The sequence below is a fragment of the Bos mutus genome, chromosome 8 (assembly GCF_027580195.1).
Source record: "Bos mutus isolate GX-2022 chromosome 8, NWIPB_WYAK_1.1, whole genome shotgun sequence".
NCBI lineage: Eukaryota > Metazoa > Chordata > Mammalia > Artiodactyla > Bovidae > Bos > Bos mutus.
Window position 1 is genome coordinate 90,538,187 of NC_091624.1, and position 72,089 is coordinate 90,610,275.

The window sequence follows — 72,089 nt, forward strand, 5'->3', positions numbered from 1 at the left end:
TAGAAAATTAAACTGGAAAATTCTGAAAGAGATGGGAATACCAGACCACTTGATCTGCCTCTTGAGAAACCTATATGCAGGTCAGGAAGTAACAGTTAGAACTGGACATGGAACAACAAACTGGTTCCAAATAGGAAAAGGAGTACATCAAGGTTGTATATTGTCACCCTGCTTATTTAACTTCTATGCAGAGTACATCATGAGAAACGCTGGGCTGGAAGAAGCACAAGCTGGAATCAAGATTGCTGGAAGAAGTATCAATAACCTCAGATATGTAGATGACACCACCCTTATGGCAGAACGTGAAGAGGAACTACAAAGCCTCTTGATGAAAGTGAAAGTGGAGAGTGAAGAAGTTGGCTTAAAGCTCAACATTCAGAAAACAAAGATCATGGCATCTGGTCCCATCACTTCATGGCAAATAGATGGGGAAACAATGGAAACAGTGTCAGACTTTATTTTTTGGGGCTCCAAAATCACTGCATATGGTGATTGCAGCCATGAAATTAAAAGACGCTTCCTCCTTGGAGGAAAGGTTATAATCAAGCTAGATAGCATATTGAAAAGCAGAGACATTACTTTGCCAGCAAAGGTCTGTCTAGTCAAGGTTATGGTTTTTCCAGTGGTCATGTATGGATGCGAGAGTTGGACTGTGAAGAAAGCTGAGCGCTGAAGAATTGATGGTTTTGAACTGTGGTGTTGGAGAGGACTCTTGAGAGTCCCTTGGACTACAAGGAGATCCAACCAGTCCCTTCTAAAGGAGATCAGTCCTGGGTGTTCTTTGAAAGGAATGATGCTAAAGCTGAAACTCCAGTACTTTGGCCACCTCACAGGAAGAGTTGACTAATTGCAAAAAACTCTGATGCTGGGAGGGATTGGGGGAAAGAGGAAAAGGGGACGAGAAAGAATGAGATGGCTGGATGGCATCACCAACTTGATGGAGATGAGTTTGAGTGAACTCCGGGAGATGGTGATGGACAAGGAGGCCTGCATGCTGCAATTCATGGGGTCACAAAGAGTTGGACACGACTGAGCGACTGAACTGAACTGAACTATAGATAAGATGGTGGTGGTTCTTCTTTGTTAATCCAGTCTGACAGCCTCTATCTTTTACTTGGTATATTGAAACCATTGACATTTAATGATAGCTGGTATACTATGATTAACATCCTACATTGTCATTGTCATAATTGTTCTGCTTTCTATTCTTTGTCCTTGATTTTTGTTCCCTTTATTTGGTTGTGTGTTTTCCATTCTTTTCTGCCTCTTTTTATTTATACACTTTTAAAATTGGTTTTTCATGTCCTTTCTTATAACATTACTGTCACTCACAATTATTCATGAGTTATAATCACTGTAATATTGTTGCTATTGCTAATTTGAATAAATGGTATTTTCAAGATAAATTAAGAATAAGGAAAAATAAAAGATTCTATTTTATATTTATGCATTATTATCTAATGCTCTTCCTTTATTCATATATGTTTGAGTTTCTGACATTTTCTTTCTCTGTAAAGAATTTTACATTTCATTCAAGGCAGGTTTACTGGTGATAAATTTCCTCAATGTTTGTTAGTCTGAGAAAGTCTTTATTGCTCTTTTACTTTTGAAGGGTGATTTCACTGGTATTAGATTTCTAGATCAGTAGTTGTTCTTTCAACACTTAAAATATCTCACTCTACTCTTTTTTTGCTTATATAGTTTTTTGTCTTTTTGTCTTTCTTGTTTATTTTTATATTATGAAAATATAATAAGACATTTGCCGGAGACTTGGAAAATACAGTACCAAGTTACATTTCGCTCCACTGTATATTACAGTTGTTTGTTATAAGTAAATATATTAAAATTTTTAGTTGAAGTTTCAATGTCAAACTCTCAGAAATTAATGGAATGAATGTACAGAGAAGTAAAAGACTATAGCAGACCTGAAAAGTGTTATGAACCAATTCAACATAATTAAGATTTATACAATTTTCACACAACAGTAGGATACAAATTCTATTCAGGTTCCCATAAACTATAAACCAGGAGACACTGGAACATATCCAGAGACATAAGACCAGGTGCAGATATTTCATGGTCTGAAGGTTCTGAAATCATACAGATTTTGTCCTCTTATTACTGTGGAGTTATGTTAGAGATCAATATCAAGATATTTGAAAATAACCCACATATCAAGTGCAATGTGACATTTATCAAGAGAGATCTTTAACTTAGCCATTGAAATAAAGTTAGAAGACTGAAAAAATACAAAGGGTGACTGCAGAGAAGAAAGCACTTAAAAGAGAAATTAATATCAAAGATACTTTTAAAAGATTCTATGTATTTGGAAATTAAATGTCCACTTTTAAATGAGGGGTTTATCTAAGAAGCCATAACAAGGAAAATTAAATATTTCTAATATAATAAAAAAAACAGAATTTATGAAAATTTGTTGCATGCAGCTGGAGTTGCTCAATGCAATTAAATATAATGTGGAGTCTTGAATAAGGTATGAAAACTAATAATGGACTTTAGCATAAAATTTTGTGAGGTTTGAACAAAATCTATACTTTAGTTAATAATACTGTATCCTGGGATTTTTTTTTAACAACATAATATTTCTTTATATTCCTAGAATTGGATTCTTCAAACATCATTTTAAAATTTTTAATCACAAGAAAATAAATTTTCTAGACTTTTAGCAGTAATACTAGATGCCAAAATACATGGAACTAAATAAAAATTTTGAGTGAATATAAGTTTTCTAAAATATTATATTCAAAATATTTCTAAAATATTATATTCAAAAGCTTTTCTACTATGCTTGGTAAAAGCTTTAAAAAGAGCATAAAAGATGATGGATAAATTGGAAAACATAAACTAAATGAAATGGGAGCACTGAATATGAAATTAAAAAAAGGAAACAGGGAGGAGGAGCCAAGATGGCGGAGGAGTAGGACGGGGAGAACACTTTCTCCCCCACAAATTCATCAAAAGAGCATTTAAACGTCGAGTAAATTCCACAAAACAACTTCTGAATGCCGGCAGAGGACATCAGGCACCCAGAAAAGCAACCCAACTCTTCGAAAGGAGGTAGGAAAAAATATTAAAAACAACAAAAAAAAAAGAGACAAAAAGAGGGAGGGACGGAGTTCCGTCCCAGGAAGGAATCTTAAAAGAGAGAAGTTTCCAAACATCAGGAAACCTTCTCACTGCGAATCTGTGCCGAGCTTTGGAAGCTCAGAGGGCAACATAACAGGGAGAAAAATAAATAAACAATTTAAAACTCGCAGATTGCGAGCCCTACGGTAACTCCCCAGCAGAGAAGCAGCGCAGACGCCTGCATCCGCCATTAGCAAAACGGGGCTGGGCAGGGAGGCGCGGCGTGGGCTGCATCGCTGAGAGTAAGAATCTGGCCTGAATACCCTGAGCGCTATCTGAGCGAAATAATTTGGGCTAGCAAACCAGACTGTGGGATACCTACCACGCGAAAAGCCAGCCCTAACCTAAGACCGCCAGGCCAGCGACGGAACAAAGGACTGAACAGAGATAGCCGGCTGCAGACCTTCCCCCCTCCGGTGACAGGCAGCCAGAGCGGAAGGGGGCAATCGCAGCCCCAGAGAGACATTATCTATAAAATTGTAAGCAGGCTTCTTTTTGCTAACTAAAACTTCTTGGGGGTCTGGACGGTCAACATCTGCCTGAGAAGGTGCGCGTTTTACATCCAGATAACCGAGTGGCAGGGAGGCGATAAGTCGCAGCATTGGCGCCGCGCCTGGGAAGAGCAAATTGGCGCCGGACCTGGGAAGGGCACAAAACGCAGGCCCAACTGAGTCTGCGCCTCTGAGGACTACCCGAGTGCCTGAACCTGAGCAGCTTGGACCTGGGAGGTGCATGCAGCCCAGGGCCAGCCTCGGATTGTTCCCGGCGGAACAACCTAGAGTCCGAGCAGTGTGGACAGGGAGGCTACACGCGCCGTGAGCAGGGGCAGACCCAGGGTGGCTGAGGCACTGCGAGCCCACGCCAGTGTTATTTGTTTGCAGCATCCCTCCCTCCATCCCCTTACTTACTGAACAAGTAAGCCTAAAAAAAAAAAAAAAAGTGTCCTCCACCGTGCCCTTTGAGTCAGGGCCGAAACCAGATACTGAAGAGACTAGCAAACAGAAGAAGATATAACAGAGGGAAACGCCTTGGAAGCTACAGGCAATAGATCAAAACCCTGTGGTTACTACGGACTACATAGGAAGGGCCTATAGATCTTGAGAAATATAAATCTGACCAAGGAACTAGCAAAAAATGAGCTGAACCCACAACACCCACAAAAAAAAAACAAAAAGTCCTAGATATATTTTTATTATTTTTACAATCATTCTTTTTTTTTTTTTTTAAAAAAAAAAAAAAAAATTTAAGTCCTCTATTGTTCCTTTAATTTTCACTTTTATAACCTATTACTTTGCAAAAAAAAAAACCCTATTTTTTCTTCTTCAGCAAACTTCATATATATATATTTTATAATTTTTTGACCTTTTTTTTTTTTTTTTTTTTTTTTTTTTTCTTCTTTTCTTTAACATTGTATTTTTGAAATTCCAAACTCTACTCTAGATTTTTAATTTTTTCTTTTTTTGGTATATGTTATCAATTTTGTACCTATAGTTTTTTTTTATATAATTTCTGTGACTTTTTTTTTTCTTTTTCTTTTTCTTCTTCTCTGATTCTTTCTCTTCTTCTTTTATATAACATTGTATATCTGAAATTCCAAACTTTACTCTAGATTTTTAATTTATGCTTTTTGGTATTTGATATCAATTTTGTACCTGTATTTTCTTTATAATTTTGTGACATTGTTCATATTTGTTTGTTTGTTTTCTCTCTTTATTTTTTTCTTCTTCTTCTTTTTTTTTTTTTTTTTAACATTGTATTTTTGAAATTCCAAACTCTACTCTAGATTTTTAATTTTTTTCTGGTATTAGTTATCAATTTTGTACCTGTACTTTCTTTATAATTTTCATGACCTTGTTTGTTTTTGTTTGTTCGTTTTTTCTCTCTTTTTTTTTCCTTCTTCTTTTCTTTAACATCGTATTTTTGAAATTCCAAACTCTACTCTAGATTTTTAATTTTTTGCTGGTATTAGTTATCAATTTTGTACCAACTTTTTATAATTTCATGACCTTGTTTGTTTTTGTTTGTTCGTTCTTTCTCTCTTTCTTTTCCTTCTTCTTTTCTTTAACATCGTATTTTTTGAAATTCCAAACCTACTCTAGATTTTTAATTTTTGCTTTTATGTATTTGTTACCAATTTTGTACCTTTAAGGACCCAATCTTCAGGACCCATTTTTCACTAGGGAGTGAGATTGCTTGACTGCTCTCTCTCCCTTTGGACCCTCCTTTTTCTCCACCAGGTCGCCTGTGTCTCCTCCCTAACCCCTCTCTACTCTACCCAACTCTGTGAATTTCTGTGTGTTCCAGATGGTGGAGAACACTTAGGAACTGATTACTGGCTGGATCTGTCTCCCTCCTTTTCATTCCCCCTTTTATCCTTCTGGCCACCTCTGTTACCTTCCTCCTTCTTCTCTTCTCTGTATAACCCGTGAACATCTCTGAGTGGTCCAGTTGTGGAGTGCACATAAGGAAGTGACTACTGGCTAGCCCACTCTCTCCACTATTGATTCACCTCATCTCATTTGGGTCACCTCTAACTCCCTCCTCCCTCTTCTCTTCTCCATGTAACCCTGTGAACCTCTCTGAGTGACCCTCACTGTAGAGAAACTTATCATCTTTAATGTAGATGTTTTATCAGTGGTGCTGTATAGAAGGAGAAGTTTTGAAACTACTGTAAAAATAAGACCGATAATCGGAAGCAGGAGACTTAAGTCCAAACCCTGACTCCAGGAACTCCTGACTCAAGGAACATTCATTGACAGGAGCTCATCAAATGCCTCCATACCGACACTGAAACCAAGCACCACACAAGGGCCAATAAGTTCCAGGGCAAGACATACCAAGCAAATTCTCCAGCAACAAAGGAACACAGCCCTGAGCTTCAAGATACAGGCTGCCCAAAGTCACCCCAAAACTATAGACATCTCATAACTCACTACTGGACATTTCATTGCACTCCAGAGAGAAGAAATACAGCTCCACCCACCAGAACACCGACACAAGCTTCCCTAACCAGGAAACCTTGACAAGCCACCTGTACAAACCCACACACAGTGAGGAAACGCCATAATAAAGAGAACTCCACAAACTGCCAGAATACAGAAAGGACACCCCAAACTCAGCAATTTAAACAAGATGAAGAGACAGAGGAATACTCAGCAGATAAAGGAACAGGATAAATGCCCACCAAACCAAACAAAAGAGGAAGAGATAGGGAATCTACCTGATAAAGAATTCGAATAATGATAGTGAAATTGATCCAAAATCTTGAAACTAAAATGGAATCACAGATAAATAGCCTGGAGACAAGGATTGAGAAGATGCAAGAAAGGTTTAACAAGGACCTAGAAGAAATAAAAAGAGTCAATATATAATGAATAATGCAATAAGTGAAATTAAAAACACTCTGGAGGCAACAAATAGTAGAATAACAGAGGCAGAAGACAGGATTAGTGAATTAGAAGATAGAATGGTAGAAATAAATGAATCAGAGAGGATAAAAGAAAAACGAATTAAAAGAAATGAGGACAATCTCAGAGACCTCCAGGACAATATTAAACGCTACAACATTGAATCATAGGGGTTCCAGAAGAAGAAGACAAAAAGAAAGACCATGAGAAAATACTTGAGGAGATAATAGTGGAAAACTTCCCTAAAATGGGGAAGAAAATAATCACCCAAGTCCAAGAAACCCAGAGAGTCCCAAACAGGATAAACCAAGGAGAAACACCCCAAGACACATATTAATCAAATTAACAAAGATCAAACACAAAGAACAAATATTAAAAGCAGCAAGGGAAAAACAACAAATAACACACAAGGGAATTCCCATAAGGATAACAGCTGATCTTTCAATAGAAACTCTTCAAGCCAGGAGGGAATGGCAAGACATACTTAAAATGATGAAAGAAAATAACCTACAGCCCAGATTATTGTACCCAGCAAGGATCTCATTCAAGTATGAAGGAGAAATCAAAAGCTTTTCAGACAAGCAAAAGCTGAGAGAATTCTGCACCACCAAACCAGCTCTCCAACAAATACTAAAGGATATTCTCTAGACAGGAAACACAAAAACGGTGTATAAACTCAACCCAAAACAATAAAGTAAATGGCAACGGGAACATACTTATCAGTAATTACCTTAAATGTAAACGGGTTGAATGCCCCAACCAAAAGACAAAGACTGGCTGAATGGATACAAAAACAAGACCCCTACATATGTTGTCTACAAGAGACCCACCTCAAAACAGGGGACACATACAGACTGAAAGTGAAGGGCTGGAAAAAGATTTTCCATGCAAATAGGGACCAAAAGAAAGCAGGAGTAGCAATACTCATATCAGATAAAATAGACTTTAAAACAAAGGCTGTGAAAAGAGACAAAGAAGGTCACTACATAATGATCAAAGGATCAATCCAAGAAGAAGATATAACAATTATAAATACATATGCACCCAACACGGAGCACCACAGTACGTAAGACAAATGCTAACAAGTATGAAAGGAGAAATTAACAAGAACACAATAATAGTGGGAGACTTTAATACCCCACTTACACCTATGGATAGATCAACTAAACAGAAAATTAACAAGGAAACACAAACTTTAAATGATACAATAGACCAGTTAGACCTAATTGATATCTATAGGTCATTTCATCCCAAAACAATGAATTTCACCTTTTTCTCAAGCGCACACGGAACCTTCTCCAGGATAGATCACATCCTGGGCCATAAAGCTAGCCTTGGTAAATTCAAAAAAATAGAAATCATTCCAAGCATTTTTTCTGACCACAATGCAGTAAGATTAGATCTCAATTACAGGAGAAAAACTATTAAAAATTCCAACATATGGAGGCTGAACAACACGCTGCTGAATAACCAACAAATCACAGAAGAAATCAAAAGAAATCAAAATTTGCATAGAAACTAATGAAAATGAAAACACAACAACCCAAAACCTGTGGGACACGGTAAAAGCAGTCCTAAGGGGAAAGTTCATAGCAATACAGGCACACCTCAAGAAACAAGAAAAAGTCAAATAAATAACCTAACTCTACACCTAAAGCAACTAGAAAAGGAAGAAATGAAGAACCCCAGGGTTAGTAGAAGGAAAGAAATCTTAAAAATTAGAGCAGAAATAAACATAAAAGAAACAAAAGAGACCATAGCAAAAATCAACAAAACCAAAAGCTGGTTCTTTGAAAGGATAAATAAAATTGACAAACCATTAGCCAGACTCATCAAGAAACAAAGGGAGAAAAATCAAATCAACAAAATTAGAAACGAAAATGGAGAGATCACAACAGACAACACAGAAATACAAAGGATCATAAGAGACTACTATCAACAATTATATGCCAATAAAATGGACAACGTGGAAGAAATGGACAAATTCTTAGAAAAGTACAACTTTCCAAAACTGGGCCAGGAAGAAATAGAAAATCTTAACAGACCCATCACAAGCATGGAAATTGAAACTGTAATCAAAAATCTTCCAGCAAACAAAAGCCCGGTCCAGACGGCTTCACAGCTGAATTCTACCAAAAATTTAGAGAAGAGCTAACACCTATCCTGCTCAAACTCTTCCAGAAAATTGCAGAGGAAGGTAAACTTCCAAACTCATTCTATGAGGCCACCATCACCCTAATACCAAAACCTGACAAAGATCCCACAAAAAAAAAGAAAACTACAGGCCAATATCACTGATGAACATAGATGCAAAAATCCTTAACAAAATTCTAGCAATCAGAATCCAACAACACATTAAAAGATCATACACCATGATCAAGTGGGCTTTATCCCAGGGATGCAAGGATTCTTCAATATCCATAAATCAATCAATGTAATACACCACATTAACAAATTGAAAAATAAAAACCATATGATTATCTCAATAGATGCAGAGAAAGCCTTTGACAAAATTCAACATCCATTTATGATAAAAACTCTCCAGAAAGCAGGAATAGAAGGAACATACCTCAACATAATAAAAGCTATATATGACAAACCCACTGCAAACATTATCCTCAATGGTGAAAAATTGAAAGCATTTCCTCTAAAGTCAGGAACAAGACAAGGGTGCCCACTTTCACCATTACTATTCAACATAGTTTTAGAAGTTTTGGCCACAGCAATCAGAGCAGAAAAAGAAATAAAAGGAATCCAAATTGGAAAAGAAGAAGTAAAACTCTCACTATTTGCAGATGACATGATCCTCTACATAGAAAACCCTAAAAGAGTCCACCAGAAAATTACTAGAAATAATCAATGACTACAGTAAAGTTGCAGGATATAAAATCAACACACAGAAATCCCTGGCATTCCTATACACTAATAATGAGAAAACAGAAAGAGAAATTAAGGAAACAATTCCATTCACCATTGCAATGGAAAGAATAAAATACTTAGGAATATATCTACCTAAAGAAACTAAAGACCTATATATAGAAAACTATAAAACACTGGTGAAAGAAATCAAAGAGGACACTAATAGATGGAGAAATATACCATGTTCATGGATTGGAAGAATCAATATAGTGAAAATGAGTATACTACCCAAAGCAATTTATAGATTCAACGCAATCCCTATCAAGCTACCAACAGTATTCTTCACAGAGCTAGAACAAATAATTTCACAATTTGTATGGAAATACAAAAAACCTCGAATAGCCAAAGCGATCTTGAGAAAGAAGAATGGAACTGGAGGAATCAACCTACCTGACTTCAGGCTCTACTACAAAGCCACAGTTATCAAGACAGTATGGTACTGGCACAAAGACAGAAATATTGATCAATGGAATAAAATAGAAAGCCCAGAGATAAATCCACGCACATATGGACACCTTATCTTCGACAAAGGAGGCAAGAATATACAATGGATTAAAGACAATCTCTTTAACAAGTGGTGCTGGGAAATCTGGTCAACCACTTGTAAAAGAATGAAACTAGAACACTTTCTAACACCATACACAAAAATAAACTCAAAATGGATTAAAGATCTAAATGTAAGACCAGAAACTATAAAACTCCTAGAGGAGAACATAGGCAAAACACTCTCTGACATACATCACAGCAGGATCCTCTATGACCCACCTGCCAGAATATTGGAAATAAAAGCAAAAATAAACAAATGGGACCTAATTAAACATAAAAGCTTCTGCACATCAAAGGAAACTATAAGCAAGGTGAAAAGACAGCCTTCAGAATGGGAGAAAATAATAGCAAATGAAGCAACCGACAAACAACTAATCTCAAAAATATACAAGCAACTCCTACAGCTCAACTCCAGAAAAATAAACGACCCAATCAAAAAATGGGCCAAAGAACTAAATAGACATTTCTCCAAAAAAGACATACAGATGGCTAACAAACACATGAAAAGATGCTCAACATCACTCATTATCAGAGAAATGCAAATCAAAACCACTATGAGGTACCATTTCACAGCAGTCAGAATGGCTGCAATCCAAAAGTCTACAAATAATAAATGCTGGAGAGGGTGTGGAGAAAAGGGAACCCTCTTACACTGTTGGTGGGAATGCAAACTAGTACAGCCACTATGGAGAACAGTGTGGAGATTCCTTAAAAAACTGGAAATAGAACTGCCTTATGATCCAGCAACGCCACCTCTGGGCATACACACTGAGGAAACCAGAAGGGAAAGAGACACGTGTACCCCAATGTTCATCGCAGCACTGTTTATAATAGCCAAGACATGGAAGCAACCTAGATGTCCATCAGCAGATGAATGGATAAGAAAGCAGTGGTACATATACACAATGGAGTATTACTCAGCCATTAAAAAGAATACATTTGAATCAGTTCTAATGAGGTGGATGAAACTGGAGCCTATTATACAGAGTGAAGTAAGCCAGAAGGAAAAACATAAATACAGTATACTAACGCACATATATGGAATTTAGAAAGATGGTAACAACAACCCGGTGTACGAGACAGCAAAAGAGACACTGACGTATAGAACAGTCTTATGGACTCTGTGGGAGAGGGAGAGGGTGGGAAGATTTGGGAGAATGGCAATGAAACATGTAAAATATCATGTAGGAAACGAGTTGCCAGTCCAGGTTCGATGCATGACGCTGGATGCTTGGGGCTGGTGCACTGGGACGGCCCAGAGGGATGGTATGGGGAGGGAGGAGGGAGGAGGGTTCGGGATGGGGAACACATGTATACCTGTGGCGGATTCATTTTGATATTTGGCAAAACTAATACAATTATGTAAAGTTTAAAAATAAAATAAAATTGGAAAAAAAAAAAAAAAAAGGAAACAAACTAGATAAAAGTAAAAGATCATCATATAGTCCAGTTGTTTTTAAACATGGCTAGCTATTCATTAGAAACACATCTGGATCTATGGAGGAAAAAAAAGCAATACCTGGGCATTTGTATTTTTCAAACAATTCTGAGATAATTCTGATATGCATCTGGACTTTAAAAAATGATTTAAAGTTTTTCTAGCAAATGGTAGTTTTAGTAATATAGAATTGTATTTTTTGACCAATTATTGTATAAGCAAAAATCGCAATATTAGAATATCATTATTGTATTAAGCAAAAATTGCAATAGTAGAAGACATTTATCAGTTTTCACAGTCAATAGCTAGACAAAAAATAATCTTGCTTGCATAGTTTCTGGAGACAGCTACAATGTAATTCTTATCCTTACCCCTCTATATTACATGCTTTTCCCTCTCTGCTGCTGCTGCTAAGTCTTTTCAGTCGCGTCCACTCTGTGTGATCCCGTGGACGGCAGCCCACCAGGCTCCCTAGCCCCTGGGATTCTCCAGGCAAGAACAACTGGAGTGGCTTCTTTCAAATTTTTCTTAGTCTTTGATTTTCCACAGTTTAAATATAATGTGCCTAAGAATAGATTTTTTTGAGTAATTATCCTGCTTGGTGTTTACCAAGCTTCCTGGGTCTTTGGTTTGATGTCTGTCATTAACTTTTCAAAATGGAGTAGTGCTGTTATTATTTCAAATCTTTCCTTTGTTTCTTACAATTTTTCTTATTTTTCTTCTTTACTCTTATTAACATATGTTGCACATATTATAATTGTCCCATGATTCTTGAATATTTTGTCCATTTTTTCATCCTTTTTTCTTTGCATTTCTGTTACAGAAGTTTCTCCTAACGTTTCTTCAAACCCATTGCTTCTTTTCTCAATCATGCCCTATCTATTGATGAGGCCATCAGATTTCTGTTAAGGTGTCTATTTCCACCATTTCCTTTTGATTTTTTCTTAGAGTATTCATCTCTCAGTTTACATTACTAATATTTTCTTTTGTATGTCTACTTTTTTTTAATTACAGCCCTCTCCCTATTAATCATACTCATTTTAAATTCCCAGTGTGATAATTCCAAAACATCTCTCTTGAATCTGGTTCTGATGATTAGTTTGTCTCTTCACACTATAAATTTTGTCTCTTAATATGCCTTGTAAATTGTGTAGAAAACCAGACATGTTGTATCAGGTAAAAGGAACTGAGGTTTAGAAGTCTTTAATGTGAGGTTTTGAGTTTATTTACCTAGAAGTTAAGCTGTAGTTGCTTTTTATTGTAGTGGTAGTGTCAGAGTCATCTCTGATGTCTTTGTTTTTGTAGCCCATTTTGTCTTTATATTTGCCTGGAGAGTTCTTAAATGATACCTCATATGTTCAGTGTTTCATTGTATTCCCCTGGTCACATCCAAGGTAAGTGGGGAAAGGAAGTATTCTGTAGACTCATGGTCAGGTCTCATTTTTTCAGTGAGTCTGTGTCCTTGGGCGGTGACTTCCCTAAGTGCTTCTCAGCCTTGTTTTATTTAATTTCTGTCATAGATGAGACAAGAGGGCCAGAAGCATCTGGAGCTGGATATTTCCCTTCCCCACATGAAAGACTAAAGCATGCTACAACTGTGTTATTTCCCTTCACACAGACTGGTTATACTCTGGTAAGACCCCCATCGGTTGGTCTTTAGTAAAATAGTTTGCCTTGTGGGCAGGGCTTGTTAAGCAGAACATAATGTCCTGAGTGGGCTTCCATGGTGGCTCAGTGATAAAGAATTTGCCTGCTTATGCAGGAGACATGGGTTCAATTCCCTGGAGAAGGAAATGGCATTCCATTATTCTTGCTGGGAAATCCCACGGACAGAAGAGCCTGGCAAGATACAGTCCACATTGTTGCAAAAGAGTCAGACACAACTTAGCAACTAAACAACAATGTCCTGGGTATATTTCAAAGTGCCTACTTTTGTTCTATCCCATCTGGAAATAGGGTATTTTTCATTGATGATCACTATGAAAACCTAGAAGGGCTCCTGAAGTAAACTATAAGAAAATGTGCTGCTGCTGCTGCTGCTAAGTCACTTCAGTCGTGTCCGACTCAGTGTGACCCCATAGACGGCAGCCCATCAGGCTCCCTCATCCCTGGGATTCTCAAGGCAAGAACAATGGAGTGGGTTGCCATTTCCTTCAATGCATGAAAGTGAAAAGTGAAAGTGAGGTTGCTCAGTCGTGTCCAACTCTTAGCAACCCCATGGGGACCCCCTAAAATTTTCCTCTAAAATTTTAATTCTCAAGCTTGTCCACAAAGAGCCTCCAGTAATTCATCAATTGCAACTCAAGATTTTTAACCTTGTACTGCCTTCAGCAACAGTTTCTGTTGCTGGACCTCTACTCAGGTAAACTGTGATTCTCTGTATCCGCCTGTCTGTCTCTCCAATTTGGAAGAATCGTAGTTTGACGTGTAATCTATATTCTCTAAAAGATCTAAGAAGAAGGATTGATGTTCGGTTTACTCAACTTTTTTCTGGTTGTAAAGATAAAAGTGAAGCCTTCTAACCTCCTTACATCCTAGTCCAGAAACCAGAACACTGATATTCTTTTCAAAAACATTAATTTTGAGATGTTGTAGAGTCATATGCAGTTGTAATAAATAATGCACAGATATCCTGCATACTCATTCCATGGTTTTCTTCAATATTACCTTGCAAAACTACAGTACAATTTCACTACCAAGATATTGACGTTGATACTATCTACTGGTTTTGTTTGGCTCAGTTTCACTTGTACTCATTTGTATTTGTATGTGTGTATGTGTGTGTGTAGGTTTAGCTCTATGCAATTTTACTATTTGTGTAGGTTAGTGTATCCACCACCCCAATCAGGATAAAGAATAGTACTTCCAACCCTACAAAAATCACTCTTATTGTCCCTTAATAACCACATTCACTTTATTTCTACCATATCCATTTTAACCCCTGGAAACTAGTAATTAGTTTCCTGCTCTATAGCTACAAAATTTTTGTACATTGAACTTCTATTTTGTATGCAAGTTCAACAATATTGAATATTGGGAAGCCAATTCTCCTTCTATACCATGATTTTATAAATAGAAAAATGAGGTTTCATTATTTAGTTTTTCTGTGCAATGTATGAAAAGAAGAGTTATCTTCTTCAAACTGGAATGCAGTCTCACTACTCAAATCTCCCAAGATATGAGTCCTGAGATTATAGTCAGCTGATGCCATTTGTTGTCACGAAGTTGCTCCTCCTGTCAGTGAATATAAGCATTCTAACGGTCGGAGAAGATAATAGCTAATGTCAAAATGGCCTCCCCCGTGAGGTTAACAGCAGGATGCCCCTATTATATGTCTGCCTCAAACAAGAGACCACTTTCTTTCTTTAAAAATGAATCAAGATGAGAGTGCTTTTGAGTGAGTGGCTGTATAGCTGAAGGATTCAGATAATATCAGATTAAAAAGCAGATAGAGTAAGAGGCTACAAGGCCTGGTATTTTCTTTACTAGAATTCCAGCTTATCATTATGCATATAATTTAATGCTCAGATCAGATCAGTCGCTCAGTCGTGTCCGACTCTTTGCGACCCCATGAATCGCAGCACGCCAGGCCTCCCTGTCCATCACCAACTCCCGGAGTTCACTCAGACTCATGTCCATCAAGTCAGTGATGCCATCCAGCCATCTCATCCTCTGTCGTCCCCTTCTCCTCCTGCCCCCAATCCCTCCCAGCATCAGAGTCTTTTCCAATGAGTCTACTCTTCTCATGAGGTGGCCAAAGTACTGGAGTTTCAGCTTTAGCATCATTCCTTCCAAAGAAATCCCAGGGGTTACTATGTAAAATTATCACATTTTAGTTTCACATAAGACTGCATTGTTCTTCCTCTTATTTTCCTTCAATATCATGCATTCATAATACTTCCTTGCATATTATTATTAAAATATATTTTAATAGATTACATTAATTGGAGACACTGAACTAGTTCTCCCATCCAAGTACTAAACCAGGCCCGACCCTGCTTAGCTTCCGAAATCAGACGAGATCGGGTGCGTTCAGGGTGGTAGGGCCATAGACTGAACTAGTTCTTACAGCATTTTGCCAAGAAAATCTTGGTGATCTCATGAATAGATTTTGTGCTGAATTAATCTTTGTATTGATTATCTATTTCACTTTTAAATCATGCAAAATTCAAATTAAAATATAAAAATAAAATGTGAAAGAAAGGAAAAATCAGGTCTTTCAAAATATGCAGATCAGATGAATACACTTTATTTAGAACATCTCTCCTTTTTACATCTGTATTTTGAACGTATCCGGTTTTATGTTTCAAGAATAGACATAGATATTACAGAGAAAATCTGCTTTTAAAATGTACTCAGTAACTATTCACTAATCCTTTCCTCAGAGAGCTTAGTCTGCTAAATATGATACAACATATTCTCTTGCATGCATTGATTGAATGCCAGAACAAGACTCCAAAGATATCATAATCTAAATACCCATGGGTTCTGAAAAAGGAGATGATTTAATCGATGTCTGTAGCTCAAAGGTTTAACAGAAGGCAAAATATCCGAACATCATAATGTCAATGTGAAGGATTTAAGTTTGTACAATTAGATTAAAATATTATATCTATATCAATTTATCTATTATATTTCTATAATTTAAATGTTAGGGAAAGAGAATTCACACATACACCAAAATTAGACAAATCTAATAATAAGCACAACTGAGCAACTAAGCACACACACAATATTAAGCGTAGACCAATGTCCTGGGTGACTGCTTTTTCACAGGACCCTTTATTCTGGGAACAGTGTCCTTTCAAAACACAGGAATATGGTAAATATGGTGATATTCCTATCATATGGTAAATATGATAGCAAGAATACGACTGTTCCTGATCTTTGTTCACTTAGAAAAAAGTATCAATATCAGAATTAAATGTGTGTATTTGCTTTGTAGGAAAGACTGAGTAACTGGTAAGGGTATTTTCCTTATCTGATACATCTCATGCCAGTTGCAATTTAGGGGGAAATTTCTCTTTTAGGGACTCAGGTGAGTCTACATGGGGCAACTCACACAAGCATTTAAAATGAAAAATGAAGTCTGTGTAAAAGGTAAGCCCGTGATGAGTTTTATATCCCGTGCCCTTATGTGGGGGATAGAAATAATTACTTCCAGACATATCATTGCACTGGGCACAGTTGGCACATGGGAGTCAGCCAGGTGTTAGACGTGATAGGAAATGTGCCGCCTGATTAGACAGACTCGAATCCAAGTGCAACAACATTCTCTCTTAAATGAGATGAGGGGTGGGAATTTAAATTTGCCATTTAATTCTTCATCTGTGGCCAAGGCATGCCAGTGTTTCAAGATGATTTTGTTAATCACATGGGACTATATACTGCTTGTGGTAATGAAAGAATAGAAAAATGTTTTTCTCAAACAAGGCAAACACTATCCAACTCAGTTCCATTGTGATTGGTTCAATTGATTTTTTTTTTCATTCTCTTGGTTAGTTCCTCTTGTATAAACATATTTTGTTTTCTTTTGTTACTACTTGAGGCAAAATCTTCTTTGCAGGCTTCCTAAGACTTTTGTTTCACTATCATTTTTTATTGTGATAATTCAGTCCTACTTTGGGCCATATGGATTCTCTGGAAGCTTTATTTATCCCAAAGATGCCCTGGAGCTCAGAGTTCTTGGCCAAGAAGGCTGAAAACTTCTTCCAAAATATAGATTATCTACATAAGATTGCTTAGCTTACATTCCTGTTCAATTTTCTATAATTTACTGATTTTTCAGTTCTGTCATATATTGTGAATTAATTTAAAAAAATAATAGATTGCATTTACTGAAAATTTACAATAGATCAACTACTGTGTCATGTACTTTATATGCATGACTTCATCATTTAGATATCATAACGTATTTTAAAATTCATGTCATCATTATCATCCCTATTTTAGACGAAGGAAGTCTTGCCTAGAGAGATATCGTAAGCCACTCTAGGCCATCTAGCATATAAGTGGAGGAACTAGGACTTTTGCTGAAATTGAAGTCTGTAGTCTCAGTCTGATGGATATACCAGTTTATTTCTTATTTCTTATATAGTGGTTCTCAAGGCTCTTTCAAATAGTTCATCAGGTAAAAATTATTTTCACAGTAATATTGGTATTCTTTGCCTATGAGACTCTCACTTTTAAACAAAAAGTGTACTGATATGGTTTCAGATTCCATATTATCATTAACCTGTAAGAACTTACTAATAATTGACTTTTAATGCAGTTTTTAAAAGGAACATTCTTGATTCTCTGAAAAAGCTTAGCATATGCCTACCTTTTCTAACTATGTATGCACTGAGGGCAGATTTTGTTAGTAATCTTCCATCAAAACAATGTATCACAACAGATTGAATGTAGAAACAGACATGACAATTTAGCTATAGTTATTAAGCTCTGAAAAAAATGTAAAACAATGTAGATCTTTCTCCTTCCTTGTTTGAAAAAATACATAATTTTTTAAAATTTTTATTTACATTATTATATAATGGATTTATTATTATCATCTTTAAATGGATTAGTAACAGTATTTTAAATATATCTAGGTTTTAATTTCTGATACTTTAAATACTTATAGATATAACTAACATAATCCAAAGCTCTCAGTAACTTTTAAAAACTTTAAAGGGATTATGACAACAAAAATTTTAGAACCACATCCTATAATATTCCCCAAAAGAAAGAACACTTCTACACTAGTTCCTACATATAATTCAGCAAGCAAATATACCATTTTGTTCTTTCATTTGTGAAGACAAACTCCAGCCCTTCAACAGAAATAATGTGAAATGCTAATAGCCTAATGACTTCTAGGCAGGGTGAATTTTCTTCACCAACTTAAGAATTTTGAACTATAACTTAAATTAGGAAACCTTAATGCTTTCTGTGTTAGGCAATAACATAATTAAGTCCAAAATTAAGAATGTTCTTCAGGTCACAGTGTGTGAGATGAACTACCAGGACCAATGGTGATGCTGTTACACTAGTAGAGGTCAAAAACAGCAAGAATGAAAAGGAATGTTTTTGGTCATAAATAGTGATGGCACAAGACTGAAGTGCTGTAACTGGCTTCAGGATAAAGAAACACTTCAGTGTTAGGATGACATAATGTAGAAGCAGGTATCAATTTGATATGTTCAGTTCAGTTCTGTCACTCAGTCATGTCCAACTCTTTGCAACCCCATGGACTGCAGAATGCCAGGCTTCCCTGTCCATCGCCAACTCCTGGAGCTTACTCAAACTCATGTCCACTGAGTCGGTGATGCCATTCAGCCATCTCATCCTCTGTAGCCCCTTCTCCTGTCACCTTCAATCTTTCCCAGCATCAGGGTCTAGTCAAATGATTCAGTTCTTCACATCAGGTGGCTAAAGTATTGGAGTTTCAGCTTTAGCATCAGTCTTGCCAATGAACATTCAGGACTGATTTCCTTATGATGGACTGGTTGAATCTCCTTGCAGTCCAAGAGACTCTCAAGAATCTTCTCCAAAACCACAGTTCAAAAGCATCAATTCTTCAGCGCTCAGCTTTCTTTATAGTCCAACTCTTATATCCATACATGACTACTGGAAAAACCAAAGCTTTGACTAGACAGACCTTTGTTGGCATAGTAATGTCTCTTCTTTTTAATATGCTGTCTAGGTTGGTAATAACTTTTCTTCCAAGGAGCAAGCATCTTTTAATTTCATGGCTGTAGTCATCATCTGCAGTGATTTGGGGGCCCCCCAAAGAAAGTTTGTCACTGTTTCCATTGTTTCCCCATCTGATATGTAGGGCAGGGAAAATAAGAGGATACAGACTCTGCTGAGGTTTTGAAACATATTTTTGCCTCTCAAATTTTTATGATGATAAAAATTGAAGATACTGTGCAAATAAAAATGGAAAATAGCTTTCATTTACACATATGGAGATTAATGCAATATTTTTAAAAGAATATTATTGATAGCTATAAAAACTAAGTAGGATAGTTTTTCCTAACTGTAATTTATGCTTCTTTAAAATAAACGAGTCTCTTTTATTCACTCTTGTATCCTTAGACTCTAGAAGAGTACTTTATGTATAGTAGATGCCCAGTTCAATGTCAATGAATTAATGGTTCTGTTGAAAAGAATAAACTGAGAGCACTTATTAAGAAAGAAACTTAGAGGACTTCCCTTGTGGCTCAGTAGTAAAGAATCCACCTGCCAATGCAGGAGACAGGGTTTCGGTGCCTGGTCCTGGAAGAGCCCACATTCCGTGTAGCAACTAAGTTCATGCTCCACAACTATTGAGCCCGTGCTCTAGAGCCCAGGGGCCACAGCTACTGAAGTCCATGTGCTTCAACTGCTGGACCTTGTGCACCCTGGGGCCTGTGGTCTGCAACAAGAGAAACTGTGCAATGAGAAGCCCATGCACTGCAATAATGAGTAGCCCCCACTCTGTGCAACTAGGGAAAGCCCATGTGCAGCAACAAAGACACACTGCAAACAAATAAATCAATAACATTTTTTTAAAAAATAGAAAGAAAGAAACTTAGAGATCTAAGGGTCCAAATTAATCCTTTTTTGATAGAGTAGATTTTGAAGTCCCAAGTAGAATATTTCCACATCTTAAAGCTTATGATTAACAGCACCAAGAACACCTGACTCCCTGACAAGGGATGAGAAATTCCTCATTCCTAATGATTATAGTTTTAGTGGTGATATAAACAGGACACTCCCTTCAAAAATAATATAATTTAGATTTCAGCTACAGCATATATAGTCGATTTATATTTCCTAAGAATTAGCAAAGAGAACACAGCTATGCCTCTGAGGATTTTGAGGAAATTAGAGAAGTAGTCACAATTACTCACTGAAGAATTGGAGTCTGAAGTATTTTCTCCTCCAGATTTATGTAAGTTTTAGCAGCTTTTGGTGCTTTTGAACTGTGGTGTTGGAGAAGGCTCTTGAGAGTCCCTTGGACAGCAAGGAAATCCAACCAGTCCATTCTAAAGGAAATCAGTCCTGATTATCCATCGGAAGGACTGATGGTGAAGCTGAAACTCCAATATTTTGGCCACATGATGCAAAGAACTGACATTTGAAAAGACCATGATGCTGGGAAAGATTGAAGGTGGGAGGGAAAGGGGATGACAGAGGATGAGGTGGTTGAATGGCAACACCAACTGGATGGACGTGAGTTTGAGTAAGCTCCGGGAGTTGGTGATGGACAGGGAAGCCTGGCGTACTGCAGTCCATGGCGTCACAAAATGTTGGACATGACTGAGTGACTGAACTGAACTGAACTGATCTATATTAAGCTACTTTAATGTTTTGAAAGATTCCTGATTTGATAAACAGAGCCAGTCAGAGCCTCCACTTTCAGTGTCCCAGAATGTTTTTATTTTTTCCATAGAGGAGCTAGGAAAAGAAGTCCATGTAGAGCACAGGCAGGTGTTGGTCAACTTCCTAACAAAAGGTCTGTAGTATCAAGAACTATGGATAAGCCTTTACAATACAACAGACAATGACTGCAATATCAAAATAATATTTCACATTTCTTTCTGACAACACAGGAATTATCTTCTCACAGAAAAAGAAAGAAAAGAAAAATAACACCAATAAAGGTCATGCTAAATCCCTTTCTGCTCTCTAAGTTAACAGAACTAATAAACATGATGATAAAATGGGATGACGTTAGGAGATATTGGTGGATGATGTTTATTCAGGTACTATACTACCCGTCTCCCCTGTGACTTTTTAGTAACTTGAGGATGATCAGATATCCAAAGTGACTGCTTACGAGATTAGTCTGTGTCTTCTTTTAACTATATGAAGGACTAATGGGCAAATGCTTCTGAAATCAGGGTATAACTTTCCAGTGAATCCTAGGTCAACATAAGTTGACATATGACTTATAACATGGTTAAAAGTGAAAGTGTTAGTTGCTCAGTTGTGTCTGACTCTTTGTGACCCTCATGAACTGTATAGCCCATCAGGCTCTTCTGTCCATGGAATTCTCCAAGCAAGACTACTGGGGTGGGTAAGAATTCCCTTCTCCAAGGGATTTTCCCAAGCCAGATATTGAACACAGGTCTCTTGCATTGCACACAGATTTGTTACTGTCTGAGATGCCAGGGAAGCCCTTAACATGTAAAAAAAAATAAGTATTAATAAATAAAGGCATTTTGAGATTGATGTTCAGAGACTTCTTTTAATGAGCACAAATAAAATATGTAAATTCCTAAAAAATGTACACATGGGTGTTAAACATAATACCCTAGATTCACAAATCACTCTTAGCTCTTATAGATGAATTATTTTTAAAAAATTCGTGACTATTAAAATACCTCACACATCTGTGTCTCTTTTGCTGTCTCGCATACAGGGTTGTCGTTACCATCTTTCTAAATTCCATATATATGTGTTAGTATACTGTATTGGTGTTTTTCTTTCTGGCTTACTTCACTCTGTATAATAGGCTCCAGTTTCATCCACCTCATTAGAACTGATTCAAATGTATTCTTTTTAATGGCTGAGTAATACTCCATTGTGTACATCTACCACAGTCTTTTGGACTCTGTGGGAGGTGGGGGGATGATTTGGGAGAATGGCATTAAAACATGTATAATATCATATAAGAAACAAATCGCCAGTCCAGGTTCGATGCAGGATACAGGAAGCTTGGGGCTGGTGCACTGGGATAACCTAGAGGGATGGTATGGGGAGGGAGGTGTGTGGGGGGTTCAGGATGGGGAACACGTGTATACCCGTGGTGGATTCATGTTGATGTATGGCAAAACCAATACAATATTGTAAAGTTAAAAAAAAAATAATAATAATAATAAAAAAATAAAATACCTCCCACAATTTTAACAATTTTATAGAGTAGGAAACAGAAAATTTTATTACTTAATAAAACATAATTAACATGTCCCATTTTTCATAAATCAATAGCTTTCTCTCTTTGATCATAAGCATATCATTGAACTGTAAAAAAGAAATAAATATACACAAAAGAGACAGATAGTATCTCTCCCTTACGTTCTAGAATAAATAACTTCAATAAATAAAAATTATTCTTCAAGATAATAGTGTTTCTTCAACAGATATCTATTGATAGGCAAACACCCTAACCATCTTTTAAGCCTAATTTCTCAACAATAACTTTTTTTCACATCAAGAAGTCTTCAGCTTGATTTTCCATTGATCAGTATCTTTAAGATCTTGTGACATGATCTGAGTTTGTTTGACTCTATGACAAATACCTTTAATAATCTTCTAAAATTGATATTCCCTCTACTCTTTCATAATCTTTGAACTGCTCACTTTCAGTTAGATTAATAACTATCATTCTGTTCTCCTTTTTAAATTCCTTAAACCAGGGGGAAATGAGCCAGTCATTGATTCAGCAACTCCATGAAAAAAAGTACATACCTTTTCATTCAATCCTTTAGGCAATTAATTTTGATAGTTTGCTTCTTGGCTCTAGTATACTTATTTATGTTTCCAAAATATAAAATGTTTAGAGTAGCACTTCTGTTATTTGTGATTTGTTTCAAATACTGAACCATCATAAACAGGGTACATTATTCAAAATCTCACAAATGTAAATAAGTCCCCTCTTTTATCCAGTGACTAAATCTTCCTTCTTATAAAAATGAAACATCTTAACCATACTGCATTAAGATAATCCCCTGCATCTTAGTTGGAAGCATTTAAGTCATTCTTTACTGCTTCTAACCTCTGAATAAAATTGAAACACCAAGATTTTTAAGCAATTATTTAATAATGACCATAGAGCTTTGTTTTTTATTGTAAAATAATTGCTTAGAAATCTTGATGTTTCAGTTTTATTCATGCAGGAGACCTGGGTTCAATCCCTGGGTTGGGAGGATCCCCTGGAAAAGGTAAAGGCTACCCACTCCAATATTCTGGCCTGCAGAATCCCATGTATAGTCCATGGGATTGCAGAGTCAGACATGACTGAGCAACTTTCACTTTTACATAGAGCTTTGTTTCAGCGTCCAGATATGTCATGTTATCTCATTTTACCACTTTTATTCAAGGAGGTAAAAGAAATATGACTAATTCCAAAGACTGTATCACCTCCTTTGGTTAGTAACATTCATATTTATTTGGTTTATCCTCCTAATATTATAATTATGTGATAAACCCCAAAGCTACTGGGACAAAGAATAAAGAAAGGAAGGAAGGAAAGAAAACACAACTACAGAAACACAGCAAGAAAAATGGATCTATTTCTTGTAATTATATAAATTAGTGAAATAAACAGAATTGAGAATTTGGGGAGAACAGTATAATTATATATGATTCTAATAAATAGATATCAAACATAACTTTCAAAAAAAGAAGTGAAGAACACAGGATTTTGTAGAGAACGGGGACATGCAGGTTTATATAAGAATTACCAAATTGATAGGTTAGCAGGAAAACACTGGTATAATATGCATTGATTTCAGAAAACAAATAGGACTCCCATCAAGAAAACACTTGCAGACAAAATGGTATCGCAATGATAAGATTCTAACATACCCGAAAGTTTTCAGGTAGAGTAATATTTGTGTATTCTCGTTGGGTACACTGGGATAGTTCTCCAGTGCCATCTTCCCAAAGAAGCTGTTCTGAAGAAGAATAAATTCATTTTTTGTTTTTATAAGTTAGGTAGGATCTTGTGTTCTGCAGCTAAGATCTCTGACTGAAACAAGGGTTACACTGTATTTATCATTATCCATGTAGAGAACTTCCTAATTTCCTGTTCATGAACCACGGGTACAAATTTTTAATTCATTTCCAACTGACCTTTCTTCTCCCTCTTTGTCAACAATGGCTGTGGCTCAGCCCCACTTTCCTTTTTCCATTCCTCATTCCAGTTATCTGCACCATAGAATTTTCAGTTTTCAAACCTGATATTGTCAGTGTAACTTGTGTTAGAAAGTTCTCTGTAAAGTCAGAGGAAGGAGAGAAGAAAACCTATAGTCACCCAACTTTTTTTAAAACAAAGCAAAAAAAGATAATTATTAGCTATTTTGTTTACAGGTTAACACATTGAGTTATATTGAACTAAATAGCACTTTGGAATACAACCAGGGAGTAAATATACACACAAATACACATGTTACCCCATCTCAAAAGAAAAAAAAAAAGAATGGTAAAAAGTTTGAAATCTGGTTAATGCTATGTATGCTGAAGTATTTAAGGGTAAAGTGATGGTGATACGGGCTTCCCAGGTGGCAAAGTGGTAAAGATAATGCCTGTCAGTGCAGGAGATCCAGGGGATGTGGTTTCTATCCCAGGGTTGGGCAGATTCCCTGGAACAGGAAGTGGCAACCTACTCCAGTATTCTTGCTTGGAAAATCCATGGACAGAGGAGCCTGGTGGCTTATTGTTCGTGGGGTCACAAAGAGTCAGACCTGACTGAGTAACAGCACGATGGCAAGATTATGGTGATATAGGGGATGAAAATTTCTCCTCTCCCCTCTGTGGAACTCTGGCTGGGCCTAAGAATTAAACTGATAGAAGACAGATAAGCAGCAGAAAAGCATACAAGTTTAGTGAATTTTTACATGTACATGAGAACCTCCACAGAAGAATGAAGACCCTCAGGAAGGAACAAGAGCGGGAAGTTTATACTTTTTAGACAAAGAAACAAACAGTATGTAAAGAATTGCCAACACAAAGGATTTTGGATGACGGGTAGGATGTCGTGGAAAAGTAACGAGGTTTACAGAACCTTTGCAGCCCTAAATTCCCTGTCTCTGGTGTTAAGGCTATCTCTACCTCCTAATACAGAGAGGGTACATGTCATATGGGAGATTTATCTCCCGCTTTCAGAGAAGAAGGGAGAGGAAAAGGAAGGTCAGAGTGAACTTCCTGCTTATGCCATTTTCTTAAACTCCTTCAACTTAAGAGATTCGGTGTGCCAAGGTGCTATACTGAGGGATAGCATGCCCTGAAACTCACTCATAGGTATCAATGACTGCATATTACTTTAACATATCCATAAAGGCTACAAGACAAATATTGACAGAGAGATGTGTAGTGAGATCAATAAATGGAGAACTGGAAGAAACACAAGCTGGAATCAAGATTGCTGGGAGAAATATCAATAACCTCAGATATGCAGATGACACCACCCTTTTGGCAGAAAGTGAAGAGGAACTCAAAAGCCTCTTGACGAAGGTGACAGTGGAGAGTGAAAAAGTTGGCTTAAAGCTCAACATTCAGAAAATGAAGATCATGGCATCCGGTCCCACCACTTCATGGGAAATAGATGGGGAAACAGTGGAAACAGTGTCAGACTTTATTTTTCTGGGCTCCAAAATCACTGCAGATGGTGACTGCAGCCATGAAATTAAAAGACGCTTACTCCTTGGAAGGAAAGTTATGACCAAGCTAGATAGCATATTGAAAAGCAGAGCATTATTTTGCCAACAAAGGTCCATCTAGTCAAGGTTATGGTTTTTCCTGTGGTCATGTATGGATGTGAGAGTTGGACTGTGAAGAAGGCTGAGCACCGAAGAATTGATGCTTTTGAACTGTGGTGTTGGAGAAGACTCTTGAGAGTCCCTTGGACTGCAAGGAGCTCCAACCAGTCCATTCTGAAGGAGATCAGCCCTGGGATTTCTTTGGAAGGAATGATGCTAAAGCTGAAACTCCAGTACTTTGGCCACCTCATGCGAAGAGTTGACTCATTGGAAAAGACTCTGATGCTGGGAGGGATTGGGGGCAGGAGGAGAAGGGGATGACAGAGGATGAGATGGCTGGCTGGCATCACTGACTCGATGGACGTGAGTCTGAGTGAACTCCAGGAGTTGGTGATGGACAGGGAGGCCTGGTGTGCTGCGATTCATGGGGTCGCAAAGAGTCGGACATGACTGAGCTACTGATCTGATCTGATCTGATAGAATAAAATTAATATTGTGAAAATTAATGTAGAATCTAGGTAGTAGGTATATGAATATTTACAATTATTTTACTTTGTGAATGTTTGAAGTTTTTAATAGCACACTTTGGGAAAAGATGTATAAAAAATGAAGGTGTTAGTTGCTCAGTCATGTCCAACTCTTTATGACCCCATGAACTGTAGGCTGTCGGACTCCTCTGTCCATAGGATTCTCCAGGCAACATTACTGGAGTAATTCATTCCCTTCTCCGGAGGAACTTCCTGACCCAGGGATCACACCTGTGTCTCCCTCACTGCAGGCAGATTCTTTACCATCTGAAATATCAGGGAAGCCCCATTAAAAAAAATGAAAGTACTTTGTACTATATAAAAATAAATGTTCATCATGACCTAGACCTAACACAGCAAAAAATGTTTTGCTTTATTTAGTTTGTTAAAGGCATTAGAAAAATATATAAAAAGTAAAAAGAACCATCAATAATTCTTTAAAATATTTAAATGAGTACTCTTAATAGGGTATGATACATGTTATTAGTTTCCTTATGTGTTTAACAGTTCTTTATTGTCATAAAATGTGTATTTCTTAACTATGCTAAAATTGTCAACCTGTCTCTCACCATTGGAAATCAGAATTAGAATGAAAGACTCCTCAATTTTAATCTGGCATGAACCTTAGAAATCATTATCAAAGTTCTTTAATTTTTGGTTAGCATTAAGTCTGAACATTTAAAGTGATTTTCCTAAAGTTATTTGCCTGAGTTATAGAGTGAGACAAGGACCCATGATTTAGGATGAGCAGTATGCTCATCCTAAAACTCCACATTTTTATAGAATATCCACATTTAAAATTTGTGTTAAAAATTATATTAAACACTATATAAAGCCTTTAATCATTACCAAGTAGATCAAATTTCTGTCCTATAATTAAAACCTAAATTCAGAAACAAAAAGATACTTAATTTTGTTTTCATTTTCCTATATTATGTCATTCTGTTCATATTATAAATTGTTCTCATATTATAATATAGTGAGTAACATATCTGCATGTATGTGTATGTTTATACATATGCATGTATGTGCTGTTCTTAGTTACTCACTCATGTCCAGCTCTGCAACCCCGTGGACTGTAGCCCACCTGGTTCCTCTGTCCATGGGGATTCTCCAGGCTATAATACTAGAGTGGGTTGCCATGCCTTCCTCCAGGGGACCTTCCCAACCCAGGGATTGAACCCAGGTCTCCTGCACTGCAGGCAGATTCTTCACCATCTGAGCCACCAGGGAAGCCCATATACATGTATATATTATTTTCTAAAATCAAGAGTGTTTAAAAAAAACCCTTTGGTTTCTAATAACATTTTAAGTTAACTCAAAAGCTACAGAAATACATACTTACATTTCAAAATGTGGAAAATATTATATAATAGAGTTTTATAGTCACATAATTTATCAGAGAAAGATATTTTAAAACAAATATGTTTTAAGACACAATGTAATTTCATTCCACATAAAAGGGCACTTACTGTTAAGACTCTGATAGGTCAACTGTTTTTAGACTGAAGATCTTAATTGCTTTTTTTTTGTTTGAATGATAAATGAATATGGCAGAAAGATTAATAACTCTTTTAGTTCTCCACATTTTGTCTTCTCTACCTGACTGACTGAAGAAAACATTAAGAGAGATTAATTCCTTTGAGTGAGATCAGAGCATTTGGTTTATTTTATATGTGATTATTGCTGGCAAATGAAAAGACTCCATTTTAGGTATTTAACATGATTTTCTCAACAGTTTACTAAAAAATTTCCTGTTGAGATTTCCAGGAATATAGAAGAGTAAGTAGAATTTCTGTAATCAGTTTTTTCAAAATTCTTAAACATTTGAAAAAAATTGTATTATCTCTAGAGAGAAAATAATTGAGTATACTGTGTGTTCCTAAAGGATATTTTTCTTTCTCAGATTTCAGTGTGCCATAGGATTACTTGGGGTAACTTCAAAAGATTTTTTCAGCTCAACCTAAGAAATTCCGATTCAATGGAAGTATCTCCTCAGGTGATTCTGAGGGCAGGATTTTAAGGTTGAGAATTTGAGAATCATTCCTTTAAGAATTGCAACCATTTTTAGAATTAATGATATAAAATCAATCAAGAATTAGTCACACAGTCCATATGAATTCAATCACAGTGATTCTAGAAGACCACTCTGCTTTCATCTGAAATCAAAATTCTCTTGAAAATCAAGTATCATAAATCCAAGGCACTAAATGTTCTGGATCACTTGTCATACTCCTCAATCCCAAATCCAGGCAGAATGCTGTTGATGATCCTTGCCTGGTTGACTGGATTGACCTTTATGTCATTATTTGAAGGCTAAATCATTGTGACTCTCCTCCTACCTTCAACATTTCCCACCACCAGTGGAATTAAGCTTAAATTGTACTTTCAGAAATACTTCCAGCAGTTCTAACCCTTTCACCCAACCATAGTACCGAGAGCCTGTAATGTCAGGAAGAAGTTTTAAAACAACAGTTAAATTACTTACCATTCTAAATTCTTCACATATATTAACTCACCAAAAAAAAAAAAAATGATAAAGTAAGTTTATGTCATTTTCTGATAAGGATATTGAGGCACAAAAGTAATTAGAAGTTAGAGAAAGAAACTTAATTGGGTATTTTGGAGAGGGATTATATTTTAAGCAAAGTTAATAATTCACAACTTTTGAGGACAATCTGGTGAAATTCTCCAATTCAAGAAAATAATAGTTATATAATTATCTAAATAGGAGATATGAAATACCACATCACTAAAATAACAAAAACAAAACAATTTCATAGCTGTTAAAAATCAAAGTAACTTTTTAAATTTGTATAACAAAAATTGTTTCAACTAATTATACTATAATAATTTGAAATGTTGAGCGAGACATCCAGGTACTTCCAAACAATTACAAAATATAGACCTTCTGCAAATGCCATGGGAGCAATCCTATGTAGGAAATTCAGTATTGATGTAATTTTTTAATGTAGCACTTATTATATAAATAAATAAATAAGACCAATAAAAATTAAAGATTTTTGGTAAAAACAATTATACACTCATTATGTGAGGCCACTCAGAGTTGTCACATAGGCAACTCCCCATCTAAAAATGAGCCTATCTGTTCCTCCACAGGGAATGCAAAGTCAGTGGTGGCAATAAAGTGTATTTATTCTGCTTTTCCTTGGGTGAATGTAGAAGAGTGCTTTATCCTTGAAAACATGTACCTGCCCTGCAGATCCCTTTGTAAATTGAATACCTATTGGTATATTCCAGTTTCCCACTTGTGTTTTACATACTTTGTACAGAGAGTGTCAGGTGTCACTGGTTTGATTCCAAGTCTGGGACCCATCAAATTTTCTTCCCAATTCTTAAAAAGAGTCAGTAGGCTATGATTATGCGTCCATGCTTTATGTGGAACAAAAAATCATGACAGTGTAGGTTATTTTTCAATGAAAATGCATCATCTCATGTTATTTTTCATCCTTTACAAATATTCAGTTATCTTTCCCAGGTTAAATTCTATTCCAGTAGATGATGATGTTTTCCCAATTTAAATTTGCAAATGAATTAACATAGTAAGATTTATTATGCTGGACCCTTGGTATTTAGGGTTTCACATTTAAAGCAGTGTGTAGGAAGACCATAAGCTGATGCAAAGATTAACTCTGACATAATAACTGTTTTTAGATCCACTGGGTAACAGTTTTCATTTTATTTATGAGCTTCATATTTTAAATTGACGTTTATGCTGGGCAATGTGTGAAATTATTTGACTGTGACCAGACTTATTTATAAATTCAATGTGAAGACTGACACATTTCATATGTTATTTGTATTATGAATATATTGGAAATGGTACAATTAAAATATCTGAGCTTAAAGAGGGAAGGGGAGCTATACAGATCCAGTTAAGAAATAATGTTTGAGTGCACACAAACTTAAAAAGTTATAAAAGGAAAAGAAGCAATATGAACTACTTATCTCAGTGCCTGAAAATATGCAGGAAGCAAAAATAAGACCTGCGAAGGCTGGCATATGAAAAGGACTTCATGAAATGTTAACTTAACACATTTGAAATCATATTATAATTAGTACTGGGTGAGCCATAAATGTTCCTAAAAACACCTAGAACTTAATATGCTCTCTCTCTCTCCCTCTCTCACTTCTTCCCTCTTGCTGTCATTTTCATATCATCAGTATGAACGTCTTAATTGAAAAATCACATTCCTAGAGAGTGTGCATTTTGTCAAATGGCAAAATATTACGACCTTCAGTGAATTCTCTTCAGGTCTTTTAGCTCTGAATGGACTCTGAAAATTTAAGAGTCTAGGGTCTAGTTTGTGCTGGACTGACTTCTATTTACCTGGATCACTTCAATTTACCTGGCCAGCAACAGGGAGAGGACTTTATATTCATGGGGTTCATCTTATTGATTCCGAGGCAGCTCAGAAAAAGAATGATACTATAATTACCAGCAAGAAAAATTCTAACAAGGCACACAAGGAAAAATATGTTCCTTTTTTTGTGACTCAAAATTTCTGATTCACATTTAGCATAATTCATTTCCTTTTAGTGAAAGTGTCAGTACCATTCTTTTCAAAATATTCCTTCTTCAGAATTCCCCTCTGCATTCAGAAATGACATACAATAGCAATAATTATAGTAATAACAATACCATGTAGTTAGTGATTCAGGATAAAGTGATTGACATGGAGACAATTATTGCTAGCATATAGTAAAGAAAAACTGGTTTGTTGGTAGGTAGAAGCATAAGACACTTGGCAACTAGTGAAATGATGAAATCTGTTACCAAACACAGAGCTCATTAGAATCGGGGAGTCTGTTGTGCTGAGGGTGGCAGCAGAATACTGTAAACTTTTCATTTGTATGTATATATCACTTATCTCACCACTGGGCACACAGTAGGCACTTAAATCTTTGTAGTTCATTTTATCAGGGTAACTGCAGAGTGAGCTTCTGGGAAAAGAGAAATTATGAAAACCCTGAGGAATGAAGAAAGATTTGATTTCCAAAAAGAAAGAAAGAAAGAAAGAAAAATCTTTGAATCAGAAGCAGGTAGGGAAGCCAAAATCGAGGAATATATAAAAAAACAAGGCTAGGTCAAAGCAGCAGATCAAAAAGTCTGTTAAACAAATGAACCAAAGGATGCATGTGCCAAGAAACAAAGTGATGGGTTCAAAGTCCAGTCACGTGGTCAAGAATTTACCTGCATATGTATCTGTAGATGTTGAAAAAAAAAAAAAAAAAGAAAAGGAGCATGAAATGCCAGCACTAAAGAAGAACAATGATAAATGGTCCAAGAATCATTTTAGTCTAGTATTTAGATGAACGTATTTAAGAAGGGCTTCCCTGGTGGCTCAGTGGTAAAGAATCCAGCTGCAATGCAGGAGATGCAGATTCCATCCCTGGAAGATCCCCTGGAGAAGGAAATGGCAACATACTCCAGTATTCTTGTCAGGGAAATCCCACAGACAGAGGATCTTGGCAAGCTACAGTTCATGGTTGTTGCAAAAGAGTTGGACACAGCTTAGTGGCTAAACAATAAAAACAACACCATGACAAGTCGGAGCTCATTCTGGAGGTGTTTAATAATAGTAAGTGATAATAATAATAATAGTGCTTCTACTATAATACTACCACTAATAATAAATTACCGTCATTCCAAAGAGATGAAAAAATCTAAAGATTGACATTAGTTTATAGAATTTACTATGATAATTGTTAAATGTAAAGTTTATGTGATACTTACAGTTGAGAGCATAATTATTGTAATTAATACATTATGCAAATTTAAGAAGATTAATAATTATTGATGAAGTTAAATGTATAGTTTTCTCTTCTGGCCTTGTTAGTATTAATGGTCAGTATCTATAATTGCCGTTAATTCAATCAAATAGGATGAAATATTTAATCATAACCATTACTATCATGTTTATCTTACAAACACCCTAGATCTTAGCTCTAGGATTGAGAATTTTTTTTTTTTTTTTAATTTTTAATTGGAGGATAATTGCCTTACAATATTGCACTGGTTTCTGCCATATGTCAACATGAATCAGCCACAGGTATACATTTGTCCTCTCCCTCTTGAACCTCCCTCCCCCCTCCCACCTTATCCCACCCCTCTATGGATCCCACCAGGATCCCACCCTGGTTTTCATAGAACACCAGATTTGAGCTCCCTGAATCATACAGCAAATTTCCACTGGATATCTAATTTTACTAATTAGATGGTAATGTATATATACTAATGCTATTCCCACAATTCATCCCCTCTCCCTTCCACCATGTCCATGAATTCTTCAGCCTACTTGTCATTCCCACCAAATAGGGGAAATATCATCCAAAATATTGAACTCCAGTTCTCTTGAATGAAGGAAACTGGGACAAGAGTATAGGAAAGGAAAAACAGTGGTAACAGGAAAATAAGGAAGTGTGATGAAGGGGGCTAACCTCTGTATATACCCATCCCTGCTGAAATGGCCACAGAAAGTAACAGGGGCAGGTTTACCTTAGTGAGAATATGACTTCATGGGTGACAAGTAGACCCACTTCCCCAATGGCTTCATTAAAATAAAAAACAAGAACCAGACATATTTACCTGTGCTATAAATCTTTTTTAAAAATCACAAAATATTTAATTCTATAAAGAAACACAACAACTTAAGATACAATATAAATTATTTAATCTTCTCTCCCATGTAAGAGAGAAAAAATGTAAATAGAGGCAAAATGTAAATAATTATCATAAATTAAGACTTCAGCAAAAACAAGACCAGGAGCTGACTGTGGCTCAGACCATGAACTCCTTATAGTCAAATTCAGACTTAAATTGAAGAAAGTAGGGAAAACCACTAGACGATTCAGGTATGACCTAAATCAAATCCCTTATGATTATACAGTGGAAGTGAGAAATAGATTTAAGGGCCTAGATCTGATAGATAGAGTGCCCGATGAACTATGGAATGAGGTTCATGACATTGTACAGGAGACAGGGATCAAGACCATCCCCATGGAAAAGAAATGCAAAAAAGCAAAATGACTGTCTGGGGAGGCCTTAAAAATACTGTGAAAAGAAGAGAAGTGAAAAGCAAAGGAGAAAAGGAAAGATATAAACATCTGAATGCAGAGTTCCAAAGAACAGCAAGAAGAGATAAGAAAGCCTTTTTCAGCTATCAATGCAAAGAAATAGAGGAAAACAACAGAATGGGAAAGACTAGGGATCTCTTCAAGAAAATCGAAGATACCAAAGGAACATTTCATGCAAAGATGGGCTCGATAAAGGACAGAAATGGTATGGACATAACAGAAGCAGAAGATATTAAGAAGAGGTGGCAAGAATACACAGAAGAACTGTACAAAAAAGATCTTCACGACCCAAATAATCGTGATGGTATGATCACTGACCTAGAGCCAGACATCCTGGAATGTGAAGTCAAGTGGGCCTTAGAAAGCATCACTACAAACAAAGCTAGTGGAGGTGATGGAATTCCAGTTAAGCTGTTCCAAATCCTGAAAGATGATGCTGTGAAAGTGCTGCACTCAATATGCCAGCAAATTTGGAAAACTCAGCAGTGGCCATAGGACTGGAAAAGGTCGGTTTTCATTCCAATCCCAAAGAAAGGTAATGCCAAATAATGCTCAAACTACCGCACAATTGCACTTATCTCACACGCTAGTAAAGTAATGCTCAAAATTCTCCAAGCCAGGCTTCAGCAATATGTGAACCATAATCTTCCTGATGTTCAAGCTGGTTTTAGAAAAGGCAGAGGAACCAGAGATCAAATTGCCATCATCCACTGGATCATGGAAAAAGCAAGAGAGTCCCAGAAAAGTATCTATTTCTGCTTTATTGACTATGCTAAAGCCTTTGACTGTGTGGATCACAATAAACTGTGGAAAATTCTGAAAGATATGGGAATACCAGACCACCTGATCTGCCTCTTGAGAAATTTGTATGCAGGTCAGGAAGCAACAGTTAGAACTGGACATGGAACAATAGACTGGTTCCAAATAGGAAAAGGAGTACGTCAAGGCTGTATATTGTCACCCTGCTTATTTAACTTTTATGCAGAGTACATCATGAGAAACGCTGGGCTGGAAGAAACACAAATTGGAATCAAGATTGCCGGGAGAAATCTCAATAACCTCAGATATGCAGATGACACCACCCTTATGGCAGAAAGTGAAGAGGAACTCAAAAGCCTCTTGATGAAAGTGAAAGTGGAGAGTGAAAAAGTTGGCTTAAAGCTCAACATTCAGAAAACGAAGATCATGGCATCTGGTCCCATCACTTCATGGGAAATAGATGGGGAAACAGTGGAAACAGTGTCAGACTTTATTTTTCTGGGCTGCAAAATCACTGCAGATGGTGACTGCAGCCATGAAATTAAAAGACGCTTACTCCTTAGAAGGAAAGTTATGACCAACCTAGATAGCATATTCAAAAGCAGAAACATTACTTTGCCAACAAAGGTTTGTCTAGTCAAGGTTATGGTTTTTCCAGTGGTCATGTATGGATGTGAGAGTTGGACTGTGAAGAAGGCTGAGCGCCGAAGAATTGATGCTTCTGAACTGTGGTGTTGGAGAAGACTCTTGAGAGTCCCTTGGACTGCAAGGAGATGCAACCAGTCCATTCTGAAGGAGATCAGCCCTGGGATTTCTTTGGAAGGAATGATGCTAAAGCTGAAACTCCAGTACTTTGACCACCTCATGCGAAGAGTTGACTCATTGGAAAAGACTCTGATGCTGGGAGGGATTGGGGGCAGGAGGAGAAGGGGACAACAGAGGATGAGATGGCTGGATGGCATCACTGACTCGATGGACGTGAGTCTGAGTGAACTCTGGGAGTTGGTGATGGACAGGGAGGCCTGGCGTGCTGCAATTCATGGGGTCGCAAAGAGTTGGACACGACTGAGCGACTGAACTGAACTGAACTGAACTGAATGTCAAAAGATTGCATCCAAGCACTGCATTTCAGACTCTTTTGTTGACTATAATGGCTGCTCCATTTCTTCTATGGGATTTTTGCCCACAGTAGTAGATATAATGGTCGTCTGAGTTAAATTCACCATTCCAGTCTATTTTAGTTCGCTGTTTCCTAAAATGTCGATGTTCACCCTTGCCATCTCCTGTCTGAGGACTTCCAATTTGCTTTGATTCATGGACCTAACATTCTAGGTTCCTATGCAATATTGCTCTTTATAGCATCGGATTTTACTTCCATCACCAGTCACATCCACAACTGGGTGTTGTTTTTGCTGGCTCCCTCTCTTCATTCTTTCTGGAGTTATTTCTCCACTGATCTCCAGTATCATATTGGGCATGTACCGACTGGGGAGTTCATCTTTCACTGTCCTATCCTTTTCCCTGTTCATACTGTTCATAGAGTTTCAAGGCAAGAATACTGAAGCAGTTGGCCATTTCCTTCTCCAGTGGATCACATTTTTTCAGAACTTTTCACCATGACCCATCCATCTTGGGTGACCCTAAATGGCATGACTCACAGTTTCACTGAGTTAGACAAGGCTGTGGTCTGTGTGATCAGATTGGTTAGGTTTCTGTGAACATGATTTTCAGTCTGTCTGCCCTCTGATGGAGAAGGATAAGAGGCCTGTGGAAGCTTCCTGATGGGAGAGACTGACTGAGGAGGAAATGGTTTTCTTCTGATGGGCAGGGCCATGCTCAGTAAATCTTTAAACCTCCTTCAAAAGGTCCCATGTACCTATTTCTGCACTCAGTGCCCCCAACCAGGCTTCAATAGTTCGTGAACCATGAACTTCCAGATGTTCAAGCTGGATTTAGAAAAGTAAGAGGAACCAGAGATCAAATTGCCAACATATGTTGGATCATTGAAAAAGCAAGAGAGTTACAGAAAAATATCTATTTCTGCTTTATTGACTGGCCAAATCCTTTGACTGTGTGGATTACAATAAACTGTGGAAAATTCTTCAAGAGATGGGAATACCAGACCACCTGACCTGCCTCCTGAGAACTCTATAAGCAGGTCAAGAAGCAACAGTTAGAACTGGACATGGAAAAACAGGCTGGTTCCAAATCAGGAAAGGAGTCTGTCAAGGCTGTATATTGTCACCCTGCTTATTTAATTTGTATGCAGAGTACATCATGAGAAATGCTGGACTGGATGAAGCTCAAGTTGGAATCAAGATTGCCAGGAGAAATATCAATAACCTCAGATACACAGATGACATCGCATTTATGGCAGAAAGTGAAGAACTAAAGAGCCTCTTGATGAAAGTGAAAGAGGAGAGTGAAAAAGTTGGCTTAAAACTCAACATTCAGAAAACTAAGATCATGTCATCTGGACACATCACTCATGGCAAATAGATAGGGAAACAATGGAAACAGTGAGAGATGTATTTTGGGGGGCTCCAAAATCACTGCATATGGTAACTGAAGCCATGAAATTAAAAGATGCTTGCTTCTTGGAAGAGAAGTTATGAGCAACCTAGACAGCATATTAAAAAGCAGACACATTACTTTGCCAACAAAGTTCCATCTCAAAGTCAAAGCTATGGTTTTTCCAGTGGTCATGTGTTACTCTAAAAGTCCAAGAGCGAGCAACGACAATGAAAACAGAACAAAAAATCTGGTGCAATGGATCAGGGGAAGGACCTGCAGCCTCTATTGGACTGAGGTGCAGAGTCCAAACAAGTCCAGCTTTTATTCATAATTGCAGACTACAAAACTTTCTTTGATCCATCTTTCCCAAGACACTTTACTGACATAGTCCAGATCTTGCTTTTACCCCAGGCCATTCCCTTCTGGGAAACTCTCGGGAATAATCAGCAAGTGCATAGGCAGTGTTCATACTTGACAGTGACCCGGTGTTCCAAGGTCCACGCTTTAATAATCCCAGTCATACTCCCTTCTGGGTCTGGCCTTGGGGTCTGTAACAAGGCTATTATTCTAAGAAAAACATGAAGAATAATAATAACACAGTTTCTTAACATATGCTGTTTTTCCAAGTGCTATTTCTGTGAAATTTCTCAAGGCTGTGAAAGCACATTATTAGGAATTCCCTCTACAGTCATGTATGGATGTGAGAGTTGGACTATAAAGAAAGCTGAGCACTGAAGAATTGATGCTTTTGAACTGTGGTGTTGGAGAAGACTCTTGAAAGTCGCTTGGACAGCGAGGAGATCCAACCAGTCCATTCTAAAAGAAAATCAGTCCTGAATATTCATTGGAAGGACTGAGGCTGAAGCTGAAACTCCAATACTTTGGCCACCTGCTGTGGAAAGCTGACTCATTTGAAAAGACCCTGATGCTGGGAAAGATTGAAGTCAGGAGGAGAAGGGGATGACAGAGGATGAGATGGTTGGATGGCATCACTGACTCAGTGGACATGAGTTTGATTAAGCTCTGGTAGATAGTGATGGACAGGGTGGCCTGGAGTACTGCAGTCCATGGGGTCTGCAAAGAGTTGGACATGACTGAGCAACTGAACTGAACTAAACTAAATCTCAAAAGATAGATACATTCAACAATTGTTATACAGTATATCCAACTGAATGAATTTAGCAGTTTGGGAGGAAACAGTTTTAAACTGCCTCTTTTCACTATGTGTGAAAGTTAATCTTGAAATGTTTTAATATCAAAATGATTTGTTTTTTATTCCAAAGAAATAATGCACTGTAACATATTAATTTATAATCATAGTCATGATAAAACTCAGATTTCTATAGATTAAAAGGATAAAATACAGAAAAAACAGGAGTCAAATGAAAAAGAATTAATACAATATAACTTATCATTTATTTACAATCTCCTCCCATTTTCCTAGTCCTGATGAAATGGAGCATTAAAGACTCATTAATTGAATATTACTGGAGTCAAATAATTTTAATTAATATGTACCCTATTACTTAAAATTCACATATGCCATTCCATAATTGTATGCTATGAATTTAAATCTACTAATTTTTTGTATTCATTGTTTAAATCACTCATTTAAATCTCTCTGTATTCATACAGCATTTTAGGAGACAATGAATAATTCAATTTCTTTATATCTTTCAAATATTCATTTTGATCTAAACTAGTGAAAAATCATCAAAGAGGAAAAGCTTGTATTTTATAAATAATTGCCATGAATCTCTTTGCTAATATAGGAGTTTAGAGCACCATAAAAAATGTTGTATTCAAATTTCTTCAAAGTTATAAAACTCCAATATCACCTTAATTATGCAATACACACATATGTATAATAACATGTCCAATATTTTATTTAGTATTTTTAAATTGTATAAACTTTCATTTGAATTTCTATAAAGTCTTACCTCACTAGTTGTTTTATTTAACATTTGTTATTTTCCATTATTATTTCTTTCACTTCAGTTCAGTCGCTCAGTTGTGTCTGACTCTTTGCAACCCCATGGTTTGCAGCGTGCCAGGCTTCCTTGTCCATCACCAACTCCCGGATCTTGCTCAAACTCATGTCCATCAAGTCAGTGATGCCATCCAAACATCTCATCCTCTGTTGTCCCCTTCTCCTCCCGCCTTCAATCTTTCCCAGCATTGGGGTCTTTTCCAAGGAGTCAGTTCTTCACTTCAGGTGGCCAAAGTATTGGAGTTTCAGCTTCAGCATCAGTCCTTCCAATGAATATTCAGGACTGATTTCCTTTAGAATTGACTGATTGGGTCTCTTTGCAGTCCAAGGGACTCTCAAGAGTCAGGTTTCTTTATAGTTCAACTCTCACATCCATACCTGGCCACTGGAAAAACCATAGCTTTGTCTAGATGGACCTTTGTTGACAAAGGAATGTCTCTGCTTTTTAATATGCTGTCTAGGTTGCTCATAACTTTTCTTCCAAAGAGCAAGCATCTTTCAGTTTCATGGCTGCAGTCACCATCTGCAGTGATTTTGGAGCCCCCCAAAATAAAGTCTGTGACTATTTCCATTGTTTCCATGGAAGTGGAAACACTATTTGCCATGAAGTGATGGGACCGGATGCCATGTTCTTAGTTTTCTGAATGTTGAGTTTTAAGCCAACTTTTTCACTCTCCTCTTTCACTTATATCAAGAAGCTCTTTGGTTATTCTTTGCTTTCTACCATAAGTCTGGTGTCATCTGCATATCTGAGTTTATTGATATTTCTCCCAGCAATCTTGACCCCAGCTTTTGCTTCATCCAGCCCGACGTTTACATGATGCACTCTGCATATAAGTTAAATAAGCAGGGTGTCAATATACAGCCATGACGTACTCCTTTTTCAATTTGGAACCAGTCTGTTCCACATCCAGTTCTAACTGTTATTATTTCTTTAATTATTTTTTAATTAGAGAAAATACATGTATTGATAGAAGGTTCACGCTTTCCTTGGTTAGAAACAATAGTCTACCTTTTAGAGGTTAATATTTATTTCCTTTATTTTCCCCAAATATATTCATCTAATGACAGCAAAATAATTTTTATTTCTATTTTCTTTCTTTAAAAAATACACACAACATGAAATTTACCGCTTTAACATTTTTAAATGTACACTACAGTAAAGTTTATACCCCTTTTATTTTAAAATAGATATCTCGAACATTTTCACCTTGAAAAACTAAAATTTTGTACCTGTCGAACAACCCCTCTTTTTCCCACTCCCTTAGCCACTGGAAAGTACCATTCTACTTTCTGTTTCTAAGAATTTGACCACTTTAGATAATTCATATATTTGGAATCATGCACTATTTCTTTTTGTGACTGGCTTATTCCACTTAGCATAATGTCCTCAAGGTTCATCCAAACTGTAGCATATCGCAATATAAGCATCGCTTAAGAATGAATAATATTCAGTTGTATGTATGTCCTACATTTTCTTTTTCTATTTATCTCAGTGGACATTGAAGTTGCTCACTGGATATATTAGTTGCAAATGTTTCAATGAACATGAGTGTAAGAATATCTCTTCAAGATCGTTTCCATTTTAAAGGATATAGAACCACAAATGGAATTGCTGGATCATACCATAATTTTAATTTTAATTCTTTGAGCTATTTCCATACTTTTTCCATAATTACTGTACAATTTACATTCTTATCAACAAGGCACAAGGGTTCTAATTTCTCCGCATTTATAACAACATTTATGATAGTGACCATCCTAATGAGTGTGACGTTATACCACTTCATGGTTTTGATTTGCATTTCCCAGATGATGTGCATCTTTTCATATACTTCTCAGTTGCTTGCATATATTCTTTGCAGAAATGTCTATCCAAATATTTTGCCCACTTTTAAACTGGATTATTTGTTTTTTTGTTGTTCAGTATAGAAGTTCTTTATAAATTCTATATGTTAAAACCCTATCAAAGATGTGGTTTGCAAATCTTTTCTCCCATTCTGTAATCTACCTTTCACTCTCTTGGCTGTTTCCTTGGTTGTTCAGGAATGTTTAAGTGTGATGTAGTCCCATTTGTCTATTTTTGCTGTTGTTACTTGTGCTATTAGTGTCAGAGAAGGCAATGGCAACCCACTCCAGTACTCTTGCCTGGAGAATCCCAGGGACAGAGGAGCCCAGTGGGCTGCCATCTATGGGGTCGCACAGAGTCAGACACGACTGAAGTGACTTAGCAGCAGCAGCTATTAGTGTCATATCCAAGAATAATTGCCAGATTCATTAAGAAGAATCTTTTCCTCTATAGGAATTTATCATTTCAGCCCTATTTTCAGTCTTTAATCCAATTTGATTTTTGATTATGATATGAGTCCAACTTAACTCTTTTCATATGGATATCCAGTTTCCCCAGCACCATTTGTTGAGGAGACAGTACTTTCCTATTGTGTTACCTTGGTATATTTCTTGATGAAAGTTCTTTTACACCTCCAGGACCCCACAAAATTATGTAGAACACACAATTTCTACATGAAACATCTGCCAGTGAAGTGATGCCTGAATATGAACTTTGAATGTTCTCTTCTATGTTTGGAAAAAAGACAGGATCAACTAGGATCAGATTCCCTCAATTTAATAAAAAATGCAATGTTAGTTGTTATTGTAACTGTTTGATTAAGAGAAAAATATATCAATCAACTGGTTAAATTTGTATGAAACTTTACCTAGTCATCCCAGTAACATAAACATTGTAAGATAATATAAGAAATGTAAGTAATAATATAAGCAACATATGGTTTTAAATGCACTATTTATGTTGTTGTTTTTCAGTCTCTCAGTCATATCCAACTTTTTGTGACTCCATGGACTGCAGCATGCCAGATTTCCCTATCCTTCACTATCTCCCATAGTTTGCTCAAACTCATGTCCATTGAGTCAATGATGCCATCCAACCATCTCATTTTCTGTCACCCCCTTCTCCTCATACCCTCAATCTTTCACATCATTAGCATATTTTCCAATGAATTGGCTCTTTGCATCAGGTGGCCAATCTGGCTGAAGCCAGAGCTTCAGCATCAGCCCTTCCAATGAATATTCAGGACTGATTTCTTTTAGGATTGACTGGTTTGATCTCCTTGCTGTCCAAGGGACTCTCAAGAGTCTTCTGCAGCATCACAGTTTGAAAGAATCGATTTTTCAGCACTCAACCTTATTTATGGTCCAACTCTCACATCCATATATGACTACTGGAAAAACCATAGCTTTGACTATATGGACCTTTGTCAGCAGAGTGATGTCTCTGCTTTTTGTTATGCTGCCTATGTTTGTCATATCTGAGGTTGTTGATATTTCTCCTAGCAATCTTGATTCCAACTTGTGAGTCATCCAGCCCCGCATTTTGCATGATGTACTCTGCATATAATTTAAATAAGCAGGGTAACAATATACAGCCTTGATGTATTCCTTTCCCAATCTGGAACCAGTCCATTATTCCATGTCCTGTTCTAACTGTTGCTTCTTCTCCTGCATTAAGGATTCTTGGAAGACAGGTAAAGTGGTCTGATAGTTCCATCTCTAAAGAATTTTCCACAGTTTGTTGTGATCCACACAGTCAAAGGCTTTAGCTTAGTTACTGAAGCAGAAGTAGACCTTTTTTTGGAATTCCTTTGCTTTTTCTATGATCCAAGGATGTTAGCAGTTTGATCTCTGGTTCTTCTGCTTTTCTAAATCCAGCTTGTACATCTAGAAGTTCTTGGTTGACGTACTGCTGAAGACTAGCTTGAAGGATTTTACCATTGCCTTGTTAGCATGTGAAATGAACACAATTATACAGTGATTTGAACTTTCTTTGGCATTGCTTTTCTTTGAGATTGGAATGAAAGCTGACCTTTTCCAGTCCTGTGGCCACTGCTGAGTTTTCCAAATTTGTTGGCATATTGAGATCAGTACTTTAACAGCATCATTTTTTTCATGATGAGTCTGGCTAAAAGTTTATCAATTTTGTTTAAATTTTCAACTAGCTTTTAGTTTCATTAACATTTTCTATTGTTTTATTTGTCTCTATTTCATCTATTTCTGTTCTGATCCTTATGATTCATTTCCTTCTGCTAACTTTGAGCTAACAAAGTTCTTTGTTCTTTCTCTAGTTTCTGTAAATATAAGGTTAGGTTGATTATTTGAGATTTTTATTTTTTCCTAAGGTAAAATTTATGACTATAATCTTCTTTGTTAAAACCGCTTTTGCTACATCCCATATGTTTTAGATTATCATACTTTCATTTTCATTTGTCTTTATATTTTTTTATTTCCTCTTTGCTTTCTTCAAAGACCCACTGGTTTTTTAGTAGTATATTGTTTAGTCTCCACATGTATGTTTTTTTGCAGTTTTTTTTGCTTGATTTCTAATTTCACAGCAAAACTTGATATGATTTCAGTTTTCTTAAATATACCAAAGTCTGCCTTGTCCCCCAGCATATGACTTATCTTGGAGAATGCTCCATTTGTACAAAAAAATAGTGCATATGCTACCTGGGGATGGAATGTTCTATAAATACAAATTAAGGCCACATGGTCTAATGTGTCATTTAAGACTTATGTTTCCTTACTGTTTTTCTGTCTGGATGATCTGTCTATTGATGTAAGTGGGGTGTTACAGCCCCTCTATTAATTGCATTACTATCAATTTCTCCTTTTATGTCTGTTATTTGCCTTATATATTGAGGTGTTCCTGTTTTCAGTGCATATATATTTACAGTTATATCTTCTTGGATTAATTCTTTGATCATTATATAGTTTCTTTATTGTCTCTTGTAACAGTCTTTGGCTTCCTTAGTGGCTCAGATGTTAACAAAACTGCATGCAATGCAGGAGACCCCAGTTCAATCCCTGGGTCAGGAAGATATCCTGGAGAAGGGAATGGCTCCACTCCAGTATTCTTGCCTGGAGAATTCCATGGACAAAGAAGCTGAGCTTGGCAGGCTGCAATGAGTCAGACAGAACTGCATGACTAACACTTTCACTTTCACACTTTGTCTGGTATGAGTATTGTTACTCAAGTTTCTTTTATTTCTACTTGCATAGAATACTTTTTCCACCCCCTCACTTTCAGTTTTTATGTGTCTCTAGATCTGAAGTGGGTTTCTTATAGACAACATATATATGAGTCTTGTTTTTGTATCCCTTTTAGCCAGTCTATATCTTTTTAGACATAGTTGGTGCATTTAATCCATTTACATGTAAGATAATGTATATTTTTATTACCATTCTGTTAACTGTTTTGGATTTATTAGACTTCCCTGGTTGCTCAGTCAGCAAAGATTTGTTTTTGTAGGTCTTTATTCTTGCTTTCCTCTTTTATTCTCTTATCTTATAATGTTATGACTATCTTTAGTGTTGTGTTTGGATTCTGTTTTCATTTTCCTGTGTATATCTATTACTGATTTTTTATATAGCAGTCTGTATAAATATGTGATTGTTTTATGTTGCTCATCGCTTAATTTTAAATGCATTTCAAATTTCCCACACTGGTACTCTCCTCCTGTCACAATTACTGGTTTTGACATCATAATTGTGTGTGGATGATTTGCTACCTTCACTACCTATTTACCTTTATCTGTGAGCTTTCCTATTTTGTAATATTCTTGTTTCTAGTTGTGGCCATTTCTTTTCTTCTTAGAGAAGTTCCTTTAGCATTTGTTTTAAAGTTGCTTTGGCAGTGCTGAATTTTTTTAGCTTTTGCTTGTCTGTAAAACTTTTGATTTCTACATCAAATTTGATGAGAGCCTTGCTAGGTATTCTTTGTTGCTTTTCCCTTTTATCCCTTTAAATATATCATGCCATTCCCTTCTGGCCTGTAGAGTTTCCACTGAAAAGTCAGCTTCTAGTCTATGGGGATACCCTTGTTAGTTATTTGTTGTTTTTCTATTACTTCTAATATTTATCTTTGTTTTGTTTTGAATTTTTGTCAGTTTGATTACTATGTATCTCAGTGTGTTGCTCCTGAGGTTTATCCTCTCTGTGCTTCCTGGACTTTGACGATTATTTCCTTTCTCATGTTAAAAAATTTTTCAGCTATTATCTCTTTAAATATTTTCGCATGCCCTTTCTCTCCCTTTGCTCCTTCTGGGTCCCCTATAATGCAACTGTTGGTGCATTTGACATTGTTCTATAGGTGTCTTAAACTGTCCTCATTACTTTTCCTTGTTTTATTTTCTTTTTCTGCAGCAGTAATTTATACCATCCTATCTTTCAGCTCACTGATTCATTCTTGCCGTATTTATTCTATTGTTCCTTCTAATGTATTTTCATTTCGGTTATTGTAATCTTCAACTCTGTTTGGTTGTTCTTTATACTCCCTAACCCTTTCCTTACTTTCTTACTCTATGCATTCATTCTTTTCCTGAGTTCTTGAATCATCTTTACTATCATTACTCTGAACTTTTTCTCAGGTAGATAAGCTGTCTCCACTTCACTTAATTGTCCTTTTCGGGTTTTATCTTGTTCCTTAGTCTGGAATATATTCCTTTACTGTCTCATTTTGTTAAAGTTGTTATATGTATTTTTATGGTTGTGATAGTTTGGTTACATTTCTTGACCTTAGAGAAGTGGCTCTCTGTATGGGATATCCTATATGTTCCAGTAGCACACTCCTCTCTCGTGACCCAAGGGCCTAGGATCTGGTGCTCCTAGGGTACATTCTAATCTGTGTTTGTGGATTCAGTTCTGCAAACAGCAGGATCTTAGTCTCCTTGCTTTCAGTGTCTGCCTCCTGATGGGTGAGGCTGTTCTAGATGTTTGCGAAGGCTTCCTAATGGAAGGGGCTGATGTCTGCTCACTGGTGAGTGAGGCTGGACCTTAACCCTGTGGTGGGCAGGCTCATGTGGAGTGGTGTCTAGAGATGACTTTAGGCTCCAGATGTCCTTAAGCATCTTGTCTGCTGATGGGTGTGGTTGTTTTTCCACCCTGTCAGTTGTTTGGTCTGAGGTATCCCAGTACTGGAGCTTACAAGCTGTCTGACGGGGCCAGGTTTCAGTGCCAAGGACCCAAAATGTCTGCCTCTAGCTGGAGTTCACATAGTTCCCACTATGTCTGCCACCAGGTTTTATTACCGCAGAGAGCCTCAGCTGCCCTTTCCCTTCCCAGGAGAGCCAGCAAGACCAGCAGGTAGGTCTGGCCCAGGCTTCTGTGGAGTCACTGCTTTTGCTCTGTGACCCAGTGCACACAGGGCTTTTGTGTGCACCCTCCAAGAGTGGAGTCTCTGTTTTCCCCAGTCTGTGAAATTCCTGCAGTTAAGCCCTGCCAACCTTCAAAGCCAGAAGTTCTGGGGACTCCTCCTCTTGATGCCAGGCCCCTAGGCTGGGGGCCTGGCATGGGACTCAGAGCTCTCACTCCTGTAGGAAAACTTCTACATTATAATTATTCTCCAGTTTGTGGGGCACCCACCCGAATGGTATGGGATTTGATTATATTGTGAGAGTGCTCTTCCTGCCATCTCACCATTTCTTCTCTATGTCTTTGAATGTAGAGTATCTTTTTTTTTGGTAGAGTCCAATCTTTTTTTTTTTTTTTCTTGATGATTACTCATCAGTTATTAATGATTTTGGTGTCCCTATGAGAGGAAGTGAGCTTAAGGCCTCCTACTCTGCCATCTTACCTCAATAAAAACAATGATACTGTTTCTACTTAGAGCCTTTCTATAAAACATGAAACATGCAACAAGACATGGAGATATAAAGCTATCGATTTGGGGGAAAAAAATCCACATTTTCCATGAAATGAAGGAACAGACACTATATCTGCAATGATTATGCATATTTCACCTATTTTAAAATTTTAGAAAAAATATTTGAGCATTGTCTCTTTTAATTCAGAAAAAGTATAGAATTAACTTGCCAAATTGAATGTCTGGTTTCCTTAGAGCCTCTACTATACCATACATAATAAAAAGCAGTGAAGAAAATGATGCTATCCTAAATACTGAGTCTGATTTCTTCTTTTGGATTTGATTATGGGCACCAGCATTTTAATACTCTGTTTTGCTATGATGGAGGATACAAAAATTTTCAAACTTTCATGTGCATATGTTATGAATATTAACTAATATTCTCACTAGGGGACAGCAATTGGCAAATTCATGACTTATCTTTCTGCTTGTGTGTTTATACAGAGAGCTAAATGCTGTTTATCAGCCTTTATGCCTTGATCACAGGTGTCAGCATATGAAAGTGGTGAATAATCTTGACTCCCTGTTGTGAAATGCAACTCGTGAAATTCAAACCTACTTGTGAAATTTAAGAACTGTTTCATAGTTTAATGATCACTAATGGCCTATGTATTCACAACCTATTAGTTAAAGAATGTGTCTGTGGTTGGAAATATAATCCAAGTTTATAAATTTGCCTGATATTTCCTTATTTCATTCTTTAACTGATCTTGTGGACTCAATTATGGCATATGTGGAATGGCTAACTTTCTGGGGTATCATCAAACAGATCAGAGATATCTCCAACTCCATAAAATATAATGCTTAGCCAAATAATACTATAGTTAATTTCATGACTTTGTAATGAATTCTTTCAATTTTTGGGGGGGGAGGGGGTTCTTTTTGGTTCTTGTACAATTTGTTTAATGATATTTTGCATCTGTTTTGCAAACCTAGCCAGAATCAGCAGTCAGAGAATTCTGAAATGTAATTAAGTTTTGAAGATATTTCCTTTTTGATCATTAATATTCTATCCCCTATTGAAAAAGCTTACTCCATTGTAAGATACTTACCTTAAGAGAGCTGTATAAAGAAACAATATTTTCTGGCAAGAAGTTAGTCACTCTTTTGATTAACACAATAATTAGGAACAACATGTCAAAGGTAAGATTCTCTGGTATAAGAATAACTCTTGTTATATGGAATCATGATATAATTCTAGTTAAAGGAATACTTTCAAGTCTAGCTTTTTAGTTTCCTTTTTATATTTGCTATATTTTGCCTGAATAGTGTTAGTATAGGAGAGTAAAATTTAATATAAGAACTTCAAGCTGTACTAACTCTAATTTTCAGTGCTTTTGCTACTAACACATACAATACCAAATGCAAAACTCTCTCTAGATTCTTGCTCTTCAAAGTAATATCATAGACCAGCAGCATCTGCACACCCTAGAAGCTTGTTAAAACACAGAATCTCAGGTATGACCACCAATATACTGAATCAGAATCTGCATCTTAACATGTTCCCAGTTTATTAAATAACAGATGCCAAATAGATATATGTCAATTGCCCCAGATTCTGCCTCCTAAAAGAAGTTTTCAATATAAGCCTTAAACCAATAGAGTAAGAGTAATATAACCACAAGAAATGGAAGAAAAAGAGACAAAGAAGAAAGAAGGTTGTTGTAATTTTGGTACATACCTAGTAATCTGCTGATTGAGCCAAGGTTTTTGGAAGACCTCTCTCCTTTATGACATCATCAGCTTCTGGAGAATCTGGAGAAATTCTCAGTTTTAGATCTCTGATTCTTACAGAAGTCAAAGAGATGGTACATAATGTTTTTCAGCTAAGAATTATGAACACAAGATTTAATTCCTTAGTTTTTACTTTAAGAAAGCTTTATGTCCCCCTACCCTAAACTCATTTTTCATAAACCACTGAAAGAATGGAATCTAAGTGAGATACATATAATATTACTCAAAACACAAAAGCTATATTAAAATAGTAATTAAAGAAACTGGAGAAAGAAATGGCAACCCACTCCAGTATTCTTGCTGGAGAATCCTATGGACAGAGGAGCCTGGTGGGCTACAGTTCATGGGGTCACAAAGAGTTGGACATGACTGAATGATTAACTTTCAATTAAAGAAAATAGTTCATTATTTTCACAAACTTTCTGTTTGATCTATCTGCATTGAGAACAGGTTTACATAGCTCAATACTCATTGCATGCCTAGTATAAACAGATATAATAAACTCTGGAGGTTCTGAGTATGTATGAAAGCAATAGTTATTATAGCAATTTTGCCCACTTAATCAACAAAAGAAAACCTAAAATTTGCTATTATATAAAGCCAAAGTTATAGCATGACTTTTTATTTTGTTACAAAATTGGATGAGTTGTATCAATCAATATGCTTTATTAAATAACAAACCCTTTATTACAAATAATAAATGCATTTTCTTATTCAAAAAATAAACTTTCTAGTTCATAAATATTAAAATGTTTGTTTTTTCTGTTATTTTTTAATTGTTCATGAGTAAGAATTTTAAATAACAATAAATGTTTTCTAGATTTGCTGATTTCATAGTAATTAAGACAGACCATTGAGGACAGCCTTCTTCCTCATTGCAAGGAGTGAAGTAGCAAATGCTTTATTTGAGTAGATGCCAAATAAAACTATTTTTGTGACCTTAAATTAACAAAACATATGCAGTTGGAAGATCTACATATTTGACAAGAAGGAAGAACATGGAAAAAATACAGAATTCAATCAGGTTATAAAGAGACTGATGAGAAACTTGGCTGCAACCTTAGTGACATGTGTAGTGAAGTGAAGACTTGTTTATTCAAATTAGAGAAAATAATGATTTAAGGGTCTGAATGGAGACATTAAACTGTCTCAGTGCCAAATGGAAATATATTAAAATGTCTTCAGAGAAACAAAGAAATACAAAATGCAACCAAGCAGAGAAAATAGTTGAACTTAATGGTGTTTTAGGATTCCATTTATTCAAATCAAAGGAATATGTAACCATATAAATGCAGAAACTATGAAAATTAACTCTCTGTAAATAGTATGAAATCATAGGCCTTTGATGTCACAGCAGCCACAGAAGAGTGACGTAGAAAGAATCATCCTGACATGTGCATTATGTCTGAATTGTAAACAAGCATAATATTCATCAGTAGGAAAATGTTTCAGTTCACCTTAGCCAAAATGCCCAGACATAATGGTAGGAAAATGTTTCATTATATGGTGTAACTTCCTTATGAACTAGAATTTTGCAGATATTCAAGAAAAAATGCTATACCCTAATCTCTTAACTCATGTTTTACTTTTCAGCAACAAAAGCAAATTCAACAGTAATGTGATTAACATGATGCTACTCATGTACAAAAAACACAACGGAGGCTGACCATATATAGTAATCTAAATTTGTATGAGAAAAGACACCGGAGATTTGTACATTATGATAAATGTTGGTTTCTGCAACATGAGTGAGTGTTCTGGCAAAAACTTTTATTTTCCTCATAGTCAATGGATCAGAGCAAATATATATTACTTTCACAATTTTTATAAAAAATATAAAAGTTGTTCTTATAATTAAGACAGTGAAGTTTAACTTGAAGATAATCAAGCTGATAGATAAAACTACAAGTTTTTTAAAATGCAAAGGATGGAGCAGATAATTTACAAATATACTGTAGGCTAAATTAAAAGAGGAAATAAATAGACAAATATACCATGTTTCTATATTGATGCATGCATGCATGCTCAGTCACTTCAGTGATGTCTGACTCTTTGCAACCTTATGGACTGTAGCTCACCAGGTTTCTCTGTCCATAGGATTCTCCTGGCAAGAATACTAGAGTGGGTTGCCATGCCTTCCTCCAGGGGATCTTTCCCACACAGGGACTGAACCTGTGTTTCCTGAGTCTCCTGCATTTCAGGTGGATTCTTTACCTCTGACCCACTAGGGAAGCCCCTATATATTGAAGTGTGCTAAGTTGCTTCAGTTGTGTCCAACTCTTTGTGACCCCATGGACTGTAGCCCACCAGACTCTTCTGTCCATGGGGTTCTCCAGGCAAGAATACTGGAGTGGGTTGTCATGCCCTCCTCCCGTATTGAAAACTCAATATTATTAAAATGACAGTCTCTGCAAATTTACCTGTAGATTCACTGCAGGTATGTGTGTATGGGCTTCCTTGGTGGCTCAGATGCTAAAGAATCTGCATGCAATGCGGAGGACCTGAGTTCAATCCCTGGGTTGGAAAGATCCCCTGGAGGAGGGCATGGCAACCCACTCCAGTATTTTTGCCTGGAGAATCCTCTTGGACAGAGGAGCCTGGCACACTACAGTTCGTGGGGTCACAAAGAATCAGATACAGCTGAGCAACTAAGCAAACAAAACAGCACATGTGTGCATAAATCAACAAGCTGATTCTATTATGATTTTTTAAATTAAGAAAGCTTGGATAGGTATTACAGTTGTTGAGAAAAGAATAAAGTTTGAGGACTCATGTTATCAGATTAAATACTTAACATATTTATGATAATCTCATTCTGGTGCAAAAATAGACAAATGAACCAAAGCACAGTAGAAAGAACCCAGGATCATATATTCAGTCAGCTAGTTATGGCAGAAGTGTTACTTCAATTCACTGGATAAACATATCTTTTCAATAAATAATGCTAGATTAGTTGGATATATATTTGGAAAAAATTGCCCTTCACAATACACAAAAATCTATTCACAATGAATCATAGACACAAATGGAAAATAGGAAACAATGAAGCACCTGAAAGAAAACATAAGAGCTGGTCTTCATGACATTGGTTTGTGAAAGATTTTTGTATAGGACACATATTAAACAGGACATGTGAAGCAACTAAACAGCTAAAAGATACGAAGCAACTAAAATACATTAAAAATTTTCCAGTCATTTGGCAATTAAACAATGCAGGATTGTGAGCCTTAGGAAAGAGGAAGAAGCAAAGTAAGATATATGATTTCACCAGCTTAATGCCTAGAATCACAGTCTAACTGAATTGACATCAGAGATCGTAGCTTAGGAAATTCAAGGTACCTGGCATTTGGGGCTGCTCCAACACTCTAAGTGTGAGAAAAGTGAATTTCACCGTTATAGCAAAAGTACGTGTATTTAATAATGTGACATAAATAGAGTCCTTACTTGTGACCAAATCATATCATTGAGTTGACTTTTCTTCTAGGCTTAAGATGATGATAGTTCAGTCATTTCCATCAGTAATTATAGACAGACTAAAATCACAGGCATGGACTAATAAGAAAGAGTAGTGAGTTACACAGACAACACACTGTGTCCTTTCAAAGTACCACAGGGATAATGAAGTTTCTGATGTGAATATGATGAAATAGTAAAGTATTTAACATATCTTATATTGAATTCACAGATTTGTCAGGTGCTCACACAAAAGTATAATTTATAGAATAAAAGCACAGAAATAAAAAAATTATTAAGTTATACTACCTTGAGCATTTATCTCTCAACTGAGAAATATTAGAGCACACTAGGAAGTTTATCAATAATAGTAATGCTGTTATCTAGTATTTACAATATAGTGCTATAAAAAGAAACTTGAAAACAGATTGCATTTCTTCTTATCATTTATAACAAAATATGAAATATTGGGGAGAGATATCTAAATATTCAAATGAAATTAGCCAGAAGTGAACAACCTAAACAAAAGAAAAATTAAAATAACAAAATAAAATTACATTTCTTAAGTTCAGTTAAATCACTCAGTCGTGTCTGACTCTTTGCAACCCCATGGACGGCAGAGCACCAGGCCTCCCTGTCCATCACCAACTCCTGGAGTTTACTCAAACACATGTCCATTGAGTCAGTGATGCCATCCAACCATCTCATCCTCTGTTGTCCTTTTCCTCCCGGCTTCAATCTTTTCCCAGCATCAGGGTCTTTTCAAATGAATCAGTTCTTTGCATCAGGTGGCCAAAGTATTGGAGTTTCAGCTTCAGCATCAGTCCTTCCAATGAATATTCAAGACTGATTTCCTTTAGGATGGACTGGTTGGATCTTCTTGATGTCCAAGGGACTCTCAAGAGTCTTCTCCAATACAATGTTCAAAAGCATCAATTCTCCTGTGCTCAGGTTTCTTTATAGTCCAACTCTAAATCCATATGACTACTGGAAAAACCATAGCTTTGACTAGATGGAACTTTGTCAGTAAAGTGATATTTCTGTTTTTAACATGCTGTCTAGCTTGGTCATAACTTTCCTTCCAAAAATCAAACATCTTTTAATTTTATGGCTGCAATCACCATTTGCAGTGATTTTGGAGCCCCAAAAATTAGAGTCTGTCACTGTTTCCATTGTTTCCCTATTTGCCATGAAGTGATGGGACCGGATACCATGATCTTTGTTTTTTGAATGTTGAGTTTTAAGCCAACTTTTTCACTCTCCTGTTTCATTTTCATCAAGAGGCTCTTTAGTTCTTCACTTTCTGCCATAAAGGTGGTATCATCTGCATATCTGAGGTTATTGATATTTCTCTTGGCAATCTTGATCCCAGCTTCTGCTTCATCCAGTCCAGCATTTCTCATGAAGTACTCTGCATATAAGCTAAATAAGTAGAGTGACAATATACAATCTTTACATATTCCTTTCCCAATTTGGAACCAGTCTGTTGTTCTATGTCCAGTTCTAACTGTTGCTTCTTGACCTGCACACAGATTTCTCAGGAGGCAAGTCAGGTGATCTGGTATTCCCATTTCTTGAAGAATCATTCCACTTTGAATGATCCACACAGTCAAATGCTTCAGTATAGTCAATAAAGCAAAAATAGATGTTTTTCTGGGACTCTCTCAGATTTTTGATGGTCCAACAGATGTTGGTAACTTGATCTGGTTCCTCTGCCTTTTCTAAATCCAGCTTGAACATCTGGAAGTTCACAGTAAACATACTGTTGAAGCCTGGCTTGGAGAATTTTGAGCATTACTTTGCTAGCTAGCATATGAGATGAGTGCAATTGTGCAGTAGTTTGAGCATTCTTTGGCATTGCCTTTCTTCAAGATTGGAATAAAAACCGATCTTTTCCAGTCCTGTGGCCATTGCTGAGTTTTCCAAATTTGCTGACACATAGAGTGCAACACTGTCACATCATCATCTTTTAAGATTTGAAATAGCTCAACTGGAATTCTATCACCTCCACTACCTTTGCTCATAGTGATGCTTCTTAAGGCCCTCCTGACTACACATTCCAGGATGTCTGGCTCAAGGTGAGTGATCACACCATTGTGGTTATCTGGATCATGAAGATGTTTTTTGTACAGTTCTTCTTTTTATTCTTGCCACCTCATCTTAATATCTTCTGCTTCTGTTAAGTCCATAACATTTCTTTCCTTTATTGTGCCCATCTTTGCATGAACTATTTCCTTGGTATCTCTAATTTTCCTGAAGAGATCTCTAGTCTTTCCCATTCTGTTGTTTTCCTCTATTTCTTTGCTTTGATCACTGAGGAAGGCGTTCTTATCTCTTCTTGTTATTCCTTGGAATTCTGCATTCAAATGGGTATAGCTTTCCTTTTCTCTTTTGTCTTTTGCTTCTCTTTTCTGAGCTATTTGTAAGGCCTCTTCACATAACAGTTTTGCCTTTTTAAATTTTTTCTTCTTGGTAATGGTTTTGATCACTGACTCCTGTACAATTTCATGAACCTCCGTCCATAGTTCTTTAGGCACTCTATCTATCAGAACTAATCCCTTGAATCTATTTTTCACTTGCACTGTGTAATCCTAGTGGATTTGATTTAGGTCATCCCTGAATGGTCTAGTGATTTTTCTTACTTTCTTCAATTTCAGTCTGAATTTGGCAATAAGGAGTTCATGATCCGAGCCACAGTCAGCTCCCAGTCTTGTTTTTGTTAACTGCATAGAGCTTATCCATCTTTGGCTGCAACAAATATAATCAATCTGATTTTGATATTGACAATCTGGTGATGTCCATGTGCAGAGTCATCTCTTATGTTGTTGGAAGAACGTGTTTGCTATGACCAGTGCATTCTCTTGGCAAAACTCTGTTAGCCTTTGCCCTGCTTCATTTTGTACTCCAAGGCCAAACTTGCCTGTTACCCCAGATATCTCTTGACTTCTACTTTTGCATTCCAGTCCCCTATAACTAAAGGACATCTTTTTTGGTGTTCTAGAAGGCTTTGTAGGTCTTCATAGAACCATTCAACTTCAGCTTCTTCGACTTAGTGGTTGGGGCATAGACTTGGATTACTGTGATATTGAATGGTTTGCCTTGGAAAAGAACAGAGATCATTCTGTCATTTTTGAGACTGCACTCAAGTACTGCATTTCAGACTCTTTTGTTTACTATGAGGGATACTCCATTTCTTCTAAGGGATTCTTGCCCACAGTAGTTGATATAATGGTCATCTGAATTAAATTCACCCATTCCAGTCCATTTTAGTTCCCTGATTCCTAAAATGTCGATGTTCATTCTTGCCATCTCCTATTTGACCACTTCCAATTTACCTTGGCTCATGGACATAACCTTCCAGTTTCCTATGCAATATTGTTCTTTACAGCATCTAACTTTATTTCCATCACCAGTGACATCCAGAACTGGGTGTTGTTTTCACTTTGGCTCAGCCTCTTCATTCTCTGGAGTTATTTCTCCACTCTTCTCCAGTAGCATATTGGGCACCTACCAACCCAGGGAGTTCATTTTTCAGTGTCATATCCTTCTGGCTTTTCATTCTGTTCATGGTGTTGTCCTCAAGGCAAGAATATTGAAGTAGTTTGCCATTCCCTTTTCCAGTGGACCATGTTTTATCAGAACTTTCCACCAGGACCTGTCCATCTTGGGTGGCCCTACATGGCATGGCTCAGAGTTTCATTGAGTTAGACTAGGCTGTAATGCAAGTTTTCAGTTTGGTTAGTTTTCCTTAACTATGGTTTCCATTCTGTCTGCCCTCTGATGGATAAGGATAAGAGGTTTGTGGAAGCTTCTTGATAGGAAGGACTGGCTGTGGGGGAATATGGGTCTTGCTCTGTTGGGTGGGGCCATACTCAGTAAATCTTTAACCCAATTTTCTGTTGATGTGGGGTGGGTGCTGTGTTCCCTCCCTGTAGTTTGGCCTGAGGCCAAACTATGATAGCGGTAACATTCATCTTCCCTGAGAACTCCAAAGTTGCAACTAACTGCTGAACAGTCATTGACAGGAGAATGTTGGATCTCACCAAAAAAAGATACCCCATGTCCAAGGGCAAAGGAGAAGCCCCAACAAGATGGTAGGAAGAGTGAAATCACATTTATAAACAAACCCCATACCCGCCAGAGACACTCATAGGGCTCAAACAAAACCTTGTGGGCACCAGGACCCAGGGACCCCACAAGAGACTGAGCCAGACCTGCCTATCTCCTTGGAGGCACAAGTCAGCAGGGGCCTGCCACGGAGACAGGGGCTCCTGCTGCAGCGGATCTGAGAGGCTTGCTGTGTGAGCCCCACCACAGAGCCACCAAGCAGACAAATCGCAAACTGGAGAACAGTTATACCAAAGAAGTTCTTGCACTGTTGCAAAAGTTCTAGGGCTAACAACAGATTTCCCAACCTGGGGATCTGGCAAAGGGACTGAGAACCCCCAGGGAATTTGACTTTGAAGGCCAGTGTGATTTGATTACAGAACTTCCACAGGACTGAGGAAATGTGCACCTGGACCCAGGAGAAAGGAGCAGTGACCCCACAAGAGACTGAGCCAGACTTCCTGCGAGTGTCCAGGAACCTCTGGCAGAGGCGTGCGTCGACAGTGGCCTGCCTCGAAGTCAGGAACACTGAATACAATACTCCTAGCATAAGTCCTCAGAAGGAGGTCACCAGTACCGCCATTTATAACAATTACATATTTTAAAATCTATTTTAAATATTTGATTACAAAATGATGTATATCAGAATATATACATATAGAGTCACAAAAATGTAAAAGACTAGCTACGTACTGACAAAAGATAGGCAAGATAAGTGTAATGCTTTTAATTAAGAAGAGATTATTACTTAGACTATACAAGAAGTGTGTGCACATCAGTAAGAAAAAGCAAGCAACCCAATTATTAAGGTGGGTAAAATGTTTGAACCCTCAATTCACAAAGAAGTAACTCTAAATGATCATAAACATTTGAAAAGATGCTCAGCCTTGCTAAAAATTAGGAAAAGTTCACGTTAAAAACATAATTTACTTTGTCAGATCTAGCATATTGGCATAAAGAAAAAGCACTGGTAATATTAAATATCAATGAAGATGTGAGGAACTGGGAGCATTCACATTTTTAGTAGGAGTGTGTAAATTGGTGTGCATTTTTTTATAAATATTTGGTGATATCTACTAAAAGGAAGCAGTAAGTTCTTTATGATCCATCAATTCCATGTGTATCAAAAGAATGTATTAATGAGAAAGAGAAAATACAAAAAAAAGTTAATTGCATTTTTATGTATATGTATATACTTATGAATGTATATGTATATATGTATGTATATGTAATATATTATATATTATCTCATATACATAATGTAAATGATTTAAAGAGGGAAATTAGTGAATACAATTTCATTGAATACAAATTCATTTAATACAATTACATTGAATACAAAAACATGCTCAGATATCAAGATAGAAGGCTCCGGTTAAAGTGAATGTCCTAGATATATAAGCAACGTATATGTTATAAAATTGTGTTTCAAGTTACAAAATAATAGCACAGTTACATTTGTATATATATTTTAAAAACTATCACAACAAATCCCAGTATTACATGTTATTAATGTCTTGCAGTGTTCTTGCCTGGAGAATCCCAGGGACAGAGGAGCCTAGTGGGCTGTTGTCTATGGGGTCGCACAGAGTCGGACACGACTGAAGCGACTTAGCAGCAGCAGCAGCAGCAACTATAGTAAAATTGAAAGTATAGATTGTAATGAATTATATAACCACTCTAAAATAGTGGGTTTTTTCTAAAGTTTAAGCAAGGCAAATGATATTTCTTATGCAGACCTCTTGCCTCAGCTCTAATGTTTTATATTGTTTTAAAATATAGATCTGAAACAAATATGGATAATAGTTATTTCTGACATATCAGTAGAAAAAATTTGCTGATATTTCACACTTTTATTTGGAACTCATTATATTGTTCAGTTGCTCAGTCTTGTCTGACTCTCTGCGACCCCATGGACTGCAGCACGCCAGACTTCTCTGTTCCTCACCATTTCCCAGAGCTTGCTCAAGCCCCTTGTCCATTGAGTCGGTGAGACCACCCAACCATCTCGTCCTCTTGCGTTCAATCTTTCTGAACATCAGGGTCTTTTCCAGTAAGTCATTTCTTCACATCAGGTGGCCAGATTATTGGAACTTCAGCTTCAGCATCAGTCCTTCCAATGAATATTCAGGATTGATTTTATATTTATGAGGGAAGTTGAAACTATTTCTCTTTGAAATATTTTATTATTAGAAAAGGAAAGAAAGAACTTAAATGAATTAAACAAGTTGAATTTAATTTGTTAGATTCTTCTTAGAAGAAGTGTATCAGGAGTCATCAGGTTTGGAAGACAATTATATGACTGCTATTGGACCTTAATCTTGTAAAAACCTAGGGTCCTCTTTTGCATCTGTATTTGTCCTCCTATCCATTCTCTTTTAATTTGTTCAATTAGCTTGTTTGGTTATATAACTTTTAAACAACTTTTCCCATTGTAATTTTGCTTTTTATTCATTCATTTTTATTTTGCTTTTTATCTTAGGTGATATCAACCTATGTATAGTTTTTATTTCTGTCATTGTTTATCATTTTATCTTCTTTCTCAATTTATATTCCCTACTGTATCTGTACCACTATATTCTTATGTATTCTTAAGTTTTATTTTATCACTTTATTTTACTCTTTACGTGACAGGCTCAATATTTTATCTTCAGTAGCATCCCCATTGCTAATTTTATCTATTTCTGATAAATTCCTCTGTCATCCTTCTCTGTTATTTTCAAGTATAAAAATCATTTTGGAATAGGAGTAGTAATGGAGATTGTCCATGCCCTGAGGCATATTGAAGCATTTTCTTTACAAAGACACCTGCACAGAATTTATCAGCCATCCTCTGTTGATTTCTGTACTCCCTTAAAAAATGAATCATCTGATTTCAAATTCCTTAAGAGTAATCTAGGAGAAAGTAGACATAAAAACCACCTTCACAATCCTGCTTTCACTACAATACACTCAGTCATAGGAACGGTATTTTCTTTTCATATAAAACATTCCCAATTCCTTTATGAAATAGATATGTATACTTTCCACATAAAGCATTCCCAATGCCTTTATGAAATCACAGTCATAATCATAATCCTTTATCTCCAAGTAAATCCTGGAGAGTAGCCAACACATAGACAAACTGTCACACCAGGGGAGTGGGCCACAGGAGAGAATCATTTGGAGCAGAATGGAACTTGGGAAACATTTTCTACAGGGAACTTGACCTAAGAAATTCAAGATTTGTACCAAAATTCAATGAACTATATTGTAGGGTAGGTCCCATGTCTTGGTCATTACTGTATTTGTAGTTCTTGGCTTAACACAGGTAAGAATTCAATAAATGTTTTATGCAGTAATGAGTAAGTCCATTTAGTTTGTCAGAAATAAGCTTGTCTTGCCTCAGAGGTGGGAGTGAGTCAAAGGCACATCAATCTTAAGCTGCAAGAAGCAAATGGCCTGACTTGTGATCTTGCAGCCTTTCTGGAAAGTAACATTCCGTGACTTCACCTCTGTTCTGAAATGAGTGGCTAGAGTTCAAAATGAAAAAGACTTAACTTTTCCACAAAATGCAGTTCTAGGCTATTAAATTCCAAGAGAGTCAGGCCCTTATATTTCAGAAATGTATTATGAAATTTTTGCACATGATTAAATTGAATTATATATATTCTTATTATGGTTACATTCTCAAACAGAGCAGGATAATATATTATGAGAAAGATAAAGGGAATAAATTTTAAAATGGATTTTTCCAAATTCTGGCATTAGTGCTCCAAAGAGTGAGTTTATTTGTCAAAAGATTTTTCTCCCTGTCTGTAAAATGAAGAGGTTAATTTATTAATGATTTTCAAAATGGATTTTTACAGCCTGTTATTAGATCATACAACCAATCAGGTGATTACAATCAGCATTTAAGGATTTATGAAATGAAACAGAATAAAGATTTTTATAGGTCATTTTATATATATATATATATAAGATTAAGTAAAATATTATAAAACTTAGTTTTCAATCCTATGTGTGTGTTTGTCAGTGTGTGTACTGGATCATGAGAAAATGTGTCTTTACTGTTTATCTTGATTTTAGAAAAAAAGAGGCACTTAGCCAGCTATCTTCTAAATGTGACCGTTTCTGATTTGAATATTTTAGCTATTTCAATCAACCAAATTCATTCTTGCTTCATTCATTTTATGAAAAATATAGAAATATCTTGTTCATGAATCTATGTTTTAACTAATTTATTGGCAGAAAATAGAATTTTATTTGAATACATTACAAATTGACTTCCCATTAAGTACCTTCTAATGTTATATAAGCAGCTTTATTCATACATTCATTTGATTTATTGTTAAATGTTTTAAACTTATACACATATATATAAAAATATGACATCATTTCAGTTCAGTTCAGTCGCTCAGTTGTGTCCGACTCTTTGTGACCCCATGAATCGCAGCATGCCAGGCCTCCCTGTCCATCACCAACTCCTGGAGTTCACTCAAACTCACGTCCATCGAGTCCATGATACCATCCAGCCATCTCATCCCTGTCGTCCCCTTTTCCTCCTGCCCCCAATCCCTCCCAGCATCAGAGTCTTTTCCAATGAGTCAAATCTTTGCATGAGGTGGCCAAAGTACTGGAGTTTCAGCTTCAGCATCAGTCCCGCCAAAGAAATCCCGGGGCTGATCTGCTTCAGAATGGACTCGCTGGATTTCCTTGCAGTCCAAGGGACTCTCAAGAGTCTTCTCCAATACCAGAGTCCAAAAGTATCAATTCTTTGGCGCTCAGCTTTCTTCACAGTCCAACTCTCACATCCATACATGACCACTGGAAAAACCATAGCTTTGACTAGACAGACCTTTGTTGGCAAAGTAATGTCTCTGCTTTTCAATATGCTATCTAGGTTGGTCATAACTTTCCTTCCAAGGAGTAAGCATCTTTTAATTTCATGGCTGCAGTCACCAACTGCAGTGATTTGGGAGCCCAAAAAAATAAAGTCTGACACTGTTTTCACTATTTCCCCATCTATTTCCCATGAAGTGATGGGACCAGATGCCATGATCTTTGTTTTCTGAATGTTGAGCTTTAAGCCAACTTTTTCACTCTCCACTTTCACTTTCATCAAAAAGCTTTTTAGTTCCTCTTCACTTTCTGCCATAAGGGTGGTGTCATCTGCATATCTGAGGTTATTGATATTTCTCCCGGCAATCTTGATTCCAGCTTGTGCTTCTTCCAGCCCAGCATTTCTCATGATGTACTCTGCATATAAGTTAAATAAGCAGGATGACAATATACAGCCTTGACATACTCATTTTCCTATTTGTAACCAGTCTGTTGTTCTGTGTCCAGTTCTAACTGTTGCTTCCTGACCTGGATACAGGTTTCTCAAGAGGTAGGTCAGGTGGTCTGGTATTCCCATCTCTTTCAGAATTTTCCACAGTTTCTTGTGATCCACACAGTCAAAGGCTTTGGCATAGTCAATACAGCAGAAATAGATGTTTTTCTGGAACTCTCTTGCTTTTCCCATGATCCAGCGGATGTTGGCAATTTGATCTCTGGTTCCTCTGCCTTTTCTAAAACCAACTTAAACATCTGGAAGTTCACGGTTCACGTATTGCTGAAGCCTGGCTTGGAGAATTTTGAGCATTACTTTACTAGCGTGTGAGATGAGTGCAATTGTGCGGTAGTTTGAGCATTCCTTGGCATTGCCTTTCTTTGGGATTGGAATGAAAACTGACCTTTTCCAGTCCTGTAGCCACTGCTGAGTTTTCCAAATTTGCTGGCATATTGAGTGCAGCATTTTCACAGCATCATCTTTCAGGATTTGAAGTAGCTCAACTGGAATTCCATCACCTGCACTAGCTTTGTTCGTAGTGATGCTTTCTAAGGCCCACTTGACTTCACATTCCAGGATGTCTGGCTCTAGTTGAGTGAGCACACCATCGTGATTATCTTGGTCATGAAGATCTATTTTGTACAGTTCTTTTGTGTATTCTTGCCACCTTTTCTTAATATCTTCTGTTTCTGTTAGGTCCATACCATTTCTGTCCTTTATCAAGCCCATCTTTGCATGAAATGTTCCCTTGGTGTCTCTAATTTTCTTAAAGAGATCTCTAGTCTTTACCATTCTGTTATTTTCCTCTATTTCTTTGCATTGATCACTGAGGAAGGCTTTCTTATCTCTTCTTTGTATTCATACCAAATAGAAAAACAGAATGTGATTAGATATTTGAGAAAAATCCTTGCTTTGTAAAAACCTGATGGAGTTTCATGAAATGTGACAAATTTACAGATTCTAGTGGCACCCCACTCCAGTACTCTTGCCTGGAAAATCCCATGGACAGAGGAGCCTGGTAGGCTGCAGTCCATGGGGTGGCGACTGAGCGACTTCACTTTCAATTTTCACTTTCCACTTTCATGCATTGGAGAAGGAAATGGCAACCCACTCCAGTGTTCTTGCCTGGAGAATCCCAGGGATGGTGGAGCCTGGTGGGCTGCCTTCTATGGGGTCGCACAAAGTCGGACACGACTGAAGCGACTTAGCAGCAGCAGCAGCAGCAGCAGCAGAGAAATTTTTAGATTTACTACTCGTGGTCAAATAATTTAATCTACCCATTTGTGTATATTAGTAAAGTGGATGGTGGGAATATTATATTATTATTTTCAGGGTAAAAACTTTTGATTTCCTTGCAACAAAAAGCATGAAGATAACCTTTATTAATTTCCTACTTTACTTAGCCTAAGAAAATTTGTTACAAATATTTAAATCACATCTTCACACTGATTTTAAATGTTTTTTTAAATTTTATATTGAAGTATAATTAATTTATAATATTTTTAGTTTCAGGTATACAGCAAAGTGATTCAGTTATTTATTTATATATACATATTTTCTGATTATTTTCCATTACACGTTATTATAAATACTTGTTGCTTATCTATTTTATATAAAATAGTATGTATCTGTTTTTCCCATACTCCTAATTTTCCCTCCTACCTACCTTTCCCTTTGGTAACCAAAGAGATCCAACCAGTCCATCCTAAAGGAGATCAGTCCTGGGTGTTCACTGGAAGGACTGCTGTTGAAGCTGAAACTCCAGGTCTTTGGGCCCCTGATATGAAGAGCTGACTCATTTGAAAAGACCCTGATGCTGAGAAAGATTTATGGCAGGAAAAGAAGGGGATGACAGAGGATGAGATAGTTGGATGGCATCACTGATGTGATGGACAAGAGTTTAGGTAGGCTCTGGGAGTTGGTGTTGGACGGGGAGGGCTGGCGTGCTGCAATTCATGGAGTCGCAGAGTCAGACATGACTGAGCCACTGAACTGAACCATTAGTTTTCTGTGTGTCTAAGTCTGTCTTGTAAATAAATTAATTTCTATTATTTTTTAGATTCCACATATGAGTGTCATATATTTGTCTTTATCTGACTTATTTCCAACTGGCAATATTTCTTTCTTGTATATGAGTAATATTCCATTGTGTGTGTGTGTGTGTGTGTGTGTGTGTGTGTGTGAGACACCACATATTCTTTATCCACTCATCTGTTGATAGACACAGGTTGCTTCCATGTCTCAGCTACGGTAAATAGTGCTGCCATTGAGGTACATGCATCTTTTCAAATTAGAGTTTTTGCCTTTCCTGGATATATGCTGAGACCTGGGATTGCTGGATCATATGGTAACCTTATTTTTAGTTTTTTAAGAAACTTCCATACTGTTCTCCATAGTGGTTGCACCAGTTTACAGTCCTACCAACAGGGTATGAAGGTTTCCTTTTCTGCACACCATCTCCAGCATTTATTATGTGCAGACATTTTGATGATGGCCATTCTGACTGGTATGAGGTGATACCTCATTGTAGTTTTGTGTTTCTGTAATAATTAATAATGTTGAGCATCTTTTCATGGGCCTGTTGGACATCTGTATATCTTTGACAAATGTCTATTTAGGTCTTCTGCCCATTTTCTGATTGGATTATTTGTTTTTGCAATATTGAGTTCTACTAGCTGGTCCTGGAAGTTAATCCTGTTTAGTCACACCATTTGCACATTTTTCCCCACTCTGTAGGTTGTCTTTTTGTCTTGTTTATGGTTTCCTTTGCTGTGCAAACACTTTTAAGTGTAGTTAAGTGTTTTTCTTCTATTTCTTTTGATTTAGGAAACTAATCCAAGAAAATATTGCTCCAACTTATGTTAAAGAATGTTCTGCCTATGTTCTCTTTTAGGAGTTTCTACCGTGTCATGTTTTATATTTAGGTCTTTAAACCATTTGAGTTTATTTTTGTTTATGGTGTGAGGGAATTTTCTAACATCATTGATTTACATGAGACTCTCCAGCTTTGACAATACCACTTGCTGAAGATACTGTTGCATATTCTTGCCTCCTTTGTTGAAGATTAATTGATTGTGGGTGTATAGGTTTGTTTCTGGGCTCTCTGTTCTGTTCTGTTGATCTTTATGTCTGTTTTTGTGCCAATACTATGTTGTTCTGATTACTGTAGCTTTGTAGTGTTAGCTAAAGCCCAGGAGGTTTATACCTCCAGCTTTGTTCTTTTCCTCACAGTGGCTTTGACAACTGTTGATCTTTTGTTGTTCCATATAAATTTCAGGATTATTTGTTCTATAATAGTTCTGTGAAAAAAATCACATGTAACTTAATAGGGGTTGCATTAAGTATGTAGATTTCTTTGGGTAGTATGACCACTTTAACAATATCTTGGTCTTATTTTTATATTATTCTAAGAAGTAACAACTGTGAAATTTTACTTTATTTTTATAGATCAAAGCAAAATTTAATTTTGTCACAAGGGAAGATTTATAATTATTGAATACTGAACAATATAAAACACTGATAGCTTTAGATCATTAGCTATCAAGATCACTTTGAACTTTAGATTTCTTTTTTTCAGAACTTTCTGATGTTCTATTCCTGGGATACTAATTTTTTGTTTGTTGTATTTACTGAAACTTTCAGCCATTGATTGATTTTCCTGTGTAAACTTTAATATTGTTATTGTGAGGTTATCTTTATTTTTCTTTTAATACATGTGTATATTGCCCAGAAATTAAAAATGCACTTTCTTTGTTTGCCTTGACTCTGGAGGAATCGATGACCCCAACTTCTCCTACATTTTACTTTTTAACATTCTAACTCCTTCTACATATTATAGGTTCCACTTGATTCCTCAGAGGTGATTTTTTTGGAGCTGTAAATTTTATATTAGGGATTCCTTTCAGGTCATTTGCTTTCTAGTGATCTAGGGTCCATGCTGCTGCTGCTAAGTCGCTTCAGTCGTGTCGGACTCTGTGCGACCCCATAGACGGCAGCCTACCAGGCTCCCCCATCCCTGGGATTCTCCAGGCAAGAACACTGGAGTGGGTTGCCATTTCCTTCTCCAATGCATTAAAGTAAAAAGTGAAAGTGAAGTCGCTCAGCCATGTCCAACTCTTAGCGACCCCATGGACTGCAGCCTACCAGGCTCCTCTGTCCATGGGATTTTCCAGGTAAGAGTACTGGAGTGGGTTGCCATTGCCTTCTCCATTTAAGAAGCTCAATTTAGACTATATAAAAACTTAAATGCTACCACTTATAACAGACTATATTCTTTACACATATATTTTCTCTAGTCCTAACATCTTATCTAGTAATCTAAGTCTAAAACCCCTGAGGGCCCCTGGCATTATCTGCTCTCATTTTCTGATGAACTGCTTTTGATTTGACTCTTTGTTTTTAGCTCTCAGAATTTCACCTTATTTTAAGGAATTTATTTATTTCGAAAATTGTATTATTTATAATTTCTATGTTTGTACATACAGTTGGGCTGCTTGCCACATCAGCTCAAGTTATTGGGGACAAAAGTCAACCATCGTATTTTTCAGAAGAAAGTTTGAGCACACATATCCGCTTGTTGAAAGTATAGGTGATTTACACTTTCAAGAAGAATTAGACCAATTGGTTATTCCTCTCCCAACATAAATCTCATAAAATGTATTTTTAATAGTTATCAATCATTATTGGTAATGCTATATGATAAAATTGATATTTTCTAAGAGAATAGAACTTAAATGTTCTTGAGTTGAGTTTGAGTTTTAAGTCAGCTCTTTCACTCTCCTCTTTCATCTTCATCTGAAAGTCAAAGTGAAGTCGCTCAGTCATGTCCGAATCTTTGCGATCCCATGGGCTGTAGCCTACCAGGCTTCTCAGTCCATGGGATTTTCCAGGCAAGAGTACTGGAGTGAGTTGCCATTTCCTTCTCCAAAATAAAAGATACATTAAGAAAAAGAAAAAAAAATGTGTTGTTTAAAAGGCATAATCCTCGATTGGAAAGGGTACAAAAAGTTCCAAGCCAGATAAGTAAAAATCACTTTTATACATATCATAGGAAAATTTTAGAACCCTGTAGTAAAAGATGAAAATTATGGAAGCTCCCCAATGAGAAGTAGCATTTAAATAACAGATATTGCATTGACCTTAACTTTCCTATTTGTTACATTGAATTTAAGAAATAAGTAATTTGTCTTCAGATTACTGTCATTAAAAATTTACTTAGAGTTTTATACATTTATAGAAATAATAATACCTAAACTATCATTAATAGTGAGAGAGAAAATGCAAATCTTTTTCAGAAATACAAAAAAAAATGGATATTTAAGTATTACTAAATAATGCATTTTAGAAAGAACTGTATATCTAGTAGAAAATGTAACACAACAAACAAACAGAAGGGGGAAAATGACCTCCTATTACATGTTAAGGTAATTGTAAAAATTAAATAGAGGTTTGAAGCTAAAATCTCAAATGTTAAAAAAAAAAAAAAACATAGTGAGCTCATTTTTTTTCACCCAAATAGAAGATACATTGGTCAGAATGAGCTTATAGCAATAAGTAATTTTTAAAAATAGACTGGAGGTCGGTGATCCGGTGGTAATATGGTGACTCCACCATTATTTATGTAGCATTTATATTAAACATTTGTTTAATATTTAAACATATTTCTCTATCAATATGGTGAACTAATCAGCAACTATAACATTTCCTTCCAAATAAAAATACTTTTTGCAAGCTGTCATTTTCTCCGTTTCCTTCCAATATTCCATATTTTGTTGAAACCTTCTGGAGTTTTAATTTCTGGGTTTTATTATATTTTCAGTATGCTTCTACTTTTATAGAGTAAATTTTATTGATTGTCTTAAGGTTTATACTCACAATCTCAAATGTTGTATATATTCCACTCTAATTTTTGCTGGCTTCTTTGTTCATCTCTGCTTTTTGTATTTTAAAAGCTTAATAAGTTTTGATCTCAATTTAAAAAAAATCTTTGGATCAGGTCATTAATTGTTTCTAAAAGACCATCTTGCAAGTTGGAAAATATTCTTTTCTTACCCTCAAAAGTGAATGATATTTGTGAAGTACATAAAGTTTTACATTTATAAATTTCTTTTGGAATTGTGTTGTCCAATTTTTTGTTTATCATCTATTTGCTTTTGAAATGTAACCCATTGATTTTCAATGCTCTAATTGCTTCATTGTTTGTATAATAGTAACTTTTAATTTTGTCAATATGACAATCTTTCTGTAATCTCAACGGATTTAAATTGCATGCATTTATCTTTTATTTCTTTGATATATTCTTATTCCATATGTTAATTTTTCTCCTTTTGTGATTGGTTATCTCTCCTTTTCATGATGCTGATTTCCTCATAAACTTGGTGATTCTTTGTTGTAGTGCTATGTTTAAACGTAAAAGACTATATTGATCAATATTGGTAGTCTGAGGATATTTGTCCAAGCTCACATGAAATTCCCTGATTCAATCTTAGTAGGGCTACATCTGTAAAATATCCTGGTCCCCATTCTTGTGTTTGCAAAGCTGGGGCACAAGTGCATAACATGTGTCCAAAGGAATAGTTTAAGAATGTCAGATTAGCTATTTTGGAGAGTAAAGGAACTCTCAGTCTTTTGTACTGGCTATTATTTAACTCTAGACTTAACACTTCTCTACTCAGCAGATCTCAGAAGGTCATCGGGGTCAGGATTTCCTCTTTCATTTGAAAAACCTTGCTTGATGTTCTAACATCTACGTGCACACAGGAGTAATCTATGTGCATGTAGGTGTTAGCTGCATAGCCCTTTAATTTTAGATTTAGATGCCTTTTAATTGTAGGTGCACAGCCCTTTAATTCCTTAAACTGACAGCTCTGTTTCCTTTCCTTAATTGCCTGATACTTTTAATTCTAAAGAGATACTGCTTTACTTCTGAGAATATTCACTGTTTTGTTGTTCAATCACTCAGTCGTGTCCGACTCTTTGTGACCCCCCAGACTACAGCACGCCAGGCTTTCCTGTCCTTCACCATCTCCCAGAGCTTGCTCAAACTCACATCCATTGAGTCCATGATGCCATCCAGCCATCTGATCCTCTGTTGTTCCCTTCTCCTTCTGCCTTCAATCTTTCCCAGCATTAGGGTCTTTTCCTCATTCTGTTTGTCATTTTGATTGTTTCAAAGAATATTTTAGAATAAAGAAGTCGAAGGGTTTACAGTTAGCAGTTCTAATCAGAAATCTACCACTTCATTGTTGCCTGTCTTGTCCTTTCATTAAAAGAACAAATATGGGAATCAAGGGAAAGCATATGGAAGAGTAAGGACATTGGAGGAGGTATGTTGTTCTGCACCTTGCTGCATGACCATGAGTAGGTCATTTAAACTCTGCCAAGCTATTTCTCTTCATCTAATATGAGGATATTACTGTCTTAGAGGTAGGCATTATGAGAGGAATATATAAGATAAACATATAATTTAACCACCATAGTCTTTGATAGAACAGAATATAAGAGTATTGGCTTCAAGAATACATACCTTGAAAACATTGTTTAATGTTTCTTTGTAGGCAAATAATTGGCTCTTTTAAAATATATTTTGCAAACTGGCAAACATATCCTAAACATTATTTTATAATGCCATTATCCATTAATATGTGAAATAAAAAGGCCACTTTTCACTGCCATTTGATTTTGGCTTTTTTTTTTTTTTTTTAGCTTCACCATTGCGACAGCGCTGGCGACACCCGTGAGAAAACAGCAGCAAACGCGTCAGGAATCTCTGATTTTGGCATTTTTGGACACCATTTTTAAAATTGTGTGTCTTCAAATCTATGACACAAAAAAATGCATTATATGCTATGAATAAGAATATCACTTTATGTTACCTCATAATTAATTCATTTTTTCAACCATTGATTGAAAATATAGTCCAGACTTATTCACTTATTTGAAGTAATGTCTTTAATATATACTACCTTTTAATATACTAGGCATTTGAGGAGGAGAGTCTTTTCTATTGCCATTATCTATACACCTATCTTTAAATTGAGGATAAATTTTTATAGCTATTTAAAATAGTTACTATCCATACATTAAATACACTTTTCAGCATTTTATTTTTTTCTATTTCATCTCTTTGCATTATATATCTTACTGAATTCTGTCATATCTGCAGCTAGTTTTCAGTTGATCCTCAAGTTTTCCAAGTAAATAATCCTGTATGTATTGATAATATTGTATTTTTTCCTATAGTATATAAAATATCTCTTTTTATTATTTCCTCTGTAGGCATCATGATATGGATTTTAATGTTTTCTAGATTTTGGTTTCAATGGGAAGACATCTATTCATTCATTATTAAGTACAAAGTTGAATCTTTTTAAGGATATTTTTCATTTTATTTAAGATCTTTCCATTCTTGGCTCAATAAAATTTATTAATTTGTATCTGTTATGTTTTCTAATAAGGACATTTGTTCAGCCTCTATAAAGATTATTGTTTCTCTTATGAAGTATAGATATATAAATTACTATATTTCTTAATAAAAATTATTTTTTAAAAGTTTAATACCACTTCTTTGGTCATATTTCACTATAATTTTAATTTATTACTGACTTTATTTAGCTTATTTTTACATTAAAGTATGTTCATAGAATTAAAAACATGGGAGATGGTAATTTTTTTGTAATTTGTACAATTTTACCTATATTTAATTTCACAATTTTACTAATTTGAGAAAAATGTTTATTTATTACTGTCTGGAATAAAATGTATGTCAGAGATAATATGGATTTCATGAAAGTCTTAGTGCCTTCACTTCGAAAATTATTGAATTTTATAACTAATATTTAAATAATAATTTATTAGTTATTATTGCCCTATAAAATATTTCAAAGAGCTATTGTAGATTAATGGAGATTTTTCTTTATTCTTTTTATATTATTTTATTTTAATTTTGGTGTGTATATTAACTTTTTGAAATTAGAATCAATTTTTATTTTATGTATCCTGCATCTACATATGTTTACATATATATTAAACACTATTTCTGCTTTATTGACTATGCCAAAGCCTTTGACTGTGTGAATGACAATAAACTGTGGAAAATTATGAAAGAGATGGGAATACCAGAGCACATGACCTGCCTCTTGAGAAACCTATATGCAGGTCAGGAAGGAACAGTTAGAACTGGGCATGGAACAACAGACTGGTTCCAAATAGGAAAAGGAGTACATCAAGGCTGTATATTGTCACCCTGCTTATTTAACTTATATGCAGAGTACATGAAGAGAAATGCTGGGTTGGAAGAAGCACAAGCTGGAATCAAGATTGCCGGGAGAAATATCAATAACCTCAGATATGCAGATGACATCACCCTTATGGCAGAAAGTGAAGAGGAACTAAAAAGCCTCTTGATGAAAGTGAAAGAGGAGAGTGGAAAAGTTGGCATAAAGCTCAACATTCAGAAAACGAAGATCATGGCATCTGGTCCCATCACTTCATGGGAAATAGATGGGGAAACAGTGGAAACAGTGTCAGACTTTATTTTTTTGGGCTTCAAAGTCACTGCAGATGGTGACTGCAGCCATGAAATTAAAAGACATTTACTCCTTGGAAGAAAAGTTATGACCAACCTAGATAGCATAGTGAAAAGCAGAGACATTACTTTGCCAACAAAGGTCTGTCTAGTCAAGGCTATGGTTTTTCCTGTGGTCATATATGGATGTGAGAGTTGGACTGTGAAGAAAGCTGAGTGCCAAAGAATTGATGCTTTTGAACTGCGGTGTTGGAGAAGACTCTTGAGAGTCCCTTGGACTGCAAGGAGATCCAACCAGTCCATTCTGCAGGAGATCAGCCCTGGGATTTCTTTGGAAGGAATGATGCTAAAGCTGAAACTCCAATACTTTGGCCACCTCATGCGAAGAGTTGACTCATTGGAAAAGACTGATGCTGGGAGGATTGGGGGCAAGAGGAGAAAGGGACGACAGAGGATGAGATGGCTGGATGGCATCACCGACTCAATGGACGTGAGTCTGAGTGAACTCTGGGAATTGGTGATGGACAGGGAGGCCTGGCGTGCTGGGATTCGTGGGGTCGTAAAGAGTTGGACACGACTGAGCGACTGAACTAAACTGAATTGATACACATACTTGTTGCTGCTGCTGCTGCTAAGTCGATTCAGTTGTGTCTGACTCTGTGCAACCCCATAGATGGCAGCCCACCAGGCTCCCCCATCCCTGGGATTCTCCAGGCAAGAACACTGGAGTGGGTTGCCATTTCCTTTCTAATGCATGAAAATGAAAATTGAAAGTGAAGTTGTTCTGTCGTGTCCGACTCTTCACAACCCTATGCAACCTACCAGACTCCTCCGTCTAGGCTTCTCTGTTCATGGAATTTTCCAGGCAAATTTGCCTGGAAACAGAAAATGGAGCAGTTTGCCATTTCTTCCTCCAGGGAGTCTTCCAGATCCAGGGATTAATCTTGCATCTCTAGTGTCTCCTGAAATGGTAGGCAGGTTCTTTACCACTAGCACCACCTTATAAGTTTGTCCTGTTTTCATCTTTAGTTTGGCTTTTTTCCATACCATCAATTTACCTCTCATAAAAATATTCTTCAGCATTTTCTTGATATACATCTGTCCACAGACTCCTCCATCCATGGGATTTTGCAGGCAAGAGTACTGGAGTGGGTTGCCATTGCCTTCTCCAATACATACTTGTTACTTTTCCCAAAAATGATAACTCTATGGAATGATGAACCATAAAGCATGCACTCATATTTCCATTATTAGTTTTGATAGGGAATATGTTTTCTTAATCTTAAAAGCACTAATATACATTTAGTGCTGACTCTATCAGTCAAGGACACAATTCTTAACCAATTTCATTTTTTCTTTCACTGACTTTATCTTAGTTTATCTACCTACTATTAAATTATTTATATCTCTCATTTCTATTTTTCAAAGGATTTAATTAAAATGGCTCAG